General features: G+C 36.8%; 4 protein-coding genes across 4 annotated transcripts; all 4 read right to left on the reverse strand.

Moving 5' to 3' along the window:
* Window positions 1–13698: 13698 nt before the first annotated feature.
* On the reverse strand, window positions 13699–14897 carry LOC130465988 (uncharacterized). Its single transcript, XM_056834750.1, has 3 exons — window positions 14209–14897; window positions 13938–14123; window positions 13699–13810 (listed from the first exon to the last, which is right to left on the reverse strand). Exons 1-3 carry the CDS (start codon window positions 14352–14354, stop codon window positions 13714–13716), a joined length of 429 nt encoding a protein of 142 aa, XP_056690728.1. The 5' UTR covers window positions 14355–14897; the 3' UTR covers window positions 13699–13713.
* A 7623-nt stretch (window positions 14898–22520) lies between these two features.
* LOC110777304 (disease resistance protein RGA2-like) lies at window positions 22521–26183 on the reverse strand. The gene has a single exon (XM_021981911.2). The coding sequence runs from the start codon at window positions 26009–26011 to the stop codon at window positions 22868–22870; it is 3144 nt and encodes a 1047-aa protein (XP_021837603.1). The 5' UTR covers window positions 26012–26183; the 3' UTR covers window positions 22521–22867.
* Window positions 26184–26361: 178 nt separating this feature from the next.
* Window positions 26362–36237, reverse strand: LOC110780386 (uncharacterized). The gene is made up of 7 exons (XM_056835354.1): window positions 35604–36237; window positions 33865–34069; window positions 33561–33762; window positions 33223–33416; window positions 32898–33057; window positions 27774–27938; window positions 26362–27207 (listed from the first exon to the last, which is right to left on the reverse strand). Exons 1-7 carry the CDS (start codon window positions 35791–35793, stop codon window positions 26746–26748), a joined length of 1578 nt encoding a protein of 525 aa, XP_056691332.1. The 5' UTR covers window positions 35794–36237; the 3' UTR covers window positions 26362–26745.
* A 5112-nt stretch (window positions 36238–41349) lies between these two features.
* On the reverse strand, window positions 41350–47294 carry LOC110777307 (BTB/POZ domain-containing protein NPY1). The gene is made up of 4 exons (XM_021981913.2): window positions 46398–47294; window positions 43929–43998; window positions 42319–43482; window positions 41350–42224 (listed from the first exon to the last, which is right to left on the reverse strand). Exons 1-4 carry the CDS (start codon window positions 46457–46459, stop codon window positions 41673–41675), a joined length of 1848 nt encoding a protein of 615 aa, XP_021837605.1. The 5' UTR covers window positions 46460–47294; the 3' UTR covers window positions 41350–41672.
* Between the last annotated feature and the right edge of the window lie 24795 nt (window positions 47295–72089).

The following is a 72089-nucleotide window of genomic DNA, read 5'->3' on the forward strand; positions in this document are numbered from 1 at the left end:
AGAGTTTAACATAGGAATGTCATTTCCGATAAGTAATATGTCATTGACATATAAAACTAGGAAAGCAATTTTGCTCCCACTGACCTTCTTGTATACACAAGACTCGTCTGCGTTCTTGATGAAACCAAAGTCACTGACTGCTTCATCAAAACGTATATTCCAGCTCCTGGATGCCTGCTTCAATCCGTGGATTGATTTCTTTAGCTTGCATACCTTTTTAGCATTCTTTGGATCCTCAAAACCTTCAGGCTGTATCATAAACACAGTTTCTGTTATAACGCCGTTTAAGAAAGCGGTTTTGACATCCATCTGCCACATTTCGTAATCGTAATATACAGCGATTGCTAACATTATCCGAATAGACTTTAGCATTGCAACTGGTGAAAAGGTTTCATCGTAATCCACACCGTAGACTTGCCTGTAACCTTTTGCTACCAATCTAGCTTTGAAAACTTCAAGTTTCCCATCCTTGTCCTTTTTCAGTTTGAAAACCCATTTGCTTCCAATGGCTTGGTAGCCATCTGGCAAATCGACCAAATCCCATACTTGGTTTTCTGACATGGAGTCTAATTCAGATCGCATGGCTTCTTGCCATTGCTTGGAGCTAGGGCTCGTCATAGCTTGTTTGTAAGTTGCAGGTTCATCACTTTCAAGTAATAGAACGTCATAGCTCTCGTTCGTCAAAATACCTAAGTACCTTTCCGGTTGAGATCTATATCTCTGCGATCTACGCGGGGTTACATCTCTAGATTGACCATGATTCTCACCAGATACTTCTAAAGATCTCTGAGTTTCATCCTGAATGACATCTTGAGCATTCTCTAGAGTTTGTTGTTCGACTCGAATTTTTTCGAGGTCTACTTTTCTCCCACTTGTCATTTTGGAAATGTGATTCTTCTCCAAAAAGACACCATCTCGAGCAACAAACACCTTGTTCTCAGATGTATTGTAGAAGTAATACCCCTTTGTTTCCTTTGGATAGCCCACAAGGATACATTTGTCAGATTTCGTATGAAGTTTGTCTGAAATTAATCGTTTGACGTATACTTCACATCTCCAAATCTTAAGAAAAGACACCTTTGGAGGCTTTCCAAACCATAACTCATATGGAGTCTTTTCGACAGCTTTAGACGGAGCTCTATTTATAGTGAGTGCAGCTGTATTTAGTGCATGTCCCCAAAATTCTAATAGAAGTTCGGCCTGACCCATCATTAACCTAACCATGTCTAGCAAGGTTTTGTTCCTCCGTACCGACACACCGTTCCATTGTGGTGTTCCAGGAGGAGTCAATTCTGATAGAATTCCACATTCTTTCAGATGGTCATCAAATTCATAGCTCAGATATTCACCGCCTCTATCAGACCCCAGTGCTTTAATCTTCTTGCCTAATTGATTCTCTACTTCACTCTGAAATTCCTTGAATTTGTCAAATGATTCAGACTTATGCTTCATTAGGTAGACATAACCATATCTACCGAAGTCATCAGTGAAAGTGATAAAGTAGCTGAAACCACCCCTAGCATTTGTACTCATTGGTCCACATACATCTGTATGGATTAAACCCAATAGTTCAGTTGCTCTTTCTCCAACTTTAGAGAAAGGTTGCTTTGTCATTTTGCCAAGTAAACATGATTCGCACTTACCATAATCCTCTAAGTCAAATGGTTCTAGAATTCCTTCTTTTTGAAGTCTTTCCATGTGTTTCAAGTTAATATGGCCTAATCGACAATGCCACAGATAGGTGAGATCTGAATCATCCTTTTTGGCCTTTTTGGTATTTATGTTATAAACTTGTTTGTCGTGATCTAATAAATAAAGTCCATTGACTAATCTAGAAGATCCATAAAACATCTCTTTAAAATAAAACGAACAACTATTGTCTTTTATTAAAAAGGAAAATCCCTTAGCATCTAAGCAAGAAACAGAAATGATGTTTTTAGTAAGACTTGGAACATGGAAACACTCTTCCAGTTCCAAAACTAGCCCAGAGGGCAACGACAAATAATAGGTTCCTACAGCTAATGCAGCAATCCGTGCTCCATTTCCCACTCGTAGGTCGACTTCACCCTTGCTTAACTTTCTACTTCTTCTTAGTCCCTGTGAATTGGAACATAAGTGTGAGCCACAACCTGTATCTAATACCCAAGAAGTTGAATTAGCAAGTATACAGTCTAGAACGAAAATACCTGAAGATGGAACGACTGTTCCATTCTTCTGATCTTCCTTTAGCTTCAAGCAATCTCTCTTCCAATGCCCCTTCTTCTTGCAGTAGAAGCATTCGGATTCAGAAGTGGGTTGACTGACCTTCCTCTTTTCAGACTTGGCGCCAGTTTGCTTAGTTCGGCTGGCCTTGTTGCCACCTTTCTTAGCATTCCTCTTCTTTCCAGATTTCTTGAACTTGCCCCCACGCACCATAAGCACATCTTGCTTATCACTTTTGAGCGTCTTTTCAGCGGTCTTCAGCATACCGTGAAGCTCAGTGAGCGTTTTGTCCAGACTATTCATACTGTAGTTCAGCTTGAACTGATCATACCCGTTATGAAGAGAATGGAGGATGGTGTCTACAGCCATTTCCTGAGAGAACTGTTGATCCAGCCGACTCATATTCTCAATGAGTCCAATCATTTTGAGAACATGTGGACTTACGGGCTCGCCTTTCTTAAGCTTGGTCTCAAGAATTTGCCTATGAGTCTCGAATCTTTCGACCCGAGCCAGATCTTGGAATATGTTCTTTAACTCACTGATGATCGTGAAAGCATCTGAGTTGATGAACGTTTTCTGTAGATCTGCACTCATGGTTGCAAGAATTAGACATTTCACATCCTTGTTGGCATCAATCCAACGATTGAGGGTTACCTGAGTGACCCCTTCGCCTGCGGCTTCGGGCATCGCCTCTTCCAGGACATACTCCTTTTCTTCCTGCATAAGAACTATTTGCAAGTTCCTTTGCCAGTCAAGGAAGTTTTTCCCGCTCAACTTCTCCTTTTCGAGAATTGATCGAATGTTGAATGAATTATTGTTTTCCATAATTAAAACTACAATTGAAAAAGAATAAACAAATAAATAAGCATTCACAGTTTCTCTTAATAAACTTAAATTCTAGCATACATGCATAATTCAATGTTTATTAAGAATTTTATTCAAGTTATGTGTTCCGGCAGGTGTGAATAAAATGATTCCAAGATCCTAAAATCCATTGAAGAATTAAGCACATTATGTATTTAGACTCAATTCTAAAATCTTTTAGGTAAGCAAAAACCTTTCGCTAATAGTCTAGAAACTACTCTTGGTTGATAGGTACGTCTAAGAACTTATTAGGTAAACCTATCGATTTTGCCACGACATAAAAGGACTCCTTACTTATATCATTGAGTTTCACCAAAACTAACATGTACTCACAATTATTTGTGTACCTTACCCCTTTAGTATCGATAAGTAACACCTCGCTATGGCGGAAAACTATTAGTAAGATCGATGTAAAGGATATCCAAGTAAGTGTTATTTTGGCATGGCACCTTTTAACTCAATGTTTAAGTTTGGAATTTAAGGCTCTTACTATGCTGGTTAGATTTTAAGTGAACTAAAATCCTTAATCATGCAACATAATCAAGCCTTGATCTCATGCATATTTAAGACATATTTAATAGCAATAAATAACTTAAAGCATTCATAAGATAAATGTGATCTAGTATGGCCCGACTTCATCTTGAAGCTTCAACTTCAAAGTCCGTCTCGAAAATGGAAACTTCGTCTTGAATTTCACCATGGGAGGCGCCATTTTCTCCAAATAGGATAAGCTATAATTAAAACTAATTACAACTATTTGATGGTACGCAGACCATATTTAAATTGAAAAACAAATTCGGTGCATTAGACCAATTACATTCAAATTAATGGTACGCAGACCATATTTTCTATCCTATTTGGGCCATACTAGTCACTTCATAACCTGCAAAACAGTACATATACAATATATACCATTCATCCATTCATTATCATGAATGGCCCACATAATTGGTTAGTTAAAACACATTGTATGCATCATATAAACATTTGCGGCAATTAATCAAGGGCACCAATAATCTACCAACTATTCAGTCCTTATTAATTCTAATCAAGTTGTTTAACCCTAAAGGATTTGTAGACTTAATCAAGAGTTTATGACTAAAAAGGGCTCCCACTTAAACCAATAAATTCATATGCTTTACTAATTTTAAACATAAAAATGTATTTCTAGTCTAACCGGAAACATACAAATTTAATTAAAATTTAAAGCTCATATAAACTTATAATTGAATCCACTTATTTAATTTATTTTCAGTCGAATTTAAATTAATTTAAGGTTTTTAATTTTAGTAAAATAATTAGAATAAATAAAATTTATAATAATTATAATATTCAAAATTAAAATCCAAGAAAACAATTTAAATTATTAATTTTAAAATTAATTAAAATTACATGAACTGAAAATCTCAAATTAAAATTTAAAACTCGACAATCGTAACATGACGAGCACTTGGGCTTGCGCCCAAGCCCCATCGATTGCTCGGCCTGTCGCTGGCCCATGGCACATCGTAGCAGCAGCCACGCGCAAACGCAGCAAGCCAAGCTACGCTTGCGCGCAGCCTGCCTGCCCATAGCATCGCAGCAGCTACGATGGTGCTCGCTCGCTCGCGAAAGCAAGCGCTCGAGGCCACGCGTGTTGGTGCGCTGAGCAGCGATCGCTGGGCGACCAGCTCTCGCCCTCGCGCGCGCGCGCCTCTGTTCGTGCCATGCCATCGCTGTTCGGCCATCGCCCACATGCGCGCAGCACTCGACACAAGGCAGGGTTGCTGCCTTGTGCTCGCGCGCCACTCGCCTTGCTCGCTGCATTCGTACCGCATGGGCGACGAGCTCCCTTGCTCGTCGTCGCATGCCCGCACTATACAACACCCCTTAAGGGTAACACGTAGTGTCCATTGCTTTGTGCGTGCAAGTTTTATGAGCGAATTGCATAAAAGTTTAAAAATTTTAATTCAAAATTAATGACAAATTAATAAAACATATTAATTTCATAATTTTAGGGCAAAAAATCGAAAATTTATTAATCAATTAATTTCCGATTAATCATGGATTCAAATCTAGGTCATAAAAATTTAAAATTTAACACAAATTAACAATTTTAATGGTGGTTTTTAATCATAGGTATCTAATTAAATTATTAATTAATTATGAAAATCAAATCAATTCTAAATTATTCGAATTTCAACAAATTAATCATAATTACAAATTAGATTGCATAATTAACAAGGCTAGGCATTCAAACTTGTCAAACATATACAGTAGGTCAATCAAAAATTCAAGATTTATCAACAAGAATGGCAAATATTTAATTTAACATCTTAAATTTACAAACTTTTGCGTTCGAAAAACTAAAACCTCCGAAAAGTCATAGTTAGGCTTCGAATTTTAGAATGCCTTTTACATGCGGAATTGACACAAAAATAACTCGATTTGGATGAGTAACGAAGAAACTGCCGAAAAACTGCGTACATATAATTAAATAAACGCAATTTGCAATTAATTAACAATTACGAAAATTAATCACCCCTTTTAATTCTTTGCAAATTTGTAATATTTAACCATGTTTATGCAATTTAGATTATGAAAATAATAAGAGGCTCTGATACCACTGATAGGTTATGATTCATATGACAAAACATAAATCATGCGGAAAAACCATAAAGCCAGGACAGCATATTATTTACACATAATCATTTAGCATAGTTTAGATGCATACACTTTGTTGCGTGCCCTCCCTAGCTGCGCCCAAACCGAACAAGAACAAGTCTTTAGGACTCCAAGTGTCGTCCCTACGTAGATAGTCCACAACACGTCCGGATCCGCCTTAAGCTTGACCAACTAGAATCGCCCTTAAGGTTGCTTAGGAATTTCGGCTAATATGGTGCAAGTGTATGGCTGATTTTTCTTCAAAATCTTACCTTTAGAATACTTCAATTGTATCTATAAATTATGACCCTAGGCACCTATTTATAGAGGTATGGAAAAGGAACTGGAATCCTATTAGGATACGAATTAATTAAACTAGAATCCTAATAGAACTCTTATTTAATTAATTTATCCTTTTAGGATTAGGAATTTAATCATACATCGAAACCTGATAGCTTTAGGATTCGTATAGCACACAAACACACACACGCACGCACAGCAGCCCACGAGGGGCGCCATGCGCGCGCGCGCAGCCCGCGAGCTCGCAGCCTATTGCCACGAGGCCCACACGCTGCCGCAACCTTGGCGCCCGGTGGGCCTGCCTTGCGGTGGGCCTGGCGCAGCCTTGGATGGTGCGTTGTGGCGCGCTGGCTTGCTGGGCGATGGCCCGGCTTCGTGCTGGGCCTTCGTCCGGCAGGCCTCGTCCGATGCTAATTCGTACGATACGCTTCTGATTAATTTCCCGATTTCGGAATTCATTTCCGATACAAACAATATTTAATATTTCCGATTCCGGAATTAATTTCCGTTTCGAACAAATATTTAATATTTTCGTTTCCGGAATTATTTTCCGTTTCCGATAATATTTCCGATTCAGACAATATTTCCGTTTCCGGCAATATTTCCGATTCCGGCAATATTTCCATTTCCATCAATATTTTCCGATACGTACCATGTATCCGTTTCCGGCAACATCTACGACTTGGATAATATTTATATTTCCGATACGATCCATATTTCCATTTTCGGCAATATCATCGTTTCCGGAGTATTCATTTCTTGCTTGTGACGATCTCAGCTCCCACTGAAACCAAGATCCGTCGATTCCGAATATCCATAGATGGAGTATTTAATGCCATTAAATACTTGATCCGTTTACTTACTATTTGTGTGACCCTACGGGTTCAGTCAAGAGTAAGATGTGGATTAATGTCATTAATTCCACTTGAACTGAAGCGACCTCTAGCTAGGCATTCAGCTCCCTTGATCTCACTGAATTATTAACTTGTTAATTAATACTGAACCGCATTTATTAGACCTAATATTATATGCAAACGTGGACCAAGAGCATTATTTCCTTCAGAATCCGCAATGGTGCTTTGCTTAGCACTTTTCCAGCTTACTGCACCTCCGTTGAGGCAGAAGACAAACCCAGACTGTGATCTGAAATCATCTTTGTCGGTTTGGAAACTTGCGTCTGTATAGCCTTTAACAATTAATTCATCATCTCCACCATAGACCAGGAAATCATCTTTGTGCCTTTTCAGGTACTTCAGAATATTCTTGGCAGCAGTCCAATGTGCCTCTCCTGGGTCTGACTGGTATCTGCTCGTAGCACTGAGTGCATACGCAACATCCGGGCATGTACAAGCACCTTTCAAGCACCTTATTGATATAAGTGCTTTGACTAAGTCCAATCATCTTCTTAGATCTATCTCTGTAAATCTTGATGCCCAGTATGTACTGTGCTTCTCCTAGATCCTTCATCGAAAAACATTTCCCAAGCCAAATCTTGACAAAGGTCAACATAGGAATGTCATTTCCGATAAGTAATATGGCGTCGACATATAATACTAGAAAAGCAATTTTGCTCCCACTGACCTTCTTGTATACACAAGATTCGCCTGCGTTCTTGATGAAACCAAAGTCACTGACTGCTTCATCAAAACGTATATTCCAGCTCCTTGATGCCTGCTTTAATCCGTAGATTGATTTCTTAAGCTTGCATACCTTTTTAGCATTCTTTGGATCCTCAAAACCCTCAGGCTGTGTCATAAACACAGTTTCTGTTAAAACGCCTTTTAAGAAAGCGGTTTTGACATCCATCTGCCATATTTCGTAATCGTAATATGCAGCGATTGCTAACATTATCCGAATAGACTTTAGCATTGCAACTGGTGAAAAGGTTTCATCGTAATCCACACCGTGGACTTGCCTGTAACCTTTTGCAACCAATCTAGCTTTGAAAACTTCAAGTTTCCCATCCTTTTCCTTTTTCAGTTTGAAAACCCACTTGCTTCCTATGGCTTGGTAGCCATCTGGCAAATCGACCAAATCCCAAACTTGGTTTTCTGACATGGAGTCTAATTCAGATTCCATGGCTTCTTGCCATTTCTTGGAGCTAGGGCTCGTCATAGCTTGTTTGTAAGTCGCAGGTTCATCACTTTCAAGTAATAGAACGTCATAGCTCTCGTTCGTCAAAATACCTAAGTACCTTTCCGGTTGAGATCTATATCTCTGCGATCTACGCGGGGTTGCATTTCTAGATGGTCCATGATTCTCACCAGATACTTCTAAAGATCTCCGAGTTTCATCCAATGTCATCTTGAGCATTCTCTAGATTTTTTTGTTCGACTTGAATTTCTTCGAGGTCTACTTTTCTCCCACTTGTCATTTTGGAAATGTGATCCTTTTCCAAAAAGATACCATCTCGAGCAACAAACACCTTGTTCTCAGATGTATTGTAGAAGTAATACCCCTTTGTTTCCTTTGGATAGCCCACAAGGATACATTTGTCAGATTTTGGATGAAGTTTGTCTGAAATTAATCGTTTGACGTATACTTCACATCCCCAAATCTTAAGAAAAGACATATTTGGAGGCTTTCCAAACCATAACTCATATGGAGTCTTTTCAACAGCTTTAGACGGAGCTCTATTTATAGTGAGTGCAGCTGTATTTAGTGCATGTCCCCAAAATTCTATTGGAAGTTCGGTCTGACCCATCATTGATCTAACCATGTCTAACAAGGTTCTGTTCCTCCGTTCTGACACACCGTTCCATTGTGGTGTTCCAGGAGGAGTCAATTCTGATAGAATTCCACATTCTTTCAGATGGTCATCAAATTCATAGCTCAGATATTCACCGCCTCTATCAGACCGCAGTGCCTTAATCTTCTTGCCTAATTGATTCTCTACTTCACTCTGAAATTCCTTGAATTTGTCAAAGGATTCAGACTTATGCTTCATTAGGTAGATATAACCATATCTATTGAAGTCATCAGTGAAAGTGATAAAGTAGCTGAACCCACCACTAGAATTTGTACTCATTGGTCCACAAACATCTGTATGGATTAAACTCAATAGTTCAGTTGCTCTTTCTCCAACTTTAGAGAAAGGTTGCTTTGTCATTTTGCCAAGTAAATATGATTCGCACTTACCATAATCCTCTAAGTCAAATGGTTCTAGAATTCCTTCTTTTTGAAGTCTTTCCATGTGTTTCAAGTTAATATGGCCTAATCGACAATGCCACAGATAGGTGAGATCTGAATCATCCTTTTTTGCCGTTTTGGTATTTATGTTATAAACTTGTTTGTCGTGATCTAATAAATAAAGTCCATTGACTAATCTAGCAGATCCATAAAACATCTCTTTAAAATAAAACGAACAACTATTGTCTTTTATTAAAAAGGAAAATCCCTTAGCATCTAAGCAAGAAACATAAATGATGTTTTTAGTAAGACTTGGAACATGGAAACAGTCTTCCAGTTCCAAAACTAGCCCAGAGGGCAACGACAAATAATAAGTTCCTACAGCTAATGCAGCAATCCTTGCTCCATTTCCCACTCGTAGGTCGACTTCACCCTTGCTTAACCTTCTACTTCTTCTTAGTCCATGTGGATTGGAACATAAGTGTGAGCCACAACCTGTATCTAATACCCAAGAAGTTGAATTAGCAAGTATACAGTCTATAACGAAAATACCTGAAGATGGAACGACTGTTCCGTTCTTCTGATCTTCCTTTAGCTTTGGACATTCTCTTTTGTAATGGCCTATTCCATCACAATAAAGACGGCTTGATGTGGACTTGTCCTGCTTTGATTTAGCATTGCCCTTGGAGTTTCCACCTTTCTTGAAGGGTCTCCCTTTAGCCTTGAGTAAATCTTTGGCTTCACAGTCGAGTATTATCTCAGCCTTTCTGACAAGGTGAACAAATTCCGCAACTGTTTCTTCTCTTGGTTCACTTAGGTATAGTTGCTTGAAGCGACCAAACCCACTGTGCAGTGAATTGAGCAAGATAGAGACTGCCATCCTTTCGCTTATTGGTGTTCTTAGCAGACTTAGGCGATTAAAATATGAAAGCATAAGCTCCACATGGAACCTCAGTGGGACGCCTACCCTCTGTTTAGTGCGAAGGAGCTGAACATGTGTTTCTTGGACCTCCATCCTATAACACCTGTTAGGAGAACTAACCTTTAGACCAGACATTGATTCAATCAACTCATGGACGTTTAGGTCCCTTTCCTCCGTGCTTCCACGACAGATATCCCTCAGATTCTTGATGAGCGTAAAAGGTTCGTAAGCTACAAACCTTCTAGCCCATTCATCAGGGATATTGTTCAGCATGAGACTCATAACCTTTTTGAGATCCGCATCCCAGGCGGCAAATCTTTCAGGGGTCATGTCTCTGGTATAGTAGCTTGGCATGTGATGTAACAGTACATACTCAAGTCCATTGAGTCTGACTATTTCAACTAGCTTAGCTTCCCATTCAAGAAAATTTGTTAGGTTCAGCTTGACCATAAGCTCAGAACCCATGATGATGTTTTGATTGTTGTTTTCCATAGTAAAACTACAATAGAAAAAGAATAAACAAATAAATAATCATTCACAGTTTCTCTTAATAAACTTAAATTCTAGCATGCATGCATAATTTAATGTTCATTAAGCATTTTATTCAGGTTATGTGTTCCGGCATGTGTGAATAAAATGATTCCAAGACCCTAAAACCATTGAAGAATTAAGCAAATTATGTATTTTGACAAAATTCTAAAATCTTTTAGGTAAGCAAAAGCCGAGCTTATTAGGTAAATCTATTGAATTTTCCACGGCATAAAAGGACTCCTTACTTATATCGTTGAGTTTCACCAAAACTAACATGTACTCACAATTATTTGTGTACCTTACCCCTTTAGGATCACTACTACAAAAATGGGGATAGAGTACTGTTGAAATATACTTTATAGGACGCCTTAGAGGCGTTCTTCAACTCAACGCGCTATAAAGTTTATAAAACGGGTAAAAGAAGCGTTTTATATACCTAGTTATAAAGTACAGCGATAAGAGATAAGCGTCCTCTATTCCCTTCCTAAAATCAGGAAATAAAGAAGGAATATAGAACGGTTAACGTATATAACCGTCTCCTATACTCTATAATAAAGCGCGCCTTCCGCACATAACCGTCCTCTATTCTTCCTATTAAATATTGAGATTAGAACATCTTCCGTACTTAGGCGTACTATATACTTCATGTTTAATATTAAAATAGAAAGTTGTTTCCTTACACAACCGTTCTATATTCTACCCTTTTTTTTTAATATTATTTAAAAATAGCCTACGCATTTTTTATTAATATTTTTTATTTAAAAATAGGATATTACAATTCCAGTATGTAAACCAAATCTAAAACGATAAAATAAAAAAGATATCGACACGATCTTTCCAAAAATCATTTTATTAAATAACAAAATAATATTGTTCATTCTATAACAAAATCCTATTATTCATTCATAAAATAAATAAATAAATCACTGTAAAAAAATCCAATATCACTGTAAAAAAAAAAAAAATCAACAGCAACAGCAGGAACTCAACAGCAACAGCACGAACTCAACAGCGCGCAACAGCACGAACAATTCTGCAGCAACAGCAGCGTCTGCAGCAGGAACAGACTGCAGCAACAGCAGCTTCTGCAGCAGGAACAACAACAACCATGTCCTTGATGAGCTAGCTTAAGTCACACTAGATCATCGTCATCATCATCTTCATCTTCATCGTTATTTGGTTGGGGATACTCGGTAACATATGAGATCCACCTCTCCCTTAGCTCGTCGATCGTAGTTTGAGAATACGTGGGAGTTTTGGAAAAATACTACAAGACTAAGTTAAAATATAAGAGTAAGAAAGAACATGATAGCAAGCAGAAATAGTATTCTTTGAGCTGTAACAAGATATTCTGATTTGCGTAGCAAACTGTAAGCCTAGCATAACAAAGGTATCTAAGATCCGAGTAAAGATAGAAGCTACTGTATTTCATAACCCTAGAACGATGAACAACTCTGCAGCCAACATTCTATACATGAATCATCGAAAAAGAATATGCCGAGTTGTGGCAAAAAAATCTCTGAATATAGAGACAACGATAATGTAAAGAAGTATAACCAAAATATCTATAAGATGAAACCTAAAAGAACAAATATATAAGCACAACATTCAAAAGGAAAGCCGCAGGTGCAGCAGTCCTCAGACCAGAGGAAGCTATCTGGATGGTCAAATTGCAATTTCCTGTGGAGATATTCTGAGTCGTTAGCTTAGCCAAACCTCTAAAGTTGCAGGCCTCAAGTTTTTGATACTGGGTCTGATAGTAGACATTAAAGGCATAGGAGATATTCTCATTAGCATCTAATCCATGACAAGAGGATCCATACCCTAGAGGAGTATAATCAGCATAAGTGCTTGCAAAATTAATGTTATCTCCCAGCTTGCTCAGATCCCTAGCATATTTGGGTTAAACTCACACCATTCGTTCTCGAGATAATTGTTACTGAGAACCAAAACACCATCCCTATAGCATACTGGATATGGAATTGGCTTCGGATGCTCAGGAAAAAACAAGAGAGTGACGATAACGAAACTGCCTACTTTACAGCTACTCTTTGGGCAATATGGTGTATGAGAAATGATATCACCTTCATTAACAAAAAATGCAATGCAAAAACCATCCTGGAACAAATTGAGAGAGACTACAGGTCGGAGATGAAAAGTGTTGAGAAGATATGACACCAGGGCCAGGAACAGGAACTCAGAGGATGATCTAACAGAACCACCAGCAGCAAAGACCACTAGTGACAGTAGCCAAACTACCTTGTGGACAAATGCAACTACACCAGACGATTAACTTATCAAATCCGAATTACTAATTAAAATTTGTACCATCTAGAGTTCTTCATTTCCTCAATTTCGGAAAATTCCCACCTTAATATTGTTAATTCACTAATGCTTTTATCACATGATCAACTAATTTTACTGGAACTGATTTCACATGAGCTGAAAAGAATGGCCCCTACTATATTATCAGAAGATCAATTTTCTATTTCATAAAAGATGTCAGACATTAAAAGCCAAGCACATTGTCCACAACCAAACAACAGTAACCCGTAGCCCAAGTTCAAGACTAACAAATATATACACAGTGCTTTATTCCAGAATAAAACAAAATCCAGCAAACAATCCAAAGACCCCAGAAATACTTCAAATACAGCAAATGTAGTAGAAATAGGAAGAGAGTTTCGATGCAATAGATTCTAGAATAAAAAATAAGCAATGCATCAGAAGCAAGCAATACCTTTTCAGGAATGAACATTTGTCTCAACTCTATTGTTTCAATCATGTAGCGACCAACATAATATCCACTTTCCTTGAAGCCTGGAGGTTGGCGAGGGCACTATTACACAAGAAAGTTTACAACATAATTAAGCACCTAAGAATACAACGTATTAACAAACTAATATTGTTACGAAATTGTAATAAATATCACATACCTCAATTTTTTGCCACTTAATGAAAGGGTTCTTCTTTGTTTTTGGGATATCCTTTCGGTAATCCGCGCTAAATTTGATGATTGCCTTAAGTAATTGTTAATAGTTTAGTTATGTAATTTTAATATATTACAATAGGAAAAATATATGAAAAAATAAGTAATTTAGTACATACCTGTTGATTATTGTTTAAGCAAATTCGGGAGGTTCATTTTGTGCTCCAAGTGGATCTAACCACTGAACCAATGCAATCCATGGACAAATAACAACCAACATCCAATCCCGACTACACACACAAAAATAAAAACAAATATCATATTGTCCGGGGATGTAGGGTCAGGTACTGTGATTATAGATACTATTGTTTCTGTTGCAAAGTACTAATTAAAATATTAGCTGAAAAATTCACTTACTCTTCTATATAGGGCAAGAAGAATAGTTGATATTTATTTTTGCCATCATTGCACGCAAATACCCTATATAAATAGTCACATCGATCGTCTTCTTTTTCCACACGTCTTAGCGGGGATAGATAGGTGCAATCACAAAATCTATATAGCCCAGAGATGCCATCTTTGAGAACCATCTCACTCAGATGCCTTGCACATCAAAAAACAATTAAATCATTTTTTAGAAACCAATATATACATTTACTTGGAATCAGAAAGGGTACAACACACTTACATCATTAAAATCAACATGTGAGATGATCTTATCTCTCTTTGAAAGCACCAATCAAGCATGTCTTCATAATCAAGGCTAACACATTGCTCATTTAGGAACACTCTAGCCGGGATCGTGAAGGATTTGGTTTTTCCGCTCTTTTTCATTCCAATAGCTACATCCTTGAAAACTTTAACCAAATTAGAAGTCAACTTTAACCTATCAGTTGGAGTGATCGTATACTTTCGAGTGCATGATGATTGTGATGATGGCGAGCGTGGAGATGGCGCGGTGAATTCCTTTGTTATTTATTTATCAGCAGCCTTGTTATACATTAACACGAAAAAGAAGATAAATAAAAAGTATGTAAAAACTATAGGCTGAATGAAATAAATAAGTATCGTCATATGTAATGCATAAAATTTACATAACGTACCTTCTTTAACGGAAAAACCAAATGAGAAGGCCATATTAAAAATCTACCCGAGCTTTGACAAACAAATTTTATTTCCCCCTCGGGACATGGCAATTCTGCACTTGAGTTGACATCTTCTTTAATACAAACTCGATAATCAGTTCTTATCAGTTCATTCTCAATCAGTTCTGACCTGTTCTGTTCATATCAGTTATGTCTTTAGGATTTCAGTTAATAACTTGATATGTTAGTTGATTTGCATCAGTTCTGGTTAGTTCTTATGAGTTCATTTATTCTTTAGGATTTCAGTTTCTACCTGTTTATTTTGCGGGTATAGATAGTTGTGAGCAACAGCAAACTTGTAGATTAACTGGTTTTAAAGCTTGTAGAATAACCTGACATGATAACTAGATCAATTTAACTGAAAAAATAATGTTACATGGGGAAATGGTTGATCATTGACTTGCTCAGTAGAAAGTACAAACTCAGTTTCAGGCACAAATTCTTTCTCTGGATCATCCCTTAGAAGAGCATTAATATTAACACCAACATATCCTATTGATACGAGAAAATAGCTAGTCATCAAAATTCAATTGTAAAATTCAAGACACGGTTCCAAATTAAATTCAGGTCAAAGAAAACACCAATTAGGCCAATAAACATATTCAACGCTTATCAAACTGAACTAAACAATTTCTTATTCTTTTTTATTTTGGAAATTATCAAACTGAATTCTTTAATCATATATTACAAACAAACAAATATTCATAATCCTTAGGTTATAGGTTAAATAAAATTAAAGAGAAACATAATTAAGCACATACTAACCCTAGAAATTGAAGGCAGCAGTGGGGCAGCCGGGTTTTACCGGAGGTTGGGAGGAGGACGGAAAGCAGTGAAAGGGAGAGGCGGTGCAGCGTGAGGAGGGGCGGTGCAGAGGAGTTGCGGGTTTTCTTCCGAGCAGAGGTTGGAGTGTTTTTCTGAGGGTTTTACCAGCGGTTGGGAGGGGCCGGAAAGGGGTGCAAGAGAGCGACGGTGCAGAGTGAGGAGCGACGGCAGAGTGAGAAGCGGCGGTGTAGAGGTTTTCGGTTTTTCTTGCGAGTAGAGGTTGGAGCACGTGTTAGGGTTAATTTTCTAAATTCGCGCGCCTAACTCATAACTTTTGGGAATTCATTTTCGATCTGCCGCCTAACTTTTGGGAGTACTGCTTAAAATTTTAATTGCTTTGTTATTTTCTTTTTTATTTTAAAATAAATGGTTGACTTGGTTTAATTAAGGTTTATTTTTTATTGTAAAAATAGTTTTGTAAAAGAATATGAAACAGTTATCTTGAAAACAGTTTTATATTTTATTAAGTATTTTTATATTTTATATATTTTTTTATTATGGTAAAAAATATAAGACGGTTAGGTAAGGTAACTGTACTCTATTCTTTTTTCACACAACTGTTTTGAGAGAAACGCGTACTCTATACTCCTAGACAACGCTTAACAAACCTAACCGTCCTCTATTCAGCATTTTCTATTCTCTATTTTGTAGTAGTGGATCAATAAGTAACACCTCGCTGAGCGTAAAACTATTACTAGATTGATGTAAAGGTTATCCAAGTAAGTGTTATTTTGGCATGGCACCTTTTAACTCAATTTTTAAACTTTGGAACTTAAGGCTCTTACTATGTTGGTTAGATTTTAAGTGAACTAAAATCCTTAATCATGCAACATAATCAAGCCATAATCTCATGCATAATTAAGACATATTTAAAGCAATAAATAACTTAAAGAATGCATAAGATAAATGTGATCTAGTATGGCCCGACTTCATCTTGAAGCTTCAACTTCAAAGTCCGTCTTGAAAATAGATTGGAAACTCCGTCTTGAATTTCTCCATGGGAGGCTCCATTTTCTTCAAATAGGATCAGCTATAATTAAACTAATTACAACTATTTGATGGTACGCAGACCATATTTAAAAGCAATAAAATTTGGTACTTTAGACCAATATTACATTCAAATTAATGGTACGCAGACCATATTTTCTATTCTATTTGGGCCATACTAGTCACTTTCAATAACCTGCAAAACAGTACATATACAATATATACCATTCACCCATTCATTATCATGAATGGCCCACATAGCTGGTTAGTAAAACACATTGTTATGCATCACATAAATATTTGCAGCAATTAATCAAGGGCACCAATAATCTACCAATTATTCAGTCCTTATTAATTCTAATCAAGTTGTTTTAACCTTAAAGGATTGTAGACCTAATCAAGAGTTTATGACTAAAAATGCTCCCACTTAAACCAATAACTTTATATGCTTTACTAATTTCAAACATAGAAATGTATTTCTAGTCTAACCGGAAACATACAAGTTTAATTAAAATTTAAAGCTCATATAAAATTATAATCGAATCCATATGTTTAATTTATTTTCAGTTGAATTAAATGAATTTAAATTAATTCAAGGTTTAATTTTAGTAAAATAACTAGTGTAAATTAAAATTTATAATAATTATAATAATCAAAATTAAATTCCGAGAAAACAATTTAAATTATTAATTTTAAAGTTAATTAAAATTATTTCCGAACTGAAAATCCAAACTAAAACCAAAACGTGTCAATCGTCGCAAGACGAGGCACTTGGGCTTGCGCCCAAGCCCCATCGAGCCACGAGGCCGCATCGCCCTCCGACTGACCGTTGCACAAGGCACGAGTAGCAGCAGCCATGCGCAAACGCAGCAAGCCACGCCACGCTTGCGCGCAGCCTGCTCGCCCGCATCGCATCGCAGCAGCTCTCCCTCGCAAGGCATCGCTCGCTGCGCGAGGCAGTGCGCGATGTGGCGCAGCTCGCTTGCTGCCCACACGCGACTGCTCGCAGTGCCTTGACCATCGCCCATCGCTCATCTCCCATGGCATAGCACACACGGCCAGCACAATTGCCTCGTGCGCGCACCATGCTATGTTGCTCACTGCATTCGTACCGCAAGGGCGACGAGCTCCCTTGCTCGTCGTCGCGTGCCCGCACTATACAACACCCCTTAAGGGTAACACGTAGCGACCATTGCTTTGTGCGTGCAACATTCATGAGCGATTTTCATAAAACTAAAAAATTTTAATTTAAAATTAACGACAAATTAATACATCATATTAATTTCATAATTTTAGGGCGAAAAATCAAAAATTTATTAATTAATTAATTTCCGATTAACATGGATTCAAATCTTGCTCATAAAAATTTAAAATTTATCATAAATTAACAATTTTTATGGTGGTTTTTAATCATGGCTACCTAATTAAATCGTCAATTAATTATGAAAATCAAATCAAATTCTAAATTATTCGAATTTCAACAAATTAATTACAATTACAAATTAGGTTGTATAATTAACAAGCTTAGGCATTCAATTTGTTAAACATATACAGTAGGTCAATCAAAAATTCAAGATTTAACAACAAGAATCCCAAATATTCAATTTAACATCTTAAAATTACAAACTTTTGCGTTAGAAAAACTAAAACGTCCGAAAAGTCATAGTTAGGCTTCGAATTTGGGAATTCTGGGTTCGGCCGAAAAATAGTGTTTTTGTCAAAGTTTTAGAATGCATTTTACATGCGGAATTGACACAAAAATCACTCGATTTGGTTGAGTAACGAAGAAACTGCCGAAAAACTGCGTACATATAATTAAATAAACGCAATTTTCAATTAATTAACAATTACGAAAATTAATCACCCCTTTTAATTCCTTGCAAATTTGTAAAATTTAACCATGTTAAGCAATTTATAGATTATGCAAATAATAATAACCTGGCTCTGATACCACTGTTAGGTTATGATACATATGAACAACATAAATCATGCGGAAAAACCTTAATGCCATGATACATATTAATTGCACATAATCATATAATTAGTCTAGGATGCATACACTTTGTAGCGTGCCCTCCCTACCTGCGCCCGAACCGAACAAGAACAAATCTTTAGGACTCCAAGTGTCGTCCCTCCGTAGAAAGTCCACAGCACGTCCGGATCCGCCTTAAGATTGACCAACTAGAATCGCCCTTAAGGTACTACTTATTTTCGGCTAAATAGGGCAAGTGTTATGGCTGATTTTTCTACTTAAAAATCCTATCTTTGAATACTTGAAAACTTGTGTATAAATTTGTGAACCTAGGCACATATTTATAGGGTCATGGAAAAGGATTTAGAATCCTATTAGAATACCAATTAGTTTAATTAGAATCCCTTTAGAACTCTATTAAATAAATTCTATCTACTAGGATTAGGATTTAATCATAGAACGAATTCTGATAGCTTTAGGATTCGTATCGCACACAACCGCACACGAGCACGAGCACCGCACAGCCCGCGCAAGCCTCGCGGCCCACGCGAGCTGCACTGCTCGCAGCCCTCGAGCATTACTCGCAGCCCATTTTGCGCGCGCGCCATGCTGGGCCTGGCCTTGTGCTGGGCCTGGCGTGGCCTTGCTGCATTGTGTTGATGCGCATGGCTTGCTGGACGCAGGCCTGGCTTCGTGTTGGGCCTTCGTCTAGCAAGTCTCGTCCGATGCTAATTCGTACGACGCGCTTCCGATTAAATCCCGATTCCGGAATTCATTTCCGATACGAACAATATTTAATATTTCCGATTCCGGAATTCATTTCCGTTTCGAACAAATATTTAATATTTCCGTTTCCGAAATTATTTTTCCGATTCCGATAATATTTCCGATTCTGACAGTATTTCCATTTCCGGCAATATTTCCATTTTCGATAATATTTTCCGATACGAACCATGTTTCCGTTTCCGGCAACATCTACGACTTGGATAATATTTATATTTCCGATACGATCCATATTTCCGTTTCCGGCAATATCATCGTTTCCGGAGTATTCATTTACTTGCCTTTGACGATCTTAGCTCCCACTAAAACCAAGATCCGTCGATTCCGAATATCCATAGATGGAGTATTTAATGTCATTAAATACTTGATCCGTTTACGTACTATTTGTGTGACCCTACGGGTTCAGTCAAGAGTAAGTTGTGGATTAATATCATTAATTCCACTTGAACTGAAGCGACCTCTAGCTAGGCATTCAGCTCACTTGATCTCACTGAATTATTAACTTGTTAATTAATACTGAACCGTATTTATTAGACTTAACATTAAATGCATACTTGGACCAAGGGCATTATTTCCTTCATCTTTCTCCTTGGTATTAAAACTAGAGAAGTATTTGAAGGTGGTGATTTCCAGTACAACCAATTTGAGATTGATTTGATTGTTTGTATTGTTGATATCCTGGTATCTCTTTGGAGTTCAGAGTACTGAAAATGGAGTGCAACTGCAGCATTAGACATTTTTTCCAACAAACCAGGCATAAGTGTCAGGGTATGTATAAAATAACCTTGGAATCTTGATTTGATTTTATGGTTGCTGCTGCTTCTAAGCTTTTCTGAAAAACTTTAAGTTCAGACAAAACATCGAAAGTTCGTATTGTGTTGGTACCAACATGAAGTAATACCTATTAGCTCAATTGGTAGAGCTTTGTGCCATTGCACAATGATGTAGGTTCGAATCCTACATGGGTAACTCTTTGTATTTTGTTTATGATATTAGTTATCCTACTGGATTATTCTTTACTTTTTAATAAATTCTATTTATTTTTAAATTTGATCATTTAGAAACAATCAGCAAATTTTTGAATATTCACAAACCCAAACTTTAAATTTTAAAAAATGAGCAAAAATATTTGATCATTTGTGTAAACTATAAAAAATGAGAAAATATAATATTTGCTCATTTGTGTAAACGATAAAAAATGAGTACATTTTTTGAATGTTAAGTAATCTGAGATTTTGAAATATTTGCTCATTTAGATACGATGAGCAAAAGTTTTGAATATTAACAAACCCAAACTATAAAATTTTATGAATGAGCAAAAATATTTGATCATTTGTGTAAACTATAAAAAATGAGCAAAAATATTTACTTATTTGTGTAAGCTATAAAAAATGAGTAAAATTTTTTAATGTTAAATAATCTGTGATTTTAAAATATTTGTTCATTTAGACACAATGAGAAAAAAATTTGAATATTTACAAATCCAAACTCTAAAATTTTAAAAATGAGCAAAAATATTTGCTCATTTGTGTAAACTATAAAAAATGAGCAAAAAATATTTGCTCATTTGTGTAAACTATAAAAATTGAGCAAATTGTTGTTGTTGCCTTCTTGCTGGGAGACGCGACGCGAGCAAGGCGCGCGCGGAAGGGAAAGAAAAGGGCGATGGGCGCCAAGGCTTGCGACGAGCGACACGGAGAGGACGGGCGAGCAGCAGGCTCTTGCGTGCACGTCAAGCCGAGGGAGAAAGAGAGCGAAGGGAGTGCCAGTGAGGGAAGAGAAGAAGAGAGAAAGATAGAAAGCGCGTAGAGTTTTATGTGGGGATTCGTGAGGGAGTACGACTTATTTATAGGTTTCGTATCCCTATTGGGCTAGGATCGGGGTTTTCCCTTTTGGGCTTTCAAAAAACATAAATTGTACTTTGAATAAATTGTTTGGACTTCAAAACAGAATTGGACTGGGCTTGGGTAGATTGAAACCCTTTTCTTAAAAAATACAATTTAAATTTTCCAACTTAAAATAAATTATTTTTTGTCACCGCCATTGTCCCAACCTTTAGATTGGAAGGTGAAACCCTTTCCACTGTCAAGCGTTATATTAAACATAGAAATTTCATAATTACAAGTCTGTTAAAAATGATATGGTATAAAACTATAAATCAATGAGCCAAAATATTACAAACCATAAATCCATAATGGTCATGCTCGAATCTTTCTTAGGCCCTGTTTAGTTCACCTTATTTCATGACCTTATTACTTATTTCGGATTTAATCAGATCAGATCAGACCAGACCAGATCAGATCAGTAAAAATAAGTACAGATCAGATTAGAAAAAATAAGTTCAGATCAGATCAGACCAGATTACTATTATTATTTTTTAACTTATTTTTATTATTAGGAAAATTTAGTAATATTAATCCAAACTTCGGCCGATTTTCTTTTATTAATCCCACCTACGACATATTTTTTAATAATCCCACCTTTACAAATCATGTCCAGATCAGAACTGATCATGTCCAAATCATGTCCAAATCAGAACTGATCTGTACAAATCATGTCCAGATCAGAACTGATCTGTATAAATCATGTCCAGATCAGAACCGGTCTGTACAAATCATATACAGATCAGAACTTATATGTCTAGATCATAACCGATCTATCTAGATCATGTATAGGTCTATCTAATATAAGAAATAGTTAAATCATGAGCAAAGTCAAATAAATAATAACAATATTATAAATTTGTGTAACATTTATTTTACACGTAAGTCGTTTAATATTAATAAATGTAGATTTTTGTTTAAACTTAATTTTAAAGAATCAGATCATATCATATCAGATCGGATCAGAAAAAATAAGTTCATATCAGATTAGATCAGAAAAAATAAATTCAGATCAGATCAGAAAAAATAAGGTGAACTAAACAGGGCCTTAATTGTCTGGGTTATATTTAACATGATTTTTTCGTGTGTGATCTAAATATATCCAATCTGATTTGATTTGATCTTGGTCTATTTAAACTTTGGGCGTAATGTTTAGCTAAATTATTATAAGAATATAGTTTGTTTATTGAAGTTGTTATTCACACTCTCTTGGTTCCATTAACGTTCTGTTTATTGAAGTTGTTATTCATTTCATTTCACTTCACACATTATTTTATAGCAAAAAAAAAACCGAGAATGGTAGCTGTAGACGAGACACAATGGAACCAAGAGCTTTGTTATTCATTTCATTTCACTTCAAAGACTGAAATAAGCATGTTTTAAACACATTTCAAGAAAAGCCTGAAATAAGCATGTGCATCTCAACAAAAGCTTTGTTGCATGCGATGGATTGAAGTCAATCAAGCTGATAGCTGCGACAATGAATTACTAGGATGGATTCTTAAGCAGTCAGACCAATCGAATACCATTTTCCACTGTTAAACTTGGAATACAATACACATAACAACTTGGGATACCTCACTACTACGGATTCTACTATCATTCCTTCTAAACGAACTCGCAAATTCTAGAAGTTGATACCTTAAGACATTCCCCTTGTGAAAAGGGTCTCCTAGTTTTTCAAAAAATAAATAAACACTACCTCTAGGCAAATTTCCATGGTACCCTGTATAGGTTTAACAATATAAACCCTCACCGTTGAAAAAGGAATGCCTCCGGGACATGTTGAATAAGCGGCCAATCCTCACCATTAGGCTTTTGACATCTTCTCTTCAGCTCTGGACATTCAATAATAAAAAGTTGTTGTAAAGCAGTGAGGTTACCAAATGATTCTGGAATTGCTGTCAATTTAGGACAATCTTTGATGGATATCTTGCGAAGCTGGGAGAGGTTCCCTATATCCTCTGGTAAGGATTCGAGATTAGGACACTCCCGTATGTGAAGTTGTTGTAAATTAGTAAGGTTACGAAATGATTCTGGAAGTGCTATCAATTTAGGACAATCTCCGATGCATAGCTTGTAAAGCTGGGAGAGATTCCCTATCCCCTCTGGTAAGGATTCGAGATTAGGAAGCTCCCGTATATTAAGTTGTTGAAGCATTGTAGAACAACCAAAACTCCTTGGAAGCAGTTCCGCATTCGGGAGTCTACCCAACACCAACTCGCGTAGACTGTTCAGGACTTGCGAAACTCCTGGTGTGACACTACTGATATTATCCCCTATACTCTCTGTAGTCGACCAACTCTTTAGTTTAGGCAAATCCCGCAAATGCAAACGCTCTAAGGCTGGAAAATATGTTGTGGCTCTTGAACAAGAGAAACCCACACTACTACTACTACTCTCAACTCCAATCTCTATGTACTCCAAAGCATGGAGGACCAAAAGATCTAACATCTTGAGATGGGGCAATTGGCTGAAAGTCGGAAGATATTGACATCTGATGCAACCTTCAATTGTAATAGAAACAAGGTTTGGGAGCAAGCAAGGAATCTCATCTATTCCCCAACTTGGAAACCCAACACCTTTCCACTCCTGAATATGAAAGGCTTTAAGAGTACAAGGGGGTTGTAAGCATTCTATCACCTCACCAGCTCCAATATCATGCAGAAATGACCAGTTCAATTTCAGGAAGGTAAGCTTTTTCTCCTTCAAATTAGCCAGCATAGCTTCTGCTCTCATGTTCTGCCGGCGCTTCTTAAAATAAATCTGGCACCCTCCTACCAGATTCAGCCTGGAAAGCGCATCTAATCCGTTGTTTTTGCCCACGATGAAGTAATCCAATGTTTCGAGAGAAGCTAACTGCCCAAATCTGCGAGGCATATCAACAAATCCACCAGAATCAATCCATATATCACCATTCACGTTCTGCATACAACACCGAAGCTGCAAGTTCCTAAGGCTGCTCAATTTATAAAAGTCTCTTGGCATCTTTATAAGGTTCTGGGAGTTGCGAAGGTCCAAAGTCTGCAAGTTCTGTAACCTAGTGATCCCAAACGGAAGAGAAGTAGAAAGGACACAAACTCTTAAGTATCTCAAGTGCTTTAGCTCTCCTATGGAATTTGGAAGTCTTTTGTAGAACCCCTCACCCAAGTCCAATGCACGTAAGAACATCAAACTTGAGATAGTTTTATTTAAACTCGATGTAGAACCCTTTTCAAATATCCCAGTAGACAGCAAATGAGATCGCATTCGAGGAGCAGCAAGCAACCTTGATGGAGGTTTCCATAGTGAATGTTGGCCATGTTTAAAATACACGTGCCTAACATTCTCATTGATTAACTCCACAGTCCTGTCTACTAGAACGCATTCATCTCCTACCATAAGTGCCAAGTCATGCATTAAATCGTGGATTTTACATTTTGTTATTCTACCATACCAATTTCTCCTGATATCTTGAAAGAAACATCTTCTCAATAACTCCATGAAATATGCATGACCAACACCATATGGGCTCTGATTTCTACCCAATGGTTGAACAAAACCTTGAGACATCCATAGCCAAATTAGTCTCTGTACGTCAAATTCATGATCCTTAGGAAACAAAGCACAATAAGCGAAACACTGCTTTAGCTGTGATGGAAGATGGTCATAGCTCAGCTTCAAAGTTGACATAATATTGTTTTCTTTTTGTTCCATGAGTCTGAGGTCACTATCCATAAAATGCATCCATTCTTCTTCAGTGTCTTTAGTATAAAGAATGCCAGCAACAGTCCTTATAGCGAGTGGAACATTTGCACACTTGTTCACAATCTCTTTACCAATACTAGTAAGATTTGGGTTCTTCTCCTCTTGACCTTGTCTGAATGCTAAACTTCTAAACAACACCCATGACTTCTCCTCTGAAAGCCCTTTCAGTTCGTAGGGTTTAGCAGTACCCATGTTTAAAGCCACTACTTTAGACCTCGAGGTCACAATTATTTTGCTACCCTGTTTACCACCACAGAAAAAACGCCTCAAGGAAAGCCATCTCTCACGATCCTCATCCCATACATCATCTAAAACGATCAGGTATTTCTTGCCATTTATGGTTTCCCGAATATGAGACTGCAGCTGTTCAATGCTCAATTGGCCACAATCATGTTTAACTATGGATACATAAACCTTCCTCACAAGCTCTTCGAAACTACAGATTTCTGAGATGCACGCCCAACATCTTAACTCAAAATGTTGTTGCACACTATTGTTATTATATACAAGCTGTGCAAGCGTAGTTTTTCCTAACCCACCAATCCCCACAATAGGGATGACAGACAATTCATTCCCAATGTTATCAGACTTTAAAAGCATCTCTAAAATCTCATTTTTGTTTTCCTCTCTACCAATAACCTCTTCCTCCAAAACAAAAGAGTGAGTCTCTCTGCTACTCATCAGATTCAAGGAACGTTGTCCCTGAATGGAATCCCCCCTCAGATGAAACCTATGCATATCAGATGTGATCCCCTCTAACTCTTTCATAACAAACTCAACATCTTGGGTCACTCTTGTATTCATTTTAAGGAGACTCAACTTAGAGAACGGATAACATACCGCATTAGTCAGGCTGTTTGCAGACCTTAGCTCCATATCTTTGTCGTAAAAGGAGACTTCTTCAAATAAATCTTCAAATTGGTATAAAACATTTTTTAGCCTTTTCAGCCACAACTTAACCAGAGCTCCATCCTCGCCTTCGCATAGCCTCTCTGCATCAGAAAGCCGAGCTTGGATCATCATCATCGTATGCTCAAGCTCCTTCAGCTTATCTCTACCACCAAAGTAAGAAGCAACTTTTCCAGCAGCTGATTGGCCCAAGTATCCTAAAAGTCTCCCAACAAGATCAGATACAATGGAATCTGCCATTTCAAACTCTTTTAACTCACTTCTCCTCTACTTTTGGCTGGTGAATCACTCAAAACTCTGAGAAAACGATAAGGGTGAACTTGTTGTAGGATATGATTTTAATGGTGTACTTGGTACATTTAGTCTAATCTTTAAACTGAAAATTCAAAGATGATCGATGGAGGTGGGGGCAGCATTGACTTAGTATGAAAATTCTACCACTTTCCAAACAATTTCATGGCCCCTTCCTTTTTCACAATTATTGCAAAATGTCGAATAAAAAGACAGTTGCTGCAGCATTTGCAAATACGGAGTAGCAATTAGTTCACGAAACGTATTCATCAAGGTATGTGCTACTTAATTACATCACATTGTAAGAAATAAAAACTCATGTAAATGGAATGATTTATGGTTATCAAACAAGAGTCTGAACCGGAGAAATGTACAAAAAAAAACTCACTTGTGAAGGATGTTCACGAAAATAGATTTAATGATGTTAGGACTTAGGAGGTGGAATTTCAAGCATCTTAAGTATCAGAGTTCATTTTTCTAAGTGAATCTCCCCTCCTCCAACATCAACACACATCCTATGCGGCAAGTGCTCGTATATTATCCAGTATCTAGGTCCATGAACAGACGGAATATTTCCGATGGTTTAAGAGAATGCTGAAAGCAATACAGCTGAGGCCAACGATCCAAAAAAATTGGTGCAGCGGCGCAGCTTGTCTGCGTCCTCTCTTTGCTGAGGAAGAGCATCACCAGCTTGAATAAGAATCAACTTCTTGCAGCGGTTCGACAGAAACAGCATACGGGGAGTTCCAATCAGCATCAAAGATTTGTTGAAGTTGGGAAACAATGGCAGGGTTGTAAGTGCCAAAACTGATACCAGCAGTTGTATAGAAATAATCCCATATAAGGTTGCTTGTCCCAATGTGAGCTCTCACATCGCTGACTGCATATTTCCCATGATTCACCCTCGTGTAACCAGGATACATATTCCCTGTTTTAGTACCATTTCTAACAGCTGGCCCTGTTGAATTGTAACCAGGCACCTCGTAGTATTTGATTTCCACTTTGCCTGAGCAGTGGTTATACATTGATGAATGGCACAAGACATTAGTGTATAGTAGATATTTCAAATATTGATCCGTGTTGTTGATAAAATGCGCCCATCGTGCCACAAGGAGCTGGACTGTTGCCTTCTTCGAGAAGACCACCTATTATTCAGTGACATGATTAAGATAATTAAATACTTCTCAGAAACATTAAAGAAATAAGGAACAGTGTAAGCTTTAAGAAAATTCATGTAAATGAGCTCAGTTTCTGAAAGCACAAAGCCCAGAAGTAGCAGTAATAAATAATAATCTTTCAGAGATTCAAGCTTATCTGTGTACACTATATACTTCATGGTAACATAGTAAGAAAGGAATTTATTTAATAATTAGAATTACCTTTCATTATCCAAAGTTACACATCTTCACCAAACCTATGTTGTTTTCTTTGAAACTCTACTAAGAATAAATATGGGAAAGTTCAATTTTTAACTTATTAAATCTAAAACGAGGCCTGATATTTTGGGACAACCTAAAATAGGAGCACTATATTTTCCATTAATATCCATGTGCCCTCCCCCCAAAGAGTCAAGAGGAAAAACAAACTACAATGACGTTTTTCAAGATCTCACAGCTATATTTTGCGACAAAATAGAAAGGCCCCCAATGTATAAGACCAAAATATAAACCACAAACTTCTCCAAACTTCACGCAACAATATGAGGAAATACCTCTGATATAGCAGAAGAAAGAGACGACCAGTAAACGGTTTGTTCTGTATATTGAGATTGACCAAGCCAATCCATTGTACTGATTCTAACAACAGCTCCAGTTCCTACAGATGTTATTGTATCCAACCATGCTTGTTCATCAGTCTGGAATTTTCCAAAGGAGAGCTACAGCACATAGACATCTCAATTAGGTATCCGTTAGCCCACGGAAAATAAACATAACAAAAGAAAGCATCAATCACCAATTACAGTGATGAGAATCATTTAAATACAGCAGAAGAAAATGCAATGTGTGATGAAGGAGAAACTAAAGAAAAAAATTCACCGATTTGCAAGTTGGCTTTGTTCTTTTCACCTAAAATCAACTAATACAAACTTATCTAAATTTGTTTTTAGTTATAAAATGAACTTGGTAGACGGTAGCCCTTGGGTAGACTTTTTTACTGTTGTTCCGGGTACGGAACTGGGGGAATGGTCTAGATGTACCTTGCCCTGTCAAGCAGAGCAAACGTAAGCTAACCTCGGGGGTTTTACCGAGGAAACCCCCTCCGATGCTTAAGTCAGTATCATGTATTATTTAGAGAGAGAAAGTAGAGAGAAGGTGGAGCAAGTACCGAGAATAATGTCCCCTATCACAAATGAGGTGGGGGTATTTATAGGCGTCCTATTCAGTACTTTGGCTTATTTAGATGTCGCCACGTGTATGACGATGATGTACAGATTTGGTCTGCCTGTGAGATTGGTCTGCCCTTATAGGTTTGGTCTGCCTGGAGATATGGGCATCCATGGTAGGTTTGCTCTGCCTCATGGTCTTTGTCTGCCCTGGTAGGTTTGGCCTTCCCGGAGATTGGTCTGCCCTTATAGGTTTGGTCTGCCTGGAGATTTGGCCAGCCATGGTAGGTTTGCTCTGCCTCATGGTCTTCGGTGTTCCCTGGTAGGTTTGGTCTGGACTCACTTATACGATCCCGTACAACTAGTTCCTCAAGAGTTGGCTTGACCTTAGGGTTAAGCCTGCTCTTTGGTGCTCTTCATCTTTTTCCTGCTGTTCATGCCTACTCTTGATGGTGATGCATATTAGACCACGTACAACTAGTCCCTCAAGAGTTGGCTTGACCTTAGGGTTAAGCCTGCTCTTTGATGCTCTTCATCTGTGTCCTGTCCTTCATGCCTACTCTTGATGGTGATGCATATTAGACCGCATACAACTAGTCCTTCAACAGTTGGCTTCACCTTAGGGTTAAGCCTGCTCTTTGATGCTCTTCATCTTTGCCATGTCGTTCATGCCTACTTTGGATGGTGATGCATATTAGACTATGTACAACTAGTCCCTCAAGAGTTGGCTTGACTTGAGGTTAAGCCCACTCTTCCCTTTCTTCCCAGTGCCCGTGTACTCGTAGGGGATGGCATGTCTTCTCTATTTTTTTTTTTTTGGTGGTCTTCGAGACTTGTGGGGGTAAGTTTTTCCATAAAAGGTGTGTCCTGGGGGCTCTTTTTGGTACTACTATATTGCCCTTTGGGTCTTTCCATAGTGCTCATTTTTTGACTAATTTGCCGCTTAGGTTTCAATTTTGCTCTCGGAGCAAATTTAGATATTTTTGTTTGTCTCCGAACTTTTTGGTCGCTTACCTTTTTGTTTGCTCTGGGAGCAACATGGAAATTTATCTTCAACTACGACTTTTTTTTTTTTTTTTGACCGCTTAGATTTTAATTTGCTCTGGAAGAAAATATATCTTCAACTCCGACCTTTTTGGTCGCTTAGATTTTAATTTGCTCTGGGAGAAAATATGGAAATCTATGTACAACTCCGACCTTTTTTATCGCTTATATTTTAATTTTCTTTGGGAGAAAATCTATCTTCAACTTCGACCTTTTTTGCCGCTTAGATTTTAACTTGTTTAGAAATCTATCTTCAACTCCGACCTTTTTGGTCGCTTAGATTTTAATTTGCTCTGAGAGCAAATTTGAAATCTATCTTCAACTCCGACCTTTTTGGCCGCTTAGATTTTAATTTGCTTTGGGAGAAAATTTAGAAATCTATCTTCAACTCCGACCTTTTTGGCCGCTTAGATTTTAATTTGCTCTGGGAGCAAATTTAGAAATCTATCTTCCGCTCCGACCTTTTTGGCCGCTTAGATTTTAATTTGCTCCGGGAGCAAATCTATCTTCAATTCCGACCTTTTTGGCCGCTTAGATTTTAATTTGCTCCGGGAGCAAATCTATCTTCAATTCCGACCTTTTTGGCCGCTTAGATTTTAATTTGCTCTGGGAGCAAATTTGGAAATCTATGTTCAACTCCGACCTTTTTGGCCGCTTAGATTTTAATTTGCTTTGTGAGCAAATCTATCTTCAACTCCGACCTTTTTAGCCGCTTAGATTTTAATTTGCTCTGGGAGCAACTTTAGAAATCTATCTTCAACTCCGACCTTTTTGGCCGCTTAGATTTTAATTTGCTCTAGGAGCAAATTTAGAAATCTATCTCCAGCTCCGACCTTTTTGGCCGCTTAGATTTTAATTTGCCCTGGGAGCAAATATGGAAATCTATGTTCAACTCCAACCTTTTTGGTCGCTTATATTTTAATTTGCTCTGGGAGCAAATCTATCTTCAACTCCGACCTTTTTGGCCGCTTAGATTTTAATTTGCTTTGGAAGCAAATTTTGAAGTCTATCTTCCACTCCGACCTTTTTGGCCGCTTAGATTTTAATTTGCTCTGGGAGCAAATTTAGAAATTTATCTTCAACTCCGACCTTTTTGGCCGCTTAGATTTTAATTTGCTCTGGGTTTTCATAACCAGAGAAACTCATGATTATTTCTTCAGTTCCAACTTCTTCTTTTCTTTTCTTTTTTTTCCTTTTTTTTTAAAAAAAATAAAATAAAATAAAATAAAATTTTGATACTTTGTCATGATCATATCTGAATATAGGCTAGCTAGGCCTTTTATATTCATAATAATAAGTAATGACCAATCATATTGCTAGGTAATGTACATATAGATATGTATAACTCTGTAAAACAATAACATTAATATGCATTTCAACATTTTTTCTTTGTTCTGCTAATTTTAGCATTTAACATGCATGCTTACCAGTAAAATCTTCCTATTGGATTACTCTTGCTCTATCATGCTTCCATACTCCTTTTCATGTGTTCTTGTCTCGAGTCCTAACTTTGATACGTGTGTGTGTATTCCTCTTCGCACCACCTTACTCTGGCCTCAATTCAATTTCTCATTTTATCGCTATGAGCCTTGAGCTGACGTAATGTACGTGGTCTACCTCTGTCGTCTTGATCTGCCTCATGGTCTTCTGTCTACTAGGCCAACTTTGCCTAGCCTCAATGCTTTGACTCCTCTTGTCGCATTATCTTTGCTCTGGATTCATGGCCTTTGCTCTGCCACCTAAGGTCTGGTCAGAGTATGACCATGAAATTAGATACGCTAGGAACGATGTGATTCCACTTGGGAATTTGATCGAGCACATGGCATGCTCTGAGTCATTACTCATGATAAGAGTCACAGAGTACAGTGCACCTTTTAGAGCTCAATAGAATATGAAAAACCATATTCATATACAAAGACTAAATAATTGATTTAACTCCGTCATTTTTGTTTACTTATAAATCGTTGGTGAAGCATGCATTTGGTAGTTATCGCAACATGCTTAGTCAAATATGTAAATACTGATTGATTTCATTGATGCATTTTTACAAACAGTTGGTGTGCACAGATGATTTCAGCCGTTTGCAAAATCTATAAATTCACGACATCATCCACCAATTGTAGTCTATGTTTTGACACTTGAAAGAAATTTCAGACTGTATTATTAATAAGAAAAAGAGAGAGAAAGCTTAGCTTGGTGTGAATAAGTCCCTTGGAATTGCCTCCTTGTATAAATGCCAAGTTATTTGTCTTTTCCTATTTTCTTGAATTCTTTCATCTAGAAATCCATTTCGGTAGCCTGTTGAATTAATCATATTCATGGTGGTCGTTCACCATGGTTTAGGGGGTTTCACTCACATTTCACCCAGAGGTTCGGGGACAATGGTACGTTATTTGAAGTAAATTGTTCTGCTTGAACTGCTATCTTCGAGCACTGCCTTCCAGAGCAAGGTTTTAGAGATTCCCCCTCCTTCTAGCGCCACTTGTTCCGGGTACGGAACTGGGGGAATGGTCTAGATGTACCTTGCCCTGTCAAGCAGAGCAAACGTAAGCTAACCTCGGAGGTTTTACCGAGGAAACCCCCTCCGATGCTTAAGTCAGTATCATGTATTATTTAGAGAGAGAAAGTAGAGAGAAGGTGGAGCAAGTACCGAGAATAATGTCCCCTCTCATAAATGAGGTGGGGGTATTTATAGGCGTCCTATTCAGTACTTTGGCTTATTTAGATGTCGCCACGTGTATGACGATGATGTAAAGATTTGGTCTGCCCTTATAGGTTTGGTCTGCCTGGAGATATGGGCATCCATGGTAGGTTTGCTCTGCCTCATGGTCTTTGTCTGCCCTGGTAGGTTTGGCCTTCCCGGAGATTGGTCTGCCCTTATAGGTTTGGTCTGCCTGGAGATTTGGCCAGCCATGGTAGGTTTGCTCTGCCTCATGGTCTTCGGTGTTCCCTGGTAGGTTTGGTCTGGACTCACTTATACGATCCCGTACAACTGTTGAGCTAAACTTGTTTTTACTAAGCATGTGCTCGGATTGGGGGGTTAGTAGTGAAGGAGGAGCAAAAAGGAACATTAAACAGAAGAAAGATAGGGTAAGGTAATGTATCTGAAAGAGGAGCAAAAAGGAACATTAAACAGAAGAAAGATAGGGTAAGGTAATGTATCTGAAAGAGGAGCAAAAAGGAACATTAAACAGAAGAAAGATAGGGTAAGGTAATGGTATCTGAAAGAGGAGCTGAGGAGAACTTTTACACTTGTATTGAGAGCAAGTATATTACTATGCAAGGAGGGTGCTTATTTGAAAGGTTACAATTCCCCACCGCTTCCACCGAATATCAAAAAGGATAAAAAATAAAAATAAATAAAAAAGATGACTGTAGTCCTGTGTTTCTGAACATAGGCAAAAACCACGTGGGGTAAGTCAACTTGACTAACAAGCAACAAAGAGTTTCAACTTGAAACCCGATTACCTCAGGAGGAGCAAAAGAGAGATAGCTGGAGGAAAGCTGGGGAGTTGAACCATTGCTGTATCCAGGAGTCTGAATAGGTAGCTGAAACATATGAGGGTCTGAGAGCAAAGGGTATCCATATACATGTTTGATATTGACATAATCATGAGGAAGAGGAGATCTGCATCATCAAAATGATTGGATTTTAAATACAATCCCTTGGAAAGGGAACATCGATATAGCAAAGTTCGTGCAAATCCTACATGAAGCAAAGTGTAGACAATTTGAATTTCTCATAAACAAATTGTGCATGTATAAGAGAGAAATTGTGTTTCCATGACCATACTTGCATCTTTCTTCTGGAGCAACAAAATGCGACCAACAAGGAACTGTTCTATTTATCTGCCAACGTCGATCCCAGGTTGTTATTGTATGTGCTGATGCATCCAGTGAACCAAGTGTCCACAAGTTGTTATAGTAAATCTCGACCTTCTTGGCAATACTTGGACAATTAGAAATGTAGACACCAGCTTCTTTAACCTATTAAAATTAAGAAACAATGTGGTAACTGCAAGTTATATGCAACGAGTAGGACTATCAGTCTATAATAGATGTGCAAAAATTAGAGCACAGTTTGATAAGAAAGAAGGTCCAAACAAAGTATACGATTTTTTTGCAGAGTACCTGAGTGAGAGATTTCCAGTCATTGTTGGCAGATCCAATGTATACATCACGTTCATCTGATATCCAAACTTTAGCATGAACTATGCCAGATCCCCACCATTTGCCAAGTAATAGTGTAACGTTCTTCACATTTGGTCTTCCTATCGCAAGGTCAGATGGTTCTTTGGTATAATCAGGATACACACCTGAGTGCTGCAAAAGCCTACAATGGATTACATACAGCAAGGTTTCCAGAAAATAGTTCATTAAAAATGTAAAACTTTCCTTATTCTCCAAATACAAAGGAAATAATTCAAATCTATACCTGAGATTGACATTGCGGTCAGCAGCCTTAACAATGGCTTTATATACACCAAAACCTTCTTGAGCACCAAAGCTTTCCATTTCTTCTTCTGAGTAACCATAATCCCCTGAAAGAGGATTTTCTGGTCCAGCAACCAATTGCCAGTATTGAGCCATGATATCCAGCTTTTTAGTTGAGTTACCAGCCAACCACCGGAAGACATCAGCTGACAAAGTGCATATATTTCGTCATATTAAGAAAATTGAAGGTTAAAAAGTCAAATTGATCAAGACTTTCATAGATCATTGCAAGTAACAGACTGGAAAGTGGAAACTGGTTCTATGAAGCTCAAAAGTATGTATGCTAATAAAAATGGATGTCAAATGTCTACATATGCATATGGCTATACTGAGCGGAGTGAGCCCTGTACGTGTTCTGCCAGCAATACTTTATGAAATGCAGTAATCTACACCAACATCTAAACCAAAAGAAGCAAAATCAGCAAGATATTACTAGTGCTGAAGTCCCGCTTCAAAAGCTTCACAACAATGACAACCCAATTTCAGGGAATTGAAAGGAATTTACAGACGGCCAGTCTGTTTGATAAGTGGTAATGAATATTAAAGAAAATAAATTTTTATGAAATTTTGTAGCGGAAACCATGGGTCAATTCCCATGGTAATGCCAATTCCCCCAATGTATCTCATTTTTTTTAATAAAAAATCATTACCATTCATTATCACTTGAGGGATGGTATTGGTTGGTAATGAAAGTTTTGAAGACAATACAAGTTTGGGGATGAGCTCACATTACAATGGACATTAAGAAGATAAGATACTTTCCTAACAAACTTACAGTAAAAGTCATTCTCATTACCATCAGTTATCAACTTATCATACATACCAGACTGGCCGACAGAGAACCATTTAGCAAAACAATATACTTTTATCTAGTAGGCAAGTAGGCAACCAATAAAAAAAATCCAGAAGCATAACCAACACCTCAGAAATCTGTAGATACTGAACACCAGGGTTACCAAATTAGTATGTGATCATGGTACACTAGTGTACTAACTGAACAAAACTAAGCAAATTAGTGAATTACATTCCCGTACCCGTTTCATACTCCAGAGCACCCTAGCAAAAATTAACCTTATTTTCCTACTTCATATGTTGGGTATGACAAGTCTGGTCCAACTCAACTTCATTCCACACAATAAGCTTGAAATTATTTAACACTGCCTCGAAAAGATTGATTCTTAATTTCTTTTGTTCCTTTTCTGGCCTGGGGTGCCAAAGGCTCAAGTTCAGATAGTGAAACCTGAAACTCCTATTCATTTATTAGATTACAATGAACTTCATTTCTATAATAAGATTGACATTTATCATAGTATTAGAAAAATTATTTAGGCTGATTATTTCAAATAACAAAGACTAAAATTGTGAGTGAGGGATATTGTTAATTAATTTTTATTACAAAAATCAGCAAAATATATATATTTTTTAAAAGGTTATGCTATGCATACCCCATAAGTACTAATTATAAGTAGTAAATACATCATTTCCCTGCATGTTTTGATTTCGGATTCATGTCAAATTAAATCACTGGTCGATCGGAGTTATCTATGTTAAATGTTTATACTTCTAAGTTCAAACTATGCTTACACCTTAACGCTACATAATTATTTACAGGAAAAATACCAAAAAAAAAAAAACAGATAAATAAGGAGTAATACAATTGAGAAAATAAAAGAAGGATACCAGTGGAAAGAACTCCGGGAATCAGAGAGAGATGAGACATGTCGGTGGGGATTGATTGAACCAGCCATGCCTTGCAGTCCTCCTTAGTCGTAGTTTGTGCGGTTGATGAGGAGAGAAAAAATAGGGCAAACAAGAAAACCCCAACTGAAATTAACACTGAAATCTTCATCTTTTTCAAATTCATAATCATTCCATTTTAATGGATTCTCTCTTCTGGGTTTATCTCAGAGTTACTAAAATTGAGTTGAAAATGGATCAAGATTGATGAGAGAGAAACGGGGAAGAATATTTGGAGGAGATCCAAAGACCCCAATTTTCCCGGGGTTTTAGTACGGAGTGTGTTAATATCTGACTACTAGGGGTGTTAATGAGCCGAGCCGAGCCGAGACCGAGCTTAGGTAGGCTCGGCTCGAGCTCGAAACTCTTAAGCATAGGCTCGGCTCGAGCTCGAAGTTCGACGAGCCTGAAAATTTGAGCTCGAGCTCGAGCTCGGTACAAGACTCGACTCAACTCGAGCTCGACTCCGCTCGAGCTTGAAACTCGACAAGCCTATAAAAACTCAAGCTTGAATCTTGTAGACCGCTTAGCTCAATTGCTTAATTCAGCCCAAGTAAAATTTTAAGGCCCAAATTGTTGCAATTGAAGCAGGTTGTTTGATTGCAAATGTATTGGTTATTTTATAACTTCTCATTTCTCTCACTTTTAGATATACAACCGATGTGGGACATGTTATTTTGTTTTTTTTAAGCAACTCTTGAATACTTTTTTCTATTTGCTACCTCTGTATGATTATTTTGTTTATGATAATCCATGAAGAACATAATACCAAAAAAATAAGAAATCTAAAGGTAATTAAACCATAATCTGCACGAAAAAAAACTCAATAATTCAAATCACAAAATTACATTTTAACTAAATTGAACAAATAATTGTGCGCTGTTTTGGCAATTGAAGCAGATTGATTTGCGAGAATCGGGTTTTCTATTTCTTCAGACATCAAGAATAAGAATTTTTTGGTTCATCAAAATCAAAATCAAAAGTTTTCATTGCTTACAAGACTGCAGTAATCAAAGAAGAAGGATACACAAAATCTTCAAATTCAAAATTTTAGGCAAAACCAATAACATTAATTGAAAAGATCATACTAAAGTTACTAGCAGGAGATAAAGGAAGAAAACATAGATGTTTATCAATCTATTTGTAATGAAGAGGTTGCCATTGATGCGTAAAGAAAAAGACATCTTTCTCTTTCACCAACTTGGTATACTAAGGAAGCCAATTACAAAGTGTATAACAAACTCCTAATAATCAAGAATAGGTAGAGATCTTGGGTAGATGTTAGATGATATGGATAACTGAGTAAGGAGAGGTCAAGCGAATTGGTGGAGGATAGAGTTAGGTCGGATGAAGGGATAGAAAATGAAGTGCAAAAAATGAAGAGACAAAAAATGGGCGTCTAAGAAAATGGTAGAATATTAGTGAGAGAGCTTAATTAAGGTTGTGGTTACCGAGTTGTATCAATTAACATTATACTCACATGTAGACCGTAGTATAATAAATGAGTCACTCATCTATTAAAAATTGTGTTATGACTTATGATAAAGGTGCCTTATATATTCCACAAAACTTTTCAACATATGTATATCCACCGATGTGGGACTCTAAGTCACAAAATATTTTTACACTATAAACAAAGTCGAGCTTGTTCACGAGCTTTCGAGCCGAGCCATGGATAGCTCGGGCTTGGCTCGTTAAGATCTCGAGCCGAACTCGAACTCGAGTCGAGCCCACTCGAGCCGAGCTTTGACCGAGCTTTGCCGAGCCGAGCATCGAGTAGTTCACGAGCAGGCTCGGCTCATTAACACCCATTCTGACCCATGAAACATCACGTGTGAGAGTCGTGAAAAACACTTAATAAGGCTGAGGGGTTACTCCCCTTATCGCCATATGATTTTAAGGTAAAACCTTCTACGGTCTTGTTAGGTGAACTCTCTCACTTGATGACGGGTGCGATTCAGGCCGTATTTAACAGAGTGGAATACTTAATTACGGAGTACTTAATGTGAGTTTCATAACTAAAAATATTAACTTGGCCCAATCCCTAGTTTATAGGATCCACCTTGTTAGGCCCAACCAACCCATGCTATTGCTCTGCATTTTGCAACGACTTTTAAACATACGAGCACAACGGATACAAGATACTCCCTTCCAGGGGCGGATTTAGGGGTACAAGGGGTACCGTTGCCCCCCCATTACCTAGATCCGCGAAAAATATATAACAGTAACAAGTATTTTGCATATATTTAAAATTCCCTATTAGGTATCATATAAATGAGTTTATCTCAGTTGGTCTTGGTAATTCTTATTTTTCATCACTTTTTCCCATTTATTTGGCTCCTTAATGTTTTACTTTCTCATTGTTTAGCGCTTAATAGTTTTTTCACCGTTTAACTATTTATTGATTTTAGTCTTAACTTTTTTCAAATCTTTAATGATTCTAGCTATATCATTTATGAGTTTCTTTTTCACTCATTTAATTTCAATTACATAGATATATCACTTTTTGTGAATTTTACTTTTGTACCTAGCTAAAATTAGTTGCACGGGTTATATAATTTTTAAAAAATAAAATTTGTGAACACAATCCTAGATGTCATATACATAGTGAAGAATAATATTTTCAATTCTTGAAATTTAATATGATTTCAATTTCATTAATGGTTTTTATATACACAGTTCACTACTCCCTTTATTTCTCTAATTGCTCTATTGTTTATCGAATATACTAAAAGACTAGTAAATCGTTGATAATATAAATGAAGTAAATGGTGGGTTTAGATTTTAATTATTTGGACTAAAATATTACAACGAATGTAATTTTGACCCCCTTTTTTAATACCGAAAGTAGACCCTTTTTTGGATCATTTTTATAGCGGAATTGGACCCGTTTTTTTTCCCCCGTTGGTAGACTATAAGAAATTTATTCGTACCCCCATTTCTCAAATCCTAGATCCGCCACTGCTCCCTTCGTCCCTTAATATTCGTTTTGCTTTGCTTATAAAGTCGTCTCTTAATTACTCGTTTCGTTTCTATAAATGGCATATTGTTACTAATATTATATTATTTCTCTTACTTAAACTTGGAACCACATATATTCCTACTTTTTAACAAAAAGAGCTTGGCGAGGCGGCATGTTGTGATGTGTGAGCAAACACATCACATCGTCAAATATGTACCATTTATTTAAAAAAGAGTAATATTTCATTAAATAAAGAGTACTATTTCGTTAAACAGAGTACAATTTCGATAAAAACATGTACCATTTCGTTAAAAAGAGCACCATTTCATTAAAAAAACGGAGTACCATTTCGATTAAAACATGTTTGCTATTATGTTTTTACAAAAACATAACAGCCTCCGATTTTGACTTCCTCTAACAAAAAACATTAAAAAATTCACCCCCACCTGTTAGGGGGGAAAATAACCTCCTTGTGACGTGTCTCAAATATGCCACCACGAAGTATACATGGCAGTCAGCAAGGCACGAATAAATGACTAGACAACTTGTCCTCAACGGTTGAGTATGACGTCAACGGTTACAAATGGGTGATTTAATGTGTAAGCTTGAGTTTAGGAGCGCAGCATTAACCGACTTAATTATGTTCAATTATGTACGTTAAATATGTACGTTACACCTTTGTACGAGGCCTATAAAAAGGCCTAAAGGGCTCCCTTGTAAACATAAGTTCACTAACTAATAATATACACTCTATATGCTCGTACGAATTGCTCTCATTATCTCGTATTATCTTGCTGAATCGATTGTTAGCACCTTCCTAAAGACAAGTTCGACTCTAAGTAGAATTTTTCCAAAACACCACCCTTTTATTAGACATATTTCCCCCTAACTATATTTAAAAAAATACTCATTACCAACTACCTGGAAATTATTGTGTGCATTCAAGTGCACCGTGCACCCCAAGGGTATTTTTGTGCCTTTAGAAACCCATCTCACATGTCATCCTCACATAAAGGGGAAAATATGAGAGGATGTACCGTGCATCCGGGTGCACCTAATATGTTTTAACTAACTATCATCTAGTAAATTAATAGGTCAATTAAATTGTCTAAACTTTATATCGATCAAACTGGAACGAGTATTAAGAGACGGAGGGAATACTGTTACACGTATTACGTACAATTGTACTACTCCGTAGTTTATAAGCATAGCCGGTCCCGAGCAAATCGCATATCACCGGCTACCGCAAATTGAACCATGAAAACATTATTAACCATCAAGCACTTACTCCATATACAGTACAGAGTAGAGTCGGGTCCTTGTAGAGTTGTAGGATTTTCTTGAGATAACAAACCAAGAATTGGCAAATGCAATTGTTCATTAAGTGCATTGATTCTCTAAGATTAAAAATAATAAGCAAAAACCATTTGGAGGCATTGAAAGATCAAATCGTTTTACGTGCACCAAATGGATAAAGAGAACTATAAGACAGCTCCAATAATTTCTGGATGCAATTATGAAGTCTCGCCAAGTAATTGATAGAGAAGAATCTCTTAAAATATTATATGTATAATAGACTTCTATTCATATTATATTTCCTATTATAATTAAGACTAATGTTCTCACTCAATTTTAAAATGAGCCACACGAGCAATATAAGTTGTAAATGGAAGCGGAGAGATTCGAACCTAAGACCTATTGTACACAATCTTAACCACTAGGCCAACCTAATCGACTTCTAGCCATACTTATTAATTGTGTACAATTTGCTCACAGTACTACGGTAATTGTGTAGCATCCTGGCTTAGACGACGTCCCACCAGCTCGTCCCTCGACTGAGTATCATCTCACTCTCTCGATGAACAATATCAAGAGTGTTATTCCTTTGGTTCTTGATCGAGAAAATGTTCAATACTCAAATCGGGTCGGATTATTCGAATGCCACGCTCATGCTTTCAACTTCCTTGTTCACATAGACCCTAAAACTTCTCGTCCTATAGATATCTCCGAGCCATACATAGATTGTAACCCCTTGAGGCCACATGCCCACGGACATCAAAGCAAAAAGCATGTACGAAACAAATGACCCAAGACTTTTTCGACCGAGGTGCAAAGACATTGTGTGATGAGCTGACTATTTTTTAGCAGAAAGTTAATGGCATAAATTATATTAAGTTGCTTGATGGTTGAATAACACAAGAGGGGACAAAAGTAGTGACTTGGAGCCACCAATCTCCAGATTTAGTCACTTGAGGTCACTACTCTCCAGAGCCTAAACTTTACCAAATTCTCAACATGTCTCTCAAAACCTAATGTGCTCTTATTTATAACCATTCTACCATACTTACCTAATTGGTCTTCTACCTAATTTTACTCACTACCTATTATACTCTTCCCTTAAACTTAATTCATTATACATTGAGACTCAACTAACTTAACATCTATCAAGTTTGTTTTCAATCAAAAGTAGAACAAAGGTTGATATATTTACAGAATTACAGTGAGGAACCTGAAAATGAAAATCAAAATCAAAAGGATGCTAACTATTTTAACTAAATTTTATAGGGAATATAATTAGTACTTCGTATAATGATAAATGGTACTAACACATGATTAAAGGTGGGCATTACATGGTGCCAAAATGCCAAATCTAAAACGACAGAATAAGACAAACTTATGGGACCACCTTGTACCTTCATTCCTCTACACAAACTTAGTGTCCACATGTAGTTCCATCTTTTTAAAAATTTCATTAGGGAAAAATATTAAACTAAACAAGAATAAATTAGGACCTAAGTTGGTTTTAGCACCATAAAGACACTTACATAAGCAACTGATTACATTTTCTGCACTTAGATACCACCTTTTTTGTTAGCAGATATATCCCCGATTTTTTCCCATAAACTAAGTACAACAACAACAACAACAACAACAAAAGAAGAAAGTTAATCCTACCACATTTTTTTACACAAACGGATCATCATATCTCCTTAGTATATCCACATCTAATAGTGGTCAGTCCGTCCGCCCGTCGTCCTGCCAGCTTTCTTTCAAGAAATAGAATGTCTCCTATTTCTTGAGCTCGAACCAGACGACTTAGTATCGCCTGGAACAAGTGAAGTAGTTGGTGACTGAGAACTCCCACTTGTCTCAGAGCTCTTGCTCTCACCATTCCCTTTACCCATACCCCACAACTTATCGAATATTCTCCTTGAACGAGAAGGAAGCAACTGTGCCCCACTCCGACTGTTTTTACTATTGTTCTTCTTAGCCATCATTTTCCCATTTCTTTGTGCTTCTTCATCGTCCTCAATCTTCACTTTGTCCATCTGTTTCCTCAGTGACTTACAGCTTCCTAGGGTTCTTTGGTCCCATTCTTCTTCCTCGTTTGGCGTGGAAGATGAAGTGATGTTGGAAGTTCTGCCTACGGTCTGAGTTGTACTAGCAGACCTCATTTGCTCAAAGTACAACACTTGGACTACCAGTCTAAGAGGGAGCCGCTCGTTTTGTGCAGCATGCGATGATGCGTCCATTGTGAACTTCTTAACATCCATTAACGCGCATATTTGCTTCTTCTCTGCTTTACTCAAATCTGGATGCTCCTGAAAAGTGAAAACCCAACATCAACATAAAAATGAGTGACCATGATTAACAACTACGGAGTATTATCCAATTGCAACAGATAACTAGACATACCTTTAAGTACATATCCACAGCCCTGTACAATCCATCATGGATTGGTCTTGCTGACTCAGGTATCAATTTTGACAGTTCCATAAAACTCGAAGGGGACAAATTCGGATCAGAAGCAATTTCGGCTAGATATGCATCAACCAGTCCGCCAACATTTAACAAAGATCCACGGTCTGGACCTAACTCTAACTCGCCCTTCTCGTTGTTCTCATAAATATTTAACTCCCAACAGCTTTTTTCCTGAAGCACGAATCTTTTCACAATGCACAAAACCAGTTCAACATCATAAACAGTAGGTTGGGGAGACCTTGCTGGGATTAAAAGGTCTTTAACTGATGCCTGATCAAGCTTCGTGCTAACTTTCCTCAACAAGTCTTCCCTAGCTGAATCATCTGCATCAACTAGAACAGCAACTTTTAATAGCTTGAACAAGAAGCTACAAGAACAACCCAGTGATCTTTCAGGTGGTAACAAACATATGATTGTTTCCACCAAAGATTTGTTTCTTTGGATATGATCATCAGAAACCAAAGTATCAAGAGAATCTGGCAGCCATCTGATGACATACATCTTTAGAGCTTCCCCGATCACAGAACCATCCATTCTCCCCTTGGATTTAATAGCAATCATAACTCGCTTGTACATATTGATATCTAATTCACATATATCCTCAACCCACCAATCTCTGGGAACTGATTCAATCGTCTCCTGCTCGATAATCCTGTCTTGCATTGCCAATTTTCTGTTATGCGTGTACGACCATGTGATTTTTGTAGGGTCCACTGAGGTCTTGGATGCAATAGAATCTATGCATCTCCCAGTAATCTTCAAATCTTCAGACCATGGTAAAACAGATTTAGCATTTTGAAGGACGATGATTGAGTCCTTCCAAGTACGGAAAATACTGGAATTGAGAAAAACCTCTATCTTGTATATGAGATTTCCTCGATCGACATCCTCAGTCATCCCAAGATACTCCGCAGCACAACGTGCAGCAACGACATTATAAGCATTGAGAGTAACAGTCATCCCATAGCAGAATTTGGCACAAATGTCAAAAGCTTTTGGCCCGCCAGGAAAGTCCGCCAAATGAATCTCATCACTTTTTTCTTCATCTGCTTCCACTATAAGCTTTTGCAGACGGCTGCTCTTTGACAATAGAGGAAACTGTAGAAATACATGCCACAGTCACAAACAAAACATATAGACATGTGCTTGATTTTTTTGAAGAATAGAATTATGCAGAAGTTTTTTCAATATCCATAGTATAGTGTCTGGGAAAGGAAAAAGCAAAGAAAACTCATTTCAAGTTGAACATTCATCAGAATAGGCAAATTGGAGAGCGAGGGCATTTTTCCTCAATCATAAATTCATTTAAAAGAAACAACATCAAATATGATTGCAGTAGGGAACATTAAAGGCCGAAATAAAGTAAAAGGAGTTCAGTTAATCAATTTTATTTGAAATTTCGCAAGCATAAGGGCCTCTTAGTAAGAGGAATCACGGTTTTCAGAAACAAGCGCAATCAGCATAAAAGGATAAGAACGAGAAACTTAAATCACCCATGCAGAATAATTTCAGATGACCTCATTGAGATAATATAGAGGTCATACCTTGTGAAGGTAAAATTTCACATCCCCCACAGTTACAGCGACATCAGTAGCAAGGTCAGAGGAGACGTATCTGCAAATACGAGTAATGAAAATAAGTTAGCAAGGGAAATTTGATTTACTGAGACCAACACATTCTACATAAAGCAAATAAATGCCTACCATCCTAATTTCCATTTGTCGTAGTCCAAATAATTTTATACAGTCACATTTGATTGAGGCATGACGACTGTTCCAAAGAGTAGTCAAGTGTAGAGTGGAGAATGGGAAGTGGGGTAGAGGGAGGTAAAATGTAAGAGAAAGTGCTGGGAAAAGGAGAGAAACGAGAAAAGGCAAGCGTAAAAAGAAGTGTGAAGTTCTTTTGGGACACCCCCCAAAAAAAAGGAAATGAAGTTCATATGAAGACAGTGGGAGTAGTAATCAAGTCATTAATCATAAAAATTTGAGTCAAAAACATAACATAAGTATATCGACAAGCAATTAACTGTTCTCAGAAACCAAAGTAATGCCATCATAGTTGGGCAATCCAACAAGAGAACCAAACACTAGGGCATCGGATAAGTCTGTGCTTATCCAAACCAGACGTCCCACCTCCAGTGACAAAACCATTTACCATACCCCATAATGTTCAATAATCCATAAATCCAATGTACTGACTGACAACTTAATAACTTACAAGGACAACAGACAATTTTGTGACAGGGAAAATTAAGAAGGGGCCATCCCAGGGCATGTGAAAGAAAAAATATTAAAGTCTTTGCAAGAATTGGTTACTTGAATTATCCTACTCCCTCTGTCCCAATTATTTTCAATTTTCCTACTCTCACTGTTCCAAATTAATAAGCTACAATTGATTTTAATGGCGAACTTTGACAACTTTGGCCATTTTTTTCTTGTATATACTTCATATACTTTTATTTAAACTACAAATTTGTAACCTTAAAGCAATCTATTTTACATTGCAAATATTACATATTGTGACCAATTAATTTTTTTTAAGTTGGTGACTGTTGAGTGTTGACAATGAATATGAAATATGGCCCATAAATTAGAAGGATAGATAGCATGCTATCAGTTATGCTAAAATAAAAACATTACAACAATCTACAGGCACACCACCCTCCCAATGTGTGGAAGGTAGAATACAGCCACGTTCATCATTGTCGGGCACTCAGGCTCTTATAACCAACTTCAACATCCTCAAGTCCGAGGGTACTAAAGAAAATCAACCTACTATCAATAGCAAAAGAGGTCGTTTACAACCTTCGCATTAAAAAGAAAAAACATAATACTCATAAGCAATGTTTCATCTTTTGGCGGGAGGGTGGAAGAAGCAAAGGCGCAAACCTAGGGTGTGCATTTTAAGAGATAACACTACAATCACCATCATAACTACCGACTCAAGGTCTTTCACTCGCATACAACTGAAGAAGAATAAATATCTTATGCAACCAAACCTAAACCACCAAAACAAAATCCCCATTCCCCACAATATCATACAGAGTATTTCCTACCTCCATCCGTATATAATTGTCACGTAACTAGTCCAAATTATGCTATCAACCAGACAAATAATTCGTGATTAAGGGAGTACCATTTACACCCATTATTCAGAAAACTTTGTTAAAGATAAATTTTATTATCCACAGAAATGAAGTGTAATTACTAAGAACAACAATACTGTGTCAGCCTGAAAAAAAAGGAGTGGGGCTGGAAAAATCCAGCCAAGTGACAATAGAATTGCTTTTGTTTATGGACCACCATCAACAATTCAACACCAACATTCAAGAAAAATGGTTCAATGACTGGACCACTTTTCCCCAATTTCACCAAAAACTAAACTCATGCTTGGGTTCACCTGACTCTCTATAACCATACCCACAATCTTCACTCACTTTTTTCAGTTTTTGGTCCAATTTTTTAGTAAGCAGGAGAACAAACTGACATTTTACATACCAAAACAATTCACTAAAGGAACTTCAATGAAAGAATCTAAGTTGCTGAAATTTATCCCCCACAAACTGATATTGTGGCACTGTTATCAAAACAATTCTCCCCAAACAGGCCAACATGTAGTTTCTCTTTCAGAAGAATACAACAATGCACAAGAATACACAACAGTTTTTACACAATAGGTATATTTCAGGAAATTAACAAAATTAAAAATAAAAGGTCACAAAATCACAAATAAATTATTTCTTTATTTCACAAAATCACAAGAATACCTAAAGAAATGTTCGAATAACTCTATTAGAAACATTGAAGTATTTCTTTATTTCCACTAATTTTCCTTCCATGGTAATTTTTTTAATAAACATTGATATTATACGAAAATTAGCAACCGGAGATTTCTTCTAGACACGTGATCAATCGTTTACCTAATAGTTTCATATCGAACCGGTTACACGATATAACTATTGCGATATGAAAATGTCAAATAAGAGGAAAAGGTTAAATGATAGGAAAATTTACCTTATAGTGCTACCATCAAATTGAAAAGCATCAGGCTTGGAACCCAATTTCATGAACTTCATCTTCACCACTCAAAATTTACTAATTTACTCCAAACTAAAACAACTTCAAAAGAATGTTTGGTTACTCTTAAAAATCAATTAACAGATTTCCCCAGAAAAAAAGTTGAGAAAGTTCAACCCTTTAAATAACACAAACCCTCTTCAACAAGCTAAATTCCCTGTTTTTTCTCTCTTTTCTTTTTCCTCTGTTTTTTTTCTCTCTCTCTAAGCAAAACTTAAACTTCAACCAAGTAATAAAGAGAGAGAAACAGCAGAAACCCAGCTCAGTAATCTCAATTTATCCAAAACCCAGTAAAAACTATTCTTTTTTTCCTTATTTTCCTCAACAAAAAAATAATTAAATTTGCACCCTTTTACCAAATGGGTGCAATAAATTACATGTTCCCTGAAAACCCATCTCACTATCAGACCACATCACCACGTAATTAACTCCTAGCCGCCTTTACCATTAATCCTCTCTGCAAAACTGCAGAAACTTTTTTTGGGGGAAATTTTTTCTTCTGACCCGAATCTCAAGATCAATGAAAAAATCTGTTCTTTTGTAGAAATTTATTATTTTCTGTAATTATAATAATGGCTATGAATTGATGAGTTGTTGTTTGGGGTGATGTAAAAATGGTGGGTAAAATTAATTTTATTTTCCCTCCTAAATACTTCATTTACACACGTTTTCCAGAAATGTAGAGAGAGAAAATGTATGGGAAAGAGGAGGGAGGAAGAGTAGGGGGAGAGGCACAGTGTGTATATTTACAGAGTGTCTCAGAAGAGAGAGAAAGAGATGGGCTTTTTTAGGGAGCTTTTCCTTCAGTTAAAGCACGCCACTTGTGGTTTGTACTGTTTTGCCCGTTCACTTTTTGATGCAATTTTTGGTATCCAAATGTGTTCGTTAATCCCAAACCTATTAAATTACTCCCTTTTTTTTTTTTTTTTTTTTTTTTAGAAAAACGGACGGTACCGTTAACGATTATCATTAATAAGGCAAAAATCGAAAGCTATTACATCATCTAGAATACCCGGGCATCCACCAATCCACACTCTTGTAGAGTAATCGAGTGGGGTTAGATGGGCCATTGTATGGGCCGCCAAGTTGGCCTCTCTAAATACATGAGAAAATTTAATAAACTCAAAAGAACTAGCTATCGAAATAATTTCCTTCACCATCATACCCAGATGCGTACCAACGCAACGAACGCCATTGATGAGCTCAATTACCAGCTTATTGTCGCTTTCCACCTCCACCTTGTTCACGTTTCCCTGCAGCGCAAGCTTCAACCCCAGCGCAATGGCCTTTGCCTCCACTACCGCCACATCCCATTGGTGTTTCACCTGTTGGCACGCCACCCGCAGCACTTCCCCTCCACTATCTCTCAGAACCACCCCATACCAACCCCCTTCTCCTTGAACGTAGCTCCGTCAACGTTCACTTTAACCACCCCCTCGCACGGTGGCTTCCATATGGCCTCACCACGCAAATGGGCTCCGCCTCCCCTTCTACTTTCTTCGCCCCTATTCCCCTTCCAGCCCAATTCACCAGCCTCCTTTGCTTCCAGAAAGGCGTTTAACATCGAGATCGCCACCCCAACAACCTCCTCTGGCAGTTTAGCCTCACCACCGTGAATCACCCTATTTCTTTCGTTCCAACACATCCACGCCACCATGGCCACCCTACCTCTATCCGTTCGTGTCGTATTGGTGAGCCACCACTCGACCCAGTCTCTTACACTACCCACCCTAGGACAATCTAAGACACAACTCACCTCATCAATCTCCCATATGCTCGCCACTTTCGTGCACAATCGAACTGCATGGAGTTCGTCCTCCTCCCTTCTCCCACATCGTTGGCACACAACATCGATGCCCTCAACCCTCCGGTGAAGACCCATCGAAGTAGGCAACGCCCCTCTACATAATCTCCATATGAAAACTCGAACCTTCGGTTGCACCTCCAGGGACCAAATCTGGTTCCAGAACTTGGGCACGTCCGAACTACCCCCTGCACCCTCGACCGCCCCTTTATAGAAATTGATAAACCTATACCCTGTCCTCACAGTGTATTCCCCCGATTTATCGTAACTCCACACCCTTTCATCATCAACTTTTGCACGTTTATTAATGTATACTAAAGATTTTTTTTCTTTTTTATTAAAAAATAAACTTAAATAAAACCTCAATTCACTAATCATTACAACAATTAATAAGATTGTTTTATTTATCAAAATAAACCAATAATGAAAAAGCACAAAGATTACTAACTTAACGTACTTGGAAAATTGCAAAAATATTTAATGAGTTGAAAAAATTGGACCAATTAAAATTAAAAGATGGCACAAAAAATGATAATATAATAAGTTTATAAAAAGAAAGATTCTCCCACGTAACAAACATTGTGAAACACCCTAAATATAATACATAACAAACAAAAAGAAATGGATGGAGTACTAAATTACTACGGATTTAGACGTAGTAGTTATCAAACATCTTGGTTTGGTGTTTAGGAGAAAGAAGTGAATAAAAATAATAAAAGAGGTAGAGAGATAAGTGAGAAAGATATACCGATAGAGAGAGTATGAAACCAACCAAAAATTGGTGTTCATGAACACCAAATGGAAAACCAAAATTTTGCTTGAAGAGATTGACATGTGTCATATGGGAACTAAAATTATTCATTATCCTTTTTTTTTATTGCAATGTGATTTATGACATAGATTTGTTGTGTTAAAAATACATATCCATTGAAAATTTACAATGGCCATAAAAAAAATATTACAACTAAAAAAAATTATAAATGTCTTTATTTTTGTATGTTCTATAAATAGAAACCAATATTGATCCACTTTAGATCACGAAAAAAATCTTAATTTTCTCCTATCTTACTGACCTTTAGATCATAAATATTTCAAGGAAGACCTTATCGAAAATGTATGGTAAAAATGTAGACAAACTAGTGATTGATTAGTTATATGTTATCGTATGCAATATCACTTATTTAAAGGTGGTAATGGTCGAGTTTGTAGGTAACAAGTTAAGTTTATTATTGATATAAATTTTATACTTAACAAGTGAAGTTTTATTTAGTTTACTTTTTAAGTATTTTTTTATTAATATTTATTAGCCGATTATAAAATTTAATTAATAAAAAATTAATAAGCCACTAACTTAATTAATAACGATTAATTATGTCACTAATAATTTGATTATGTACTTATCCATAATAATATCATGAGATATAAATGTAGGTGGGATATAGATGATGTAGGAGAGAGATGTTATTTTTGATGTTTGATAAATGTTGTTGGTGTTGAGTTTAGTGTTGAGGAGAGAGAAATGTAAAAATATTATATTTTATTAGGCTGGATATCAAAATCAAAGTGTTTGATAAACATGTCGTTTACTTGAAAAAAAAACTATGATTAATTGAGATATGATCTCGCGTAAACATTAAACGTTCAAACGAACTTTGTTTCCATTGGGATCGAGACCTTTAATTAAATAGAAATCGTGTCTTGTTAGTTGATCTAAATGTTTCTTAGCATTATGACATCATTTTGATTTATGACAGTTTGTTTGTTTGGAGATAAAAAAAGGGTAGGGATAGTAATAAAAAGGAATGTATTAGCAGGCCCGGTCCTGACATTTTGAGGGCCCTAGGCGAAATAAGGGATTTGGGCCCCTTCTAAAATAATACGTCTTTAACTGAAATAATTTTTTTTTTTGTGAAATCCATTATATTGTTGAATTCAAATCAATAAAAACTTACTATATCTCCTTTGCAGGATCCTAGAATTTCAAAATCCGGCTCTAGTCGATTTCTTGAAATATTTCAATAAAATAAATACTCACTTAATTACAAGATAATTAATATGCGTAAAGAGATATTTTTTGGAAATAAAGGTTCATTTTGAGCATATCAAAATATCAGTTAATTTTGTCTTCATTAAAATGCTTATCTATTTTAAAACTTATAAACCCATATTCCATCAAATAAGCATTTTGTTGCTCACATATAGTTATATCAATTAGAAATGAGTACTAAAAGTCAAAGTAGATATCAAAACTTTAGAATCTACTTTCTACCAATGTGCCAAGGAAATAACATGTGTATTTAATGCGTTGTTTATTACTAGTACTAAATTAATGGATAGACAATTATTTTGGGCCCCTTTCCGCCTTGGGCCCTAGGCGGTCGCACCCCTCGCCTACCCCCTAGGGTCGGGCCTGTGTATTAGACCACTCTCACTAGTGGGGGAAAAAAACCTCACAAATTCTTATTTACAAGGGTTGTACAATAAATATTGTACACCGAAGTAAAAGTTAACTCAAAATGCTTAAAAGTTAAGCTTATATATGTAAAAGTTATCTATGTTTTAGTATTTTTTTTTTATTTTAATAAAACTTATTTCTTCAAAATCACTAATAATGTATAAAATTAATCATTTAACCCTTTAAAATGTTTATCTATCAACTTTCTTTTTACTAATACAAAAGTTAATCAAAACTAGGTTAAAGTTACAGAAAAATGAGTAAAAGTTATCTTGGTGTACAATAAATTTATTGTACACCTTGTGCGCGCAAGACCTTTTGAAAATACCTCACCAGCGTCACCATTATGGCACTATCTTTATACCACTTTCTTACTCCTCCACATCACTTTCCTCACATATAAATTTTGTTATAACAAATTCATCCCACCAATGAACTAAAAAAAAACTTCTCACCACTTTTACTTTTACTATTCACTAAACTCCACCACACTTTCTATTTCCCACATACTCCATCCATTTTGTATTTATTCAATTATATTAATAACTTAAATGAATTCTAACAATTAAATAACATAAGCAAATTAAATGATTTTTGAAAGTGTGTCAAAATATAGCAAATTTGGTTTCTATTTATAGATCTTGAAATTTTATGACCGTTGATATAATTTATTTATTTTTTTATTATGTGTTTTCGGCTAAAATAGCCGTAAACAAAACATAGCCTTTACAAAAAGTAAGGAATTTTGTGATTGGTTGAAAATAATTTTGACAAGTGTCATGCTTACATTGGCCAAGCATTATCATTTAACTTTTCTTTTTGGAAATAAATGTTCAAACAACTCTTCCACGGTTACTTTTCAAGTTTCTCACCAAATACTCGACTGCCATCCCTGTAATATTCAGCTGCAGCAACACAGAGGGGACCCACAAATGTCGTGAGTAAATTTCAACAAAGAGAACGTCGCGCAGGGAAATATAATTTTCCTCGTGAGTTAATTTTCGTTTCCCCATTGATATGGTGTGTGAGCTAATTTAATCTCACCGTTTCTCACTCGTGGGGAACTTTTTTCCTCCCTGGTGAGAGTGCTCTTAGAGCAATCTATTGTTTATTTATGGGGATGGGTATTAGGAGGGGAATAGGGATAAAATCTCTTCTTAGTTCTTACCCTCAAATTCTATATACAAGTGGATGGAGCTTGGAAGAAACAAACTAAAAGGGTGGGTATGGGTTGGAGGTTAGGTCAACATAGCATCAACTATGGAAATGTCGTTGGTGGTTGTGCTTTAGGTATGCCTTACTCAGCGAAACAAGCAGAGGCTTTAGCGTGCTTGAAGGGAATAGAACGGGCTCTCCCTTGTTCGATGACAAGTATCACTATCTACAACGACTCAGCGAACCTTGTGGCTAATCTCATTGATGGAGGTTCTCATGACATACATATGCATTGGACACTAACCACCATTTTTCAACGTGGACAAGATTTTACGCACTGCGACATTCGTAAAGTTGACCGAAAACAGGTGAGTATGTGAAGGAAATAATGCCCTTGGTCCAAGTATGCATTCTATGTTAAGTCTAATAAATGCGGTTCAGTATTAATTAACAAGTTAATAATTCAGTGAGATCAAGTGAACTGAATGCCTAGCTAGAGGCCGCTTCAGTTCAAGTGGAATTAATGATATTAATCCACAGCTTACTCTTGACTGAACCCGTAGGGTCACACAACAAGTACGTAAACGGATCAAGTATTTAATGGCATTAGATACTCCATCTATGGATATTCGGAATCGACGGATCTTGGTTTCAGTGGGAGCTGAGATCGTCACAGGCAAGAAATGAATACTCCGGAAACGATGATATTGCCGGAAACGGAAATATGGATCGGAAATATAAATATTATCCAAGTCGTAGATGTTGCCGGAAACGGAAACATGGTACGTATCGGAAAATATTATCGGAAATGGAAATATTGCCAGAATCGGAAATATTGCCGGAAACGGAAATATTGTCAGAATCGGAAAATATTATCGGAAATGGAAATATTGCCAGAATCGGAAATATTGCCGGAAACGGAAATATTGTCAGAATCGGAAATATTATCGGAATCGGAAAATAATTCCGGAAACGGAAATATTAAATATTTGTTCGAAACGGAAATTGATTCCGGAATCGGAAATATTAAATATTGTTCGTATCGGAAATGAATTCCGGAACCGGGAATTTAATCGGAAGCGTATCGTACGAATTAGCATCGGACGAAGGCCCAGCACGAAGTCGGGCCATCGCCCAGCAAGCCAAACGCGCGCCCAGCCAAGGCAGCGCCCAGGCCCACCGCAAGGCAGGCCCAGCGCGCGCCTAAGGCCATGGGCCTGGCTGCGTGGGCTGCTGCTCGCACGCACGCATGGGCGGCCCTCGTGGCTGCCGTGTGTGTGTGTGAGTTTGTGTTCATGCACGATTCCTAAAACTATTAGAATTAGTATATGATTAAATTCCTATTCCTAAAAGGATAAATTAATTAATTAAAGTTCGTATAGGATTCTAAGTTTAATTAATTCGTATCCTACTAGGATTCCAATTCCCTTTCCATAACTCTATAAATACGTGCCTAGGGTCACATATTTTCTGAGAGATTAATTCAAGTATTCAAAGTGAGTTTTGAGAGAAAAATTCAGTCATATTTCTTACCTAAGAGTGCCGAAAATTCTAGTACCTTAAGGGCGATTCTAGTTGGTCAATCTTAAGGCGGATCCGGACGTGCTGTGGACTATCTACGGAGGGACGACACTTGGAGTCCTAAAGACTTGTTCTTGTTCGGTTCGGGCGCAGCTAGGGAGGGCACGCAACAAAGTGTATGCATCTAAACTATGCTAAATGATTATGTGTAAATAATATGCTTTCCTGGCTTTATGGTTTTTCCGCATGATTTATGTTTTATCATATGAATCATAACCTAACAGTGGTATCACGAGCCTCTTATTATTTTCATAATCTAAATTGCATGAACATGATTAAATTTTAAAAATTGGCAAGGAATGAAAAGGGGTGATTAATTTTCGTAATTGTTAATTAATTGCAAATTGCGTTTATTTAATTATACGTACGCAGTTTTTCGGCAGTTTCTTCGTTACTCATCCAAATCGAGTGATTTTTGTGTCAATTCCGCATGTAAAAGGCATTCTAAAATTTTGACAAAAATACGATTTTTCTGCCGAACCCAGAATTCTCAAATTCGAAGCCTAACTATGACTTTTCGAAGGTTTTAGTTTTTCGAATGCAAAATTTCGTAAATTTAAGATGTTAAATTAAATATTTGCGATTCTTGTTGATAAATCTTGAATTTTTGATTGACCTACAGTATATTTAACAAGTTTGAATGCCTAACCTTGTTAATTATGCAATCTAATTTGTAATTATGATTAATTTGTTGAAAATTAGAATAATTTAGAATTAATTGTATTTTCATAATTAATTATAATCTAATTAGAAACCTATGATTAAAAACCACCATAAAAATTGTAAATTTATGATAAATTTTAAATTTTTATGACCTAGACTTGAATCCATGACAATCGGAAATCAATTGAATAATAAATTTTCGATTTTTTCGCCCTAAAATTATGAAATTAATATTATTTATTAATTTGTCATTAATTTTAAATATAAATTTTAAATTTTTATGCGATTCGTTCATATAACTTGCACGCACAAAGCAATGGACGCTTCGTGTTACCCTTAAGGGGTGTTGTATAGTGCGGGCATGCGACGACGAGCAAGGGAGCTCGTCGCCCGTGCGGCACGAATGCAATGAGCAAGGGCATGGTGCACGAGCACAAGGCAGCAGCCCTGCCTTGTGTCGTGGGCCACGAGCTATGAACAAATGGGCATGGGCGAAAGTCAAGCCAAGGCAGTCGCGTGTGGGCAGCAAGCGAGCTGCGCCACGACGCGCACTGCCTCGCGCAAGCGCGCGCAGCCTCGCGCGCAGCGAGCGCAAGCTCGCGTGCCACGAGCGCTGCGCCCAGCGATTGATCGCGCGCAATTTCTCGCGCGCACAGCGAGCGATGGCTCGCGCGCACAGCGAGCGATGGCTCGCGCGCACAGCGAGCAATGGCTCGCGCGCACAGCGAGCGATGGCTCGCGCACAGTGAGCGCGCACAGCGAGCTATGGCTCGCGTGCGTCGAGCGCTGGCGCGCGCGCAGCGAGCACCATAGCGTGCGATGGCTTGCGATGGAAGATGCAGCAGCTATGCGACGAGCGCATGGGCTGCGCGCACATGGCCAGCGATGGCTGTGTGCGTGCGGCCCATGGGAGTGCGATGCGTAGGGTGTTTGCGTTGCGATTAGATCGTTTTGAATGCCCATGGGCCGTCATGACTGTTTTGCAGGTTATGAAGTGACTAGTATGGCCCAAATAGGATAGAAAATATGGTCTGCGTACCATTAATTTGAATGTAATTGGTCTAAAGTACCAAAGTTATTTTTCAATTCAAATATGGTCTGCGTACCATCAAATAGTTGTAATTAGTTATAGCTTATCCTATTTGAAGAAAATGGTGCCTCCCACGGAGATTTTCAAGACGGACTTTGAAGTCAAAGCTTCAAGATGAAGTCGGGCCATACTAGATCACATTTATCTTATGCATGCTTTAAGTTATTTATTGCTTTAAATATGTCTTAATTATGCGTAAGATTGTGGCTTGATTATGTTGCATGATTAAGGATTTTAGTTCACTTAAAATCTAACCAACATAGTAAGAGCCTTAAGTTCCAAACTTAAAAATTGAGTTAAAAGGTGCCATGCCAAAATATACACTTGCTTGGATATCCTTTACATCAATCTAGTAATAGTTTTCGCTCAGCGAGGTGTTACTTATTGGTCCTAAAGGGGCAAGGTACACAAATAATTGTGAGTACATGTTAGTTTTGGTGAAACTCAACGATATAAGTAAGGAGTCCTTTTATGTCGTGGCAAAATCGATAGGTTTACCTAATAAGTTCTTAGACGTACCTATCAACCAAGAATAGTTTCTAGACTATTAGCAAAAGGCTTTTGCTTACCTAAGATGTTCTAGGATTAAGTCGACAAACTGTGCTTAGTTCTTCAATGATTTTAGGATCTTGGAATCATTTTATTCACACCTGCCGGAACACATAAACTTGAATAAAATGCTTAATAAACATTGAATTATGCATGTATGCTAGAATTTAAGTTTATTAAGAGAAACTGTGAATGGTTATTTATTTGTTTATTCTTTTCAATTGTAGTTTTTAATATGGCAAACAACAATTCATTCAACATTCGATCAATTCTCGAAAAGGAGAAGTTGAACGGGAAAAAACTTCCTTGACTGGAAAAGGAACTTGCAAATAGTTCTTATGCAGGAAGAAAAGGAGTATGTCCTAGATGAGGCGATGCCCGAAGCTGCAGGCGACGAGGTCACTCAGGCAGCCCTCAATCGTTGGATTGATGCCAACAAGGATGTGAAATGTCTAATGCTCGCCACCATGAGTGCGGATCTGCAGAAAACGTTCATCAACTCAGATGCTTTCACAATCATCAGTGAGTTGAAGAACATGTTCCAAGATCTGGCTCGAGTCGAAAGATTCGAGACTCATAGGCAAATTCTTGAGACCAAGCTTAAGAAAGGCGAGCCCGTAAGTCCACATGTTCTCAAAATGATTGGACTCATTGAGAACATGAGTCGGCTGGATCAGCAATTTTCTCAGGAAATGGCTATAGACACCATCCTCCATTCTCTTCATAGCGGGTATGATCAGTTCAAACTGAACTACAGTATGAATAGTCTGGACAAAACGCTCACTGAGCTTCACGGTATGCTAAAGACCGCTGAAAAGACGCTCAAAAGTGATAAGCAGGATGTGCTTATGGTGCGTGGGGGCAAGTTCAAGAAATCTGGAAAGAAGAGGAATGCTAAGAAAGGTGGCAACAAGGCCAGCCCAACTAAGCAAACTGGCGCCAAATCTGTAAAGAGGAAGGTCAGTGAACCCACTTCTGAATCCGAATGCTTCTACTGCAAGAAGAAGGGGCATTGGAAGAGAGATTGCTTGAAGCTAAAGGAAGATCAGAAGAACGGAACAGTCGTTCCATCTTCAGGTATTTTCGTTATAGACTGTATACTTGCTAATTCAACTTCTTGGGTATTAGATACAGGTTGTGGCTCACACTTATGTTCCAATCCACAGGGACTAAGAAGAAGTAGAAAGTTAAGCAAGGGTGAAGTCGACCTACGAGTGGGAAATGGAGCACGGATTGCTGCATTAGCTGTAGGAACTTACTATTTGTCGTTGCCCTCCGGGCTAGTTTTGGAACTGGAAGATTGTTTCCATGTTCCAAGTCTTACTAAAAACATCATTTCAGTTTCTTGCTTAGATGCTAAGGGATTTTCCTTTTTAATAAAAGACAATAGTTGTTCGTTTTATTTTAAAGAGATGTTTTATGGATCTGCTAGATTAGTCAATGGACTTTATTTATTAGATCACGACAAACAAGTTTATAACATAAATACCAAAAAGGCCAAAAAGGATGATTCAGATCTCACCTATCTGTGGCATTGTCGATTAGGCCATATAAACTTGAAACTTAGAAAGACTTCAAAAGGAAGAAATTCTAGAACCATTTGACTTAGAGGATTATGGTAAATGCGAATCATGTTTACCTAGCAAAATGACAAAGCAACCTTTCTCTAAAGTTGGAGAAAGAGCAAATGAACTATTGGGTTTAATCCATACAGATGTATGTGGACCAATGAGTACAAATGCTAGAGGTGGTTTCAGCTACTTTATCACTTTCACTGATGACTTCAGTAGGTATGGTTATGTCTACCTAATGAAACATAAGTCTGAATCCTTTGACAAATTCAAGGAATTTCATAGTGAAGTAGAGAATCAATTAGGCAAGAAGATTAAAGCACTGCGGTCTGATAGAGGCGGTGAATATCTGAGCTATGAATTTGATGACCATCTGAAGATGTGGAATTCTATCAGAATTGACTCCTCCTGGAACACCACAATGGAACGGTGTGTCGGAACGGAGGAACAGAACCTTGCTAGACATGGTCAGGTCAATGATGGGTCAGGCCGAACTTCCATTAGAATTTTGGGGACATGCACTAAATACAGCTGCACTCACTATAAATAGAGCTCCGTCTAAAGCTGTCGAAAAGACTCCATACGAATTATGGTTTGGAAAGCCTCCAAATGTGTCTTTTCTTAAGATTTGGGGATGTGAAGTATACGTCAAACGATTAATTTCAGACAAACTTCATCCAAAATCTGACAAATGTATCCTTGTGGGCTATCCAAAGGAAACAAAGGGGTATTACTTCTACAATACATCTGAGAACAAAGTGTTTGTTGCTCAAGATGGTGTCTTTTTGGAGAAAGATCACATTTTCAAAATGACAAGTGGGAGAAAAGTAGACCTCGAAGAAATTCGAGTCGAACAACAAACTCTAGAGAATGCTCAAGATGACATTCAGGATGAAACTCATAGATCTTTAGAAGAATCTGGTGAGAATCATGGTCAATCTAGAAATGTTACCCCGCGTAGATCGCAAAGATATAGATCTCAACCGGAAAGGTACTTAGGTATTTTGACGAACGAGAGCTATGACGTTCTATTACTTGAAAGTGATGAACCTGCGACTTACAAACAAGCTATGACGAGCCCTAGCTCCAAGCAATGGCAAGAAGCCATGCAATCTGAATTAGACTCCATGTTTGAAAACCAAGTATGGGATTTGGTCGATTTGCCAGATGGCTACCAAGCCATTGGAAGCAAATGGGTTTTCAAACTGAAAAAGGACAAGGATGGGAAACTTGAAGTTTTCAAAGCTAGATTGGTTGCAAAAGGTTACAGGCAAGTCCACGGTGTGGACTACGATGAAACCTTTTCACCAGTTGCAATGCTAAAGTCTATTCGGATAATGTTAGCAATCGCTGCATATTACGATTACGAAATATGGCAGATGGATGTCAAAACTGCTTTCTTAAACGGCGTTTTAACAGAAACTGTGTTTATGACACAGCCTGAAGGTTTTGAGGATCCAAAGAATGCTAAAAAGGTATGCAAGCTAAAGAAATCAATCTACGGATTGAAGCAGGCATCCAGGAGCTGGAACATACGTTTTGATGAAGCAGTCAAGGACTTTGGTTTCATCAAGAACGCGGACGAATCTTGTGCATACAAGAAGGTCAGTGGGAGCAAAATTGCTTTCCTAGTATTATATGTCGACGACATATTGCTTATCGGAAATGACATTCCTATGTTGAATTCTGTCAAAATTTGGCTTGGGAAATGTTTTTCGATGAAGGATCTAGGAGAAGCACAATACATATTGGGCATCAAGATTTACAGAGATAGATCTAAAAGGATGATTGGACTTAGTCAAAGCACTTATATCAATAAGGTGCTTGATAGGTTCAAGATGGCGGACTCCAAGCGAGGCTACCTACCCATGTCTCATGGAATGACTCTAAGCAAGACTCAGTGCCCAAAAACACTTGATGAGCGTAGACGAATGAATGGGATTCCATATGCATCATTGATTGGTTCAATAATGTATGCTATGATATGTACACGCCCGGATGTTGCGTACGCACTCAGTGCTACGAGAAGATACCAGTCAAACCCAGGAGAGGCGCATTGGACTGCTGCCAAGAACATTCTGAAGTACCTGAAAAGGCACAAAGATGACTTCCTGGTCTATGGTGGAGATGATGAATTAATTGTTAAAGGCTATACGGACGCAAGTTTCCAAACCGACAAAGATGATTTCAGATCACAGTCTGGGTTTGTCTTCTGCCTCAACGGAGGAGCAGTAAGCTGGAAAAGTGCTAAGCAAAGCACCATTGTGGATTCTACAACTGAAGCGGAGTACATTGCTGCACATGAAGCAGCAAAGGAAGCTATATGGCTAAGGAAGTTCATAGGTGAACTTGGTGTAGTCCCCTCCATTAAAGGACCAATAGCCCTGTATTGTGACAATAACGGAGCTATTGCACAGGCAAAAGAGCCTAGACACCACCAGAGAGTCAAGAATGTACTTCGTAGATTTCACCTTCTACGAGAGTTCGTTGAAAGAAAAGAAGTCGAGATAAGCAAAATTGGAACTGATGACAACATATCAGATCCATTAACTAAACCTCTGCCGCAGGCGAAGCACAACTCGCACACTGCAGCTATGGGAATCAAGCATATTGGAGAATGGCTTTGATGTCTCTGTTTAATGTTTTAAAGTTTTAGAGTTTAAATCTTTGTAAAACATTATTGGTTAATCATTCACAATAAATGAAAAGAATTCATTTTTCCATTTAATTTGTGGTTTATTAAATGATGAGTCCCTTTAATTTGACGATATATTCAAGATAGACTGTCAGGACCAGTCCTGTGACTAAGAAATGTCTATCAAGTGAACTTGAATGTCAAAGGTTGAAAATGGTCCCTAGTCGGAGTTTTCTATAAAATTGGACGCATAGAAAACGTTAGACGATTAGAATGCAAGATGACTAGTAGTTCTGTTTCTTGAACTATGTGGACATGGCAATGTCATAATCATTTGCATAGATACTTACTTTGGGAAGACTAGTATCGGACAAGACCTATGAAACTTTACTGTAAGAGATGAAAGTCTGTCATAAGTAAATTTCATTAAATTATTAGACACTAAATCCTCAATACCTGAGTGATTTGAGATTACTTGTTTGAGAACTGGTTGCTTTGACGTTGACCAACCGTCGCACCGTAAAAGGAGGCTATAAAGGCAACGCTCAGGTAATCACCTATCAAACGAAGTCTAATCTCAAGATCGCAAGATGGGGATTGTCCTCCCATAAATCGGGATGAGATGCTTAAAAGTTGTACAAGGCCACTCGGAGAGCTAGAAACTGTGAAATGCATGGTCGTGCTCGGATGAATCATAGGCTATGATTATCTGTTTATTTGATCAGTTGAACTCTGAAACCGAGGAACACCTCTGGACATAATAAGGATGACGACTCTTACCTTATGTTCAAGAGCAAGCATCGAGCGACAAAGGAATTAGGAAATGCACACTTGTCCCTAAGGACAAGTGGGAGACTGAAGGAAATAATGCCCTTGGTCCAAGTATGCATTCTATGTTAAGTCTAATAAATCCGGTTCAGTATTAATTAACAAGTTAATAATTCAGTGAGATCAAGTGAACTGAATGCCTAGCTAGAGGCCGCTTCAGTTCAAGTGGAATTAATGATATTAATCCACAGCTTACTCTTGACTGAACCCGTAGGGTCACACAAATAGTACGTAAACGGATCAAGTATTTAATGGCATTAGATACTCCATCTATGGATATTCGGAATCGACGGATCTTGGTTTCAGTGGGAGCTGAGATCGTCACAGGCAAGAAATGAATACTCCGGAAACGATGATATTGCCGGAAACGGAAATATGGATCGGAAATATAAATATTATCCAAGTCGTAGATGTTGCCGGAAACGGAAACATGGTACGTATCGGAAAATATTATCGGAAATGGAAATATTGCCAGAATCGGAAATATTGCCGGAAACGGAAATATTGTCAGAATCGGAAAATATTATCGGAAATGGAAATATTGCCAGAATCGGAAATATTGCCGGAAACGGAAATATTGTCAGAATCGGAAATATTATCGGAATCGGAAAATAATTCCGGAAACGGAAATATTAAATATTTGTTCGAAACGGAAATTGATTCCGGAATCGGAAATATTAAATATTGTTCGTATCGGAAATGAATTCCGGAACCGGGAATTTAATCGGAAGCGTATCGTACGAATTAGCATCGGACGAGGCCTGCCGGACGAAGGCCCAGCACGAAGTCGGGCCATCGCCCAGCAAGCCAAACGCGCGCCCAGCCAAGGCAGCGCCCAGGCCCACCGCAAGGCAGGCCCAGCGCGCGCCTAAGGCCATGGGCTTCGCTGCGTGGGCTGCTGCTCGCACGCACGCATGGGCGGCCCTCGTGGCTGCCGTGTGTGTGTGTGAGTTTGTGTTCATGCACGATTCCTAAAACTATTAGAATTAGTATATGATTAAATTCCTATTCCTAAAAGGATAAATTAATTAATTAGAGTTCGTATAGGATTCTAAGTTTAATTAATTCGTATCCTACTAGGATTCCAATTCCCATTCCATAACTCTATAAATACGTGCCTAGGGTCACATATTTTCTGAGAGATTAATTCAAGTATTCAAAGTGAGTTTTGAGAGAAAAATTCAGTCATATTTCTTACCTAAGAGTGCCGAAAATTCTAGTACCTTAAGGGCGATTCTAGTTGGTCAATCTTAAGGCGGATCCGGACGTGCTGTGGACTATCTACGAAGGGACGACACTTGGAGTCCTAAAGACTTGTTCTTGTTCGGTTCGGGCGCAGCTAGGGAAGGCACGCAACAAAGAGTATGCATCTAAATTATGCTATATGAATATGTGTAAATAATATGTATTCCTGGCTAAATGGTTGTTTCCGCATGATTTATGAATTGTCATATGTATCATAACCCAACAGTATGGCCCATGCGTTGGCACAGATGACAATCAATGGAGGCGCAACCTTCGCTACTTTTACTTTGAAACCCGACTATTTTTTTTTTGTGTGTGTGTTTTCTTTTTTTGTACTTTAACTGTTTGTCAAAAAAAAAAGTTCTATATCCAAGGGGGACGTTATAAGGAGAAGAAATGTCTTTGAAAAAATATATTTACCCTTGACGAATGAGGAAAAGAAGTGTGTAAAAAGTTAGTAGGGGTACATTAGTAAATTTGCTAGTTATTCCAATCTTATTCTCAATTCAATAGCTCATGTTAAGCAATGGACAGGGACATGGATAAAATTGATGTACTCCCTCCGTCTCAAAATTATCTTTCTGTTTGACTAATTTTACGGTTTTTATGAAAAATATTTGGAGTGGATAAGTCTAATGATTGGATTGTACTTGTGTTGGAATAAGTAAAATAGTCCCCTTCTCTTTTGCACATGGATCCTAATCAAAATAGTTTAACCAATAAGAATACAATAATATTTATTCTCAACCAATCAAAATGCTCAGATTTAAAGCACACAAATCAACACAAATAGGGGTAATATGGGGTCATTTTTTCCATCAAATGGTCCCCTCCTCTTTTTCTGATTTTTGTGTTATTAAATTAGTTTTCCTTGTTTTTTTTTAAATTTTAGTGGTCCCAAACAAGGGTAAAGTGAAAAGTTAGTACATCTATAATTAGAAACAGGAAGATAATTTTGGGACGCTCGTTTAGAAAAGCAGGAAGATAATTTTGAGACGGAGGGAGTATTAGGTATTCCCTATAATACCCATTGCCTTAAACCTCTATCAACGTTTTAATTTGTAGCATAAAAGTATATATAAATTATAAGTTTCCTAATTACCCAAATTTACGTTATTATATGCTCAACTAGCATAGTAGTTTTTTTATAATTTAATTCTCTCTTTTATTAGTTCTTTATTTTACAAAATTTCGTGCATTAACATGGACACATAGTCACATATTAGTGTTTTTGAAGAGTTTAATTTCGACAGAATATACGAAAGTGAAATATATTCAGAACCCGTTAAAAATAAAGTAGTATTTTGATGCTAAATTGTAATCCGTTGGTTTTAGACGAGAAGTTAACATTCCCATGTGTTGTTCACTTGTTTGACCCCGTTTAAGGAAATTGTCTTTCTTCTTTTTTTGACTTTTGAAATTTAAGGAATATATTGTGTATATATTTATTATTAGTAGTAACTTTTTTATTTTGTTTAATTGCATGCATTATTACACAATTTGAATACTGACCTCATTAAGTCTGATGTTGACTTTGGGAATCTCGTACGAATTCGTATAATTTTGTGGTGCCGTTATTTGGTATCCATGTACAGTGAAGATCTTTTCATCTTTTGGCAAAGAATAATTAGCAAAATGGGAGACAAGTATTTCTGGCGGTTTATATTTTTTCTTTTTCTTTTTTACAAAACTTTATTCATCAAAATTCCATAGAAATTCATAGTATTATTCGGATGTAGGATGTGTTTCACTTTTACTTTTCTTTAAACTAGAATGCGCCCGACTGCCCGTGCATAAGCACGGAAATTATAGAGTGTTGCAAATAAAAGTACAGGTTTATAATTTGATTTTGAATTGATAATAATTACAAATAAACCCTCATAAAATCATAAACTCCTATTTAAATAATTCAACATTTTTGTCGTTCATTTTCTCGAATAGTAGAATTCTTCTCCCTATCTCACTCGCAAAACCGATGCAACTACAATAATATCACTCTTTAGCTTGAGAACATGTAGTATGAAAGTGAACGAATTCATCAAACACTCTTTCAAGTTGTCCTCCAAAACGATGTCTCTAAATTTCTAATTATAAATAAATTTATGGGTCAATATATGTTGTAACCCAAATACAACGTATTTGCTGAAATTTATGTATGCACTTAGATGGTTTTCAAGTTCTTTAATATATGACAATTTAAGACCGTGATCAATTCAGCATGTTGTCCAAAAAGTGTAACACGCATTGCATTTGTGTAGTCAATAACTAGTATAACACTCGTGCAATGCACGGTTTGAAAATCGTAATATCATATTTGTAGAAAATATATAATACATAGGATATTTTCTTTCATTAATACAGTATTGTATTAACATATATAGTAATTTAATCATTACAATATGATCGCAAAAATAAGAAATAAATTAATTAAGCAATGAGGTTTCGAATAATATTTTGCCCTTTGCTTCCCCCCTAAGTACTCCCTCCGTTCCACAATATTCCTTGTTTTTTCATTATGCGCGGTCTCCAATGCGTTACTTTGACCATACATTATGAAACGAAGAAAGTATAGATGAAGATTCAATTTATTAAATAACGCCCAATTTAAACGTTTTGACTTTTAGTAAATGGTCATACATAGCTCCTAAAATAATATGATTCAATTTCGGGTATTAAAACCTAAGTATTTTTTTTAAAAAAAAAATTTTTGGAAAAATGCTTATACTCCCTCTGTTCCGGAATACTCGAAACGGTTTGACTTTTTGCACTATTCACATAATTCACTTTGACCCTATTTTATTTCAATTATACGAAAACAAATGTTAGTATATAATATATTGTTGGCTTCATCTTAATATATATTTTCAAAATATTAATATTTTATAAGTTTTTATAATATGTAGTTAAATTGATGGTCAAAGTTGTGCATTGGCAAGCGTGTCCAGTCAAAATGTTGCGAGTATTTCGGGACGAAGGGAGTAAATTATAAAGTAGGTCAATCGTGACCACCGTTCAGACTCTGACCTATCCTTCTCGTGTCTATTTTAATTTTTTATAGGAATTTGATATTTTATTACATTAATAGAAATGACAAAATAATGATGAATTGGGTCGTATTCATTTAATCATCCGCTAGTGGAATAAAATATAAAAATATTCTTGTAATAACACTCGTCTTATCCGTACAGGTCGTACTCATCTTTTTTTCCACCCGAATTACGTACCACATTAGTATGTTACCCATAAAACTTATTTTTTTAATTTTTTTTATAAGAATTTGATATTTTATTACATTAATTAAAAATGAGAAAACTATACATTGAAAGTAACTTTATTATTTTTATCAACGGCGGTGGAAACATAATAAAATTATTCTTGTCACACCACCCGCTCATATATGTACTAACAAATCCTAACACACATTTTTATTCTACTCATTTTTTAACCCACACGAATAAGCTCCTTAGTACAACTATTAATAAACTTGATAAAATGTCTGACCTCGCTCGATTTATACCTGAATATCCGAAACGGAATACCATTCTTACCCGTAAATAAGTCGTACTCGAATGAACTCACTCTTGTCATTCTTAAATAACAATCGATTTACTTAATCCAAGCACCAACTTTGACCTTAGTTAGGTCGTTCATATAATATATTCATACCTAATAAAAAAAAACTAATAATATATACCAGTTGTTTCGTATTAAGAATTAACTTTATAAAATAATACTTATTAAGTTTTTTTTTTATCATTTTTCTCTAAATATATTGATATGAACGATCAAAGTTAAATCTTGAAAAGTAACCCTTATTATGTATATATTCCGCTTTTGAGCACTTTCACATTTTTTTAGTATTACACGTTTTATAAAGTTAAGAAAATACTTAATACTTACAATAAAATGTACAAGGATTTGGGCAAGTTAGTGAGTGTGTGGAACATGCCGCGTGTAACTTCTACCAACATCCTTCTTCCCATGGTACGTAACAAATGAATCCTGATTCCACCACCAATTTATTATATGTCGAACATTTTTTTTTCTTTTCCACCACCATTTAATCTCTTTTAAAAGAAGTACAAAAAGGAAGTTTATAATACATTTTCTATATGTATATATGTTAGTAAAAATACACGACTATGTTCATTCTAAGAACCTTTTTTCCCGTCACAAATAATAACAATAATAAAAATGTTTTCTTGTATACAAAACATTTTCCTGGACAGCGATTTATCTCTATTATGGTATTCTCTTCAACTTATATGACCTTAATTATTGAAATAGGTTTCAGGTTTTATAAGTTCAGATAAGTGCAGATGAGTTCAGGTCTTATAAGTTGAAGATAAATCATCACATATAATTCAACTCTTGAAATAAAAGTCAAAAAAAAAATATATGATTCTCCCTTTTATACTTATTGAATAACGTTATTCGATATTGAATTTTGAGATATTTAGTAAGCAAGAAAAATGATCAATTATGAGTGTAAAGCAAGAAGTTTGAATATTCAATGACTGAGTAATGTATTGTCGTTTGAAAGTCGAGAATATGATCATACATATTCTGATTGATTTTTCTGACCAAAATATAAAAATGATCAATTATGAGTTTGGTGTTGTTACATTTTTGGTTGTATATTTTGTAATAACGTCAAAGATAATATTTTGTTTTAATTATTTATATTAAAAGAGACGTAAATCATAGAGAGACATTTATATATTAAGAAATAACTTTATTAAATAGTACTCCGTAAGTTTTAATTTTTCTATAAATATATTGATATATATGAAGATCAAATTAAATCTCGAAAAGTTACACTTATTAAGGACTACGTACGTAATCTACTTTTGAGAATTTTGACATATATATTTTTTTATATATTAATTACACATGTTATAAAATTCAAAGAATACTTAATATGAACAATAAAATATTCAAGGATTGTACATATCCGAAATCACCCGGCGGATGCATTTTGAAACTTCAAACACCCAGGTCTACTTTACTGATATATACTCCCTCTGTCTCTTTTTGTTGCATTTGTAATTTTTGTTTGTCCTTAATATAATGTCCCGTTACCATAAATACTCATAGGGACCACAATTTTACTCTCACATAAAATATATTTGGTCCACCACTTTTATTTATTACCAATTTCATAGTACAAACCAATTCATAATAAAAAAAAATTTGGTGCATGGGGCAAACAATATAATTACGAAGGGATCAAGTACTCCTATAAGTAGTACTACTTGTAGGGGGTTTTTTTCGTACTCTTTTCCCGTAGTTGTATTTCGCCTACGAGGGCGGTTTTTAGAAACCTTTGTATTTTTGGATTTTGTAGGAGTCACCACCAAACATTTTTAAGGGTCCCGTTTGGAAAGACCAAAAAGTGACTCGATTAGGATAAGACATTGAATCTTAGAAATGGATGGGTGAGATCCGGGCAAGGAACGAGATGCTTATTCCGCGAGCTTTATAAGTAATTCAAATGCGTGGCACAACATTTTCGAAAATACCCTAGTTTAGACTATGTGGGTTTGAATTTAGAACAAATAGAATTTCTACTTTGTATCGTGGTCACTTTGCTTTAAAGTTAATTTAAGGGAACCTAAGATCGGTTTGTCCAAGAAATTATCTTCGTTAAGCGTGGTTTAGCCTTGTATTTTGTATTTAGCATGTGAGGTGATGAAAACAATAAACAAGTAAAGCAACATCACAATAGAAAATAGGTGCAAAATTAGTAAAGTATATCACCACCTAGAAAGGGACTAGGTGGGAAACCACATTGCCTAGAAGGACTAGGCAAGTAAAATTGCATAATTGAAAGTGCGAAATTGAAAAGGTGCAATATTTAAATGCGGTATTGAAATTGCGGAATTGAAGTGCGTTATTGAAATGCGTTATTGAAATTGCGGAATTGAAGTGCGTAATTGAAATTGCGGAATTGAAATGCAATATTGAAATTGAACTTTAGCACATGAGATCCGAACGCCAAACGACTCCTTAAAAATAAGTGCGTTCGACACGGATTCAAAGCAAAAATCTCACCTTTAGGATTAGTTGCTCATCCCAAAGTATCCTAGATTTTGAACGTAGAAATTGAACTTGAATATTGAACTTGAAATATAGAACTTGAAATATAGAACTTAGGAGTTTTGAATCTCAAAGATTGGGCTTTTTAATGTTGAAAAGGCTTTATCTTAGATATGCTCCTATTTTGAAGTTGTTCTAGTTTAAGGGAGTGATTATGAACAACCTTAAACATCACTGAACTTTGAAACTTGAACTTGAAATTTGAAAAGTGGAGTCTTGAATCTCAAAGATTAGACCTTTAAACATTAGAAAGGCCTCATCTTTGATTACCCCATATTTTGTAGATGATTCTAGTTTAAGGAAGTGATTACAAACAACCTTAAACATCCTTGAATCTTGAAATTTTGTATTTGAATCACACAAAGTGTGGATTTTTGAAAAGGTGTATGATTGTTGTAAGTGACACTTTTAAGAATAAAAGTGCCAATCTTACTAATCATTTTTGAAATAGAAATCATAGAAGCATTATAGATTAGTTTGGGATTCGTAAATACCTAATTAGGTTTAGGCTAAGATCCCTTTTGGAGCTTATGACAAATATAAAACATATATTTCATGCGGAAAAACAATAAAGCCAGGAATCCAAATTAATTGCCACATAGTCAATTAGCATAATTTAGGATACATACATGTGACGCGTGCCTTCCCTAACTTCTCCCGAACCGAACAAGAACAAGTTTAGGACTCCAAATGTCGCCCCTCCGTAGATAGTCCACAGTACGTTCGGATCCGCCCTAAATTCAATTAACTAGAATATTATCTAAGGTTTTATGTTATTCGAAAGCTTAATTATTTTGACAAATTATTAATTTAGTTTAAACTTAAACTATATGAATACTTATGATTGTTGTGATGTATAAATTGTGATTATGTATCACCTATTTATAGGGAGGAAATATCGGACTTAAATTTCCACTAGGATTCAATTTAGTAATTCGATTAGAATTCTAGTTAAATTAATCCATTAGAATTTAGTGTTTAATCAAACATCTAATTCTTGTGGAATTGGGAAAACAATTAATCAAGCAATCCTAAACGACTAAGGATTCGTAGCATTACACAAGCACACACACACACACACGCAGCCCACGAGGGGCGCGCTGTGCGCGGCTCGGCCCAAGCAGCGCTGGCAGCACGCGACCCAACTTTGGGCGCTGCTGCTGGCCTTGCTCGGCTGGGACTGCCTTGCTTGGTGCTCGGCTGGGCCTGCCTTGCTTGGCGCGGCTGGGCCTGCTCGCTGCAACTGTGTGCGCGAGCCTGGCTTCGTGCTGGGCCTTGCGTCTAGCAAGCTCGTCCGATGACTATTTCGTACGTCGCGCTTCCGTTTCGTTTTCCGATTCTGGAATTTATTTCCGAATATTTAATATTTCCGATTCCGGAATTTATTTCCGCTTCGAAAAAATATTTAAAATTTCCGATTCCGGATTATTTCCGATTCCGACAATATTCCGAGTCCGGTAATATTTCCGTTTCCGGCAATATTTCCGATTCCGGCAATATTTCTATTTCCATTAATATTTTCCGATACGTACCATGTTTCCGTTTCCGGCAACATCTACGACTTGGATAATATTTATATTTCCGTTACGATCCATATTTCCGTTTCCGACAATATCATCGTTTCCGGAGTATTCATATTTTCCTTTTGACGATTTCAGCTCCCACTGGAACTGAGATCCGTCGATTCCAAATATTCATAAATGGAGTATTTAATTCATTTAAATACTTGATCCGTTCACGTACTATTTGTGTGACCCTACGGGTTCAGTCAAGAGTAAGCTGTGGATTAATATTATTAATCCACTCGAACTGAAGCGGCCTCTAGCTAGGCATTCATCTCACTTGATCTTTACTGAATTATTAACTTGTTTAATTAATTAATATTGAACAGCATTTATTAGACTTAGTATTGAATGCATATTTGGACCAAGAGCATTTTTTTTGTCTTTTTGCTATTTTGTCTTTTGCTTTGATATATGTATTGTCACACATATCATAATGTATTTGTAGTTCCTCTAATGAGTACGCCAAACCTAGCAATGTCTTGGCCTAGACGCCTAGTGGAAAGGATTTCCTTTCCAACCAAAAGTTTTGGGGTTAAATTTTCATTATGGGTACTTTGAAAGAGAATTCTGCTTATCATTCCCTCACTTTTAAGAGGTTGGCGTAGCGGCAGTCTGTAAAATACCTCACAGGGTTATTTTCGTAAATTTACACCAATATCAAACAAATTAGGAATATGACACAATGAGTAGGACAATAGGAAAATGACAAAATTAATAAATAAAAGAGAAGAGAATGACAGAAAAAGAGGAGAGAGAAAATGACATGAAGTACCATTTCTCTTTTACAATGTACCATTCTTTAAAAAACAAGTACCATTTTCTTTTAAAATGTACCATTCTTTAAAAAACAAGTACCATTTTTTAACAAAACACCATTTGTTTTTTACAAAATGCCATTCTTACTTAAAAAATACCATTTCATTTCATTTTTTGTACCATTACATCATTTGTTCGATCCATAATCGGTCCAAAAAAATATGACAGCAAGCAGTTTTGTCTTTTCTCTATTTTGTCTCTTTGTTGGTGTTATGTTTTTGGTGATACATCACAGCATGGGATTTTTACTTTCTCCACTTTTAAAGTATCTAGCCCGCTAACTTTGGTCGGGTTGACCCGTGCGGAATTCCGGATCAGAAGGACACTTCATCTTTTTTAAAAAATAAATAAAATATAGGCCAAAATCTTGTGAAAAAATTATTTTGGAAACATTGATGCCATAAACACTCTCTCTCTACTGGAATTGAAAAGAGAGGACGATTGGCGAAAGCAGCTTTGATGAAGCAACTGTGTATGTAAGGATGATGACATTAATTTCGTTTAGCAAGTAAGCGGGTCAATCTGGGCAAAACACCCAACCAAACCAACCACATTTTGGAATTCTACACCACCTTAATTGTTTGATTGTGTCATTTTTTGGCTTTGGCCTTTATGTTTTTTGCATGGTCCCAATGCTACATTTAATGTCCTAAAATGTTGTAGAGGTCCCTTTAGCTTCTAGGTTAGTACTAGCTACCACTAACTTCTTACCTTGCGCTAGTTGAGTAGATAAGCATATTGACTTACCAAAATAAAAATAGAGTTGATGATGATGGATCGGGTCACACTAGACATGTCAAATATTGACCCGGTCCAAAATCGACCCAAAAATACAAGACTTTGAGCTAAATTTTGTGACACGTAACATAATTTTAGTTGAACCTGAACAACCTGAACAATAATGGGACAAAATTCGACCAAACCCCTTTTTTACCTGGCCGATTGAAACTCGTTGTATTTATAGTAATAAATGAGATTATAAGAAACTGTAAGCACAATAATCAAGTTGTTGTTACTATTGTTGGGTGTAATATGATTTTGATTTGATTATATGTCATTTTATTGTTGATTTGATTAAATATAAACTTGTGTATGAAATTTGTTAATTTGTTTGTATGTTTTGTATACTTATTACACAAGTTAATGAAACTATAATACGCTTTTTTAAATCTCTCAACCCGTTGGGTCGACCCGAACCAAAACTTTCGGGTCTTGAACCATTTATAAACCCAAGCCCGAAACTAACCGACCCGACTTAACCCAAATTCGAAAGTAATTTTTATAACACAATCCGACCGATCCGTTTGACAGATGTAGATCGCACTGATAAAATTTCATTCAAAGCTCAGAAAAAGGATCACGTAGTCTTTTTTTTCTTGTGAAAAACCTAAGATAGTTGTTAGGAATAGTACGAGATAATTTTTATAACACAATCCGACCGATCCGTTTGACAGATGTAGATCGCACTGATAAAATTTCATCCAAAGCTCAAAAAAAGGACCACGTAGTCTTTTTTTTCTTGTGAAAAACCTAAGATAGTTGTTAGGAATAGTACGAGATAATTTTTATAACA

This window comes from Spinacia oleracea, chromosome 1, assembly GCF_020520425.1.
Source record: "Spinacia oleracea cultivar Varoflay chromosome 1, BTI_SOV_V1, whole genome shotgun sequence".
Classification (NCBI taxonomy): Eukaryota; Viridiplantae; Streptophyta; class Magnoliopsida; order Caryophyllales; family Amaranthaceae; genus Spinacia; species Spinacia oleracea.

Coding starts and splice junctions, on each gene's coding strand:
- LOC110777307 (XM_021981913.2), bottom strand. CDS start 46,459: ATGAAGTTCATGAAATTGGGTTCCAAGCCTGATGCTTTTCAATTTGAT. Junction 43,999..46,397: donor TTTGATGGTAGCACTATAAG/GTAAATTTTCCT, acceptor TCGTATTTGCAG/ATACGTCTCCTCTGACCTTG. Junction 42,225..42,318: donor CTGTGGATATGTACTTAAAG/GTATGTCTAGTT, acceptor TTCACTTTTCAG/GAGCATCCAGATTTGAGTAA.
- LOC130465988 (XM_056834750.1), bottom strand. CDS start 14,354: ATGAAAAAGAGCGGAAAAACCAAATCCTTCACGATCCCGGCTAGAGTG. Junction 14,124..14,208: donor CACATGTTGATTTTAATGAT/GTAAGTGTGTTG, acceptor TTGATGTGCAAG/GCATCTGAGTGAGATGGTTC. Junction 13,811..13,937: donor TTCTTGCCCTATATAGAAGA/GTAAGTGAATTT, acceptor TTGTGTGTGTAG/TCGGGATTGGATGTTGGTTG.
- LOC110780386 (XM_056835354.1), bottom strand. CDS start 35,793: ATGATTATGAATTTGAAAAAGATGAAGATTTCAGTGTTAATTTCAGTT. Junction 33,058..33,222: donor GCTCCAGAAGAAAGATGCAA/GTATGGTCATGG, acceptor TTGATGATGCAG/ATCTCCTCTTCCTCATGATT. Junction 27,208..27,773: donor TTTCTTCTGCTATATCAGAG/GTATTTCCTCAT, acceptor ACTGAATAATAG/GTGGTCTTCTCGAAGAAGGC.
- LOC110777304 (XM_021981911.2), bottom strand. CDS start 26,011: ATGGCAGATTCCATTGTATCTGATCTTGTTGGGAGACTTTTAGGATAC.